The sequence below is a fragment of the Helobdella robusta genome (assembly GCF_000326865.2).
Source record: "Helobdella robusta unplaced genomic scaffold HELROscaffold_9, whole genome shotgun sequence".
Taxonomy (NCBI): Eukaryota; Metazoa; Annelida; class Clitellata; order Rhynchobdellida; family Glossiphoniidae; genus Helobdella; species Helobdella robusta.
The window spans coordinates 1,539,822-1,611,910 of record NW_008705512.1 but is presented as its reverse complement, the minus strand read 5'-3'; the positions used below and the strand labels follow the sequence as shown (position 1 = coordinate 1,611,910).

The following is a 72,089-nucleotide window of genomic DNA, read 5'->3' as shown; positions in this document are numbered from 1 at the left end:
GTCAGAGCAAACAACATCGGCCCCAAAGGGTCACCCTGTTGCACCCCCTCGGACGATTCCATCACCCAGGTGTTATAACCAAGAGAAGAGATTCGGCCATATGCGGAGTGGCAGTAATTGTAAATTTGGGGACAGAGCCGTTTGACTGCCTCCAGCATCGAATCTCTCCTCAGGGTATTAAAGGCATTCCTGAAGTCAATTTTTAAAAAACCCCATTTATCGGGTAAGTCCAGAACCAATTTACGGGCCGCATGTACGGCCGCCTCTGCTCCTCCTTTCACCCCAACGCCCAGTTGAATTGGGTAAAGTTTCGCCTTGGTTTCTTCCAACACCAAGATCAGAGCACATTTGCTGGCCAACCTTCTCCAAAAGTTACCGACCACAATAGGTCTAACTCCCCCATCTTTTTTTGTCAACGCTATCAAACGACCCCCGAAAAAGAAACGGCTGGCGGCGGATGGGCACGCGCCAGATAAAATTATGTTTATAAACTGTGTTAGGGAGCTTACAAACTCGTCAATGGGCAGTGGGCCTGAAATTAAATCTTTAATGTGCTGGGGCCTTAGGCAGTCAAGGCCTCCAGACGAACCATTCCTAAATGACTTCAGGGCTGACAACGTATACTATTTGATATTCATGAGTTTAAAAAAAAAAATTTTGGAAACGAAATAAAATTTGATAAAACCCACCAAACCACCATAAAATATCCAAAAAGCAAAAAGAAACAGTCCAAAACGTTAAAACCAATTTTAATAACCAAAAATTAGTCAAAACTAAAAACTAAAATCCCTAAAACCTTTAAAAACGCGAAATGTTACCAGCAAAATGTTTCAAGTCGGCCGGACCGTGTTGAGCTAACGAGATGTATGTATGTATGTATGTATGTATGTATGTATGTATGTATGTATGTATGTATGTATGTATGTATGTATGTATGTATGTATGTATGTATGTATGTATGTATGTATGTATGTATGTATGTATGTATGTATGTATGTATGTATGTATGTATGTATGTATGTATGTATGTATGTATGTTAAAACCAAATCGTGATGAATGACACCAAACAGTCAAACATCTGATTAAAAGGGTTAACACTTTAACGTATCGTTAGTCTCACACGTCGGCGTTTAAATTAATATTTTCCGACACACAAACACGCAGAAATCGCTGCAACAAACACGAGATGTGGTTTATTGCAAAAAAGAACTCTCTGTTGTCACCTGACCGAACACCAATCATTTTACACAATGTTTTAATAAATTTTGAAGTATTGGGGTCCATGGGTCCAAGGACCTCGATACATATTGGCAAAAAATCTATGGAAGGCAGGGCGTGTTCATATTTTTCAATTTTTTCGTCCGATGCCCTGATTGCAGCCAAACCACACTCTTTGCTGCTAAGGTGAACGTAGCGCTCGGCCAAGGTACCAGGAACCGTAACATCCCAAGCTAAACATTTACCGGCTCTCCAGGGAGTATGAGTACAACCGTCTGGTCGCTTGCCATGTTGCACTAAAATGCCAGATGGTTCCTTCAAAAAAGGAATAGAAGCTTTAGAAAAAAGCCGGCAAATGTAATCATTCAAAGCTGAATGACGAAGTTGACGGCCTCCACCTAAACGGCAAACCAAACCATGATAACCAAATTTGTCCGCCTCCGCGCCGCAACGACACAGATATTTATTTTGTATACTTAGGCAAAGTCTGAAACCAACGGCAAATCTAACAAACTCGTCATCGAGTCTGGTGCCTACGGAAGTGTTGGTCCACGACCTCAACCAACCACAACTAACATCACAAGTTGCAGCCAATAAGCGGGCAGAGGAAGAAGCACCGACACCAGAAGACAGAAGTTCATGAAAAGTCTTCTTATATTGCTCATCTAAAATTTGAGCTTGTGAAGAGCTTTCAGGTGTGGTCGGCAGTGGTGGGATGTCACAGCAACAACAAAATCGGCAAAGCAAGGCGGACTGGAGGTCAAGAGTGGCAGCGGCAAAAGATTTATAGACGATTGGTGCCAACTGAACCACACTAAGTAACCCCAGACCACCATACCGCACCGGCAGCTGAGCCTGGGACCAGCCACTGTCAGTCAAATGAACATTGCAAATGGCTGACAAGGCGGTACGCAAAACATCATCAAATCTGCCCAACAACGATGGGTTAATGTAGCTGGATGTACAAAGAAAATACATCATTTTGGGCAAACTGACGGCGCTTCGGACAATAGTCAGGGCATCGTGGACGGAAAGATGAGACACTCGGTCGAGGGCGAACTTAAGTTCTGAAAACTTTTTATCAAAAAATTTAATTTGGGAGTCACCCTCGAACAAGGGTGTGCCCAAAAAACTTAAATTTGATTTTTGAACAATGGTTACGTCCGCCAACACCGGTGGCAAATGTAGAATGTAATGAATCTATAAAATAGAGTTCACATTTATTGGTGTTTAACTCTAGCCCAATGGTGTTGGCTTCGTTTTTCAAAAATTCGTAGTTTTCGGCCAGTGTTTGGCTTTTTGAAGCAATGCTGATGTCGTCCAGGTAGCCACAAATGAAAACGGACGACAGTTTTTCCAACAAGGGATGCAGGGTCAATGCAAATAGAAGGGGTCTCAGTGGATCATCCTGTTGCACGCCCTCGGACGATTCAACCACCCAGGTGTGATAGCCAAGTGAAGAAGCGAGGCTGTAAGCAGAATGGCAGAAATTATATATTCTGGGACAGAAACATTTGACGGCCTCCAGCATTGAATCTCTTCTCATGGCGTTGAAGGCATTTTTAAAATCGATTTTTAGAAGTCCCCATTGATTAGGGAGGTCTGTGACCAATTTTCGAACGGCGTGAATGGCGGCCTTAGCACCTCCTTTCACGCCAACGCCCAATTGAACCGGGTAAAATTTGGCCCTCATTTCATCCATTACCAGGTTCAAAGCACATTTGCTCGCCAATCTACGCCAACAGTTACCAACAGCAATTGGCCTAACTCCTCCATCTTTTTTGTTTAAGGCTATCAGGCGGCCTCCAAAAAAAACGGCAAACCGTGGGTGGACAGGCGCTCTACAGAACCAAATTTACACATTTCGTTAGGGAAATTAATAGGTCATCAATTGGCAGGGGGGCCGAAAAGTAGGTCTTTGAATGCCGAAGACGCAAACCGTCGAGACCTCCGGACGAGCCATTTCCAAAAGACTTTATGACCTTGAGCACCTGGGTGGAAGAAACGCAACCACGTTGGTTCCTGCGCAGGAAAAGCACGCCTGTCAGTTGGTGTTTTTGGATGTATGAACCGTAGTTTTTCTAAGGTTTCAGGCGTGTTTCTGCCAGGCCCTTGGGCGAGCAGACAAGTCTGACGGCTGCTGAAACGTTTCCCTGCTCTATGCAAAAAGACACCGCATTTATCCACCGGTCAGGGTTGTGGCCGCGTGGATTTGCATTGATGTGGTTTTCAAAACCCGAGAGCAGGGACTTAACCTCAATCGTGGAGTATTCGGACAGGCGCTTGTTAATCTGGTTGCCTTGGTTGACCCGGCGTCCCCCTCTGGCAGGTTTTTGAAGGACGTATGGAAAAAACAAAAAAAGTCTGCACCGGTGAGCGGGATCACCGGAATCACAACAAACGGCCGTCAGTAACTCGTGCAGTGCATTGCTACATTTTTCTCTACATGGTTTTGGAATGTGATCGTGTAGTGGTACGCGTTTCAAAACAGCCGTCATCCTGTCAAAAAAAAGAGGGTAATCCAAACTGGTAGGAATCTCCGAAACTGATACGGACGCACCCATTATGAGACTATCGCTAGATGCGGCTACGTGAGGCGGACCGGTCACAACCTGTGGTGCATCCACCCTTTTCCACGAACCCGAGCATTCCTGGCCTTCCCTTCCACCATGACGGCAAAGTTTCCCGTCTGGTGTGATCTTGTAGTGATTGGAGCAAACAGGGCACTGGTGTAAAACCGGGGCCATACAGGTGATTTGGTGAGATAAGTAACTTTAACAAAACAAAAATTTAAATGAACTAAGTACGTTTAAAATTTAAAATACGAAATTATAATAAAATTCTAAGGTAATGGAAAAAATAAAGGTAAGTTATGAATAATAATATAGCAGCGCACAGTTGAGGCAGGTACGAAACAAGCAACAGCTGTGCGCTATGAATTAACCATGCCAATTAAAAAATTAAAAGCTGAAAAATCTAATTAAATCAACAAAAAACCAAGGCAAACTGCGACAACATGACGAGAAAGACTCAATCCCAGGATGATAACACGCAAAATAATCCAAAAGTTCATTAAAACAAAAGTTTAAAAACATTAAAATACAAAATTTAAATTGAATTCAGAAATCGGCCGGCGCAAGTGTGAGCTAACGATATGTATGTATGTATGTATGTATGTGTGTGTATGTATGTATGTATGTATGTGTGTGTATGTATGTATGTATGTATGTATGTATGTATGTATGTATGTATGTATGTATGTATGCAATGTTCGCGTGAACCAAATGCATGCGACTTAAAATTGCATATCCCTGTTTTTGTTCATAATTTTGCAACAACGCAGAGAATAAAATATTAAACAAATGAAAAATTAATTAAAATAAAAAATTAAAAGTAAAAAGATAGCGATTGATTGGTTGAATATTTGTGGGCATAACTCAGCGAAAGTTTGCAATGCGTTCGTGAGAATTAATGCTACAGAGGTCTGCTTCAGTTAATTTGCCGGCACGTGTGCTGGCCTCTAATTGAATAACATCGGCTACATCATTTCTTTAAAGTAATTCGTTTCCTTCGTTTATATCATCAATTCATCTCTTCAACCTCTTTTGGGAGTATCCCTCTCTTGCATTTCTATTTCTCAGACCTCATCCTTCTCTCCTTTTCTTCACCATTATAACTTCTTGATTGCCTTTGATGTCAATAAAATTTTGGAAAAAAATAATTTTTGTTTCCTTATCGTTATCATCATCATCCTCATCATCAGCTTCTTCATTATTATTGCTATTATTATTTCTTACATTATTAATGCAAAAATTTCGAAATAAAACTAAATTGATAGTATATGGCAAATGTTCTAATGTAATTTTGGTTGGAAGAGTTATTCTGGAACTACTCAGAAATTTCAAGCACGCTCCTCAGAAAATAATTATGAACGACAAGAAAGTAGACAGACGCACAGACATCATTAACCGGAAAACCAGTGATGAACTTCAAAGATATTAAAAATATGTGTGTGTATATACATATGTATATATGTATGTATGTATGTATGTAGGTATGTATGTATGTATGTATGTATGTATGTATGTATGTATGTATGTATGTATGTATGTATGTATGTATGTATGTATGTATGTATGTATGTATGTATGTATGTATGTATGTATGTATGTATGTATGTATGTATGTATGTATGTATGAGCAATTAAGATGTTTGCAAACAAGTCACCTTCAGGCAAATGCAGCCGATTCATCGTCAACTGACTACTCAATCAATCATGAGCCTTTGAGTTCAATAACATAAAGTTTGATGAAAATGTTGATAACAAGTTTAATTAATGTTAAATGTAAATAAAAATAAAAATAATGAATAAATAAGTTTTCTGTAAAAAATTAAAGTTCCTTATAAACTGAATTTTAAAGCAAGAATAAAAAACAATTTACTAAAATAATTTACTGTAAAAACGAAATATAGTAAAAAAAGTTCTAAGCAGACAAATTATAAATTGCCAAGAAACATAACAAATAACAAAATTAAACCAGTTACATATACTTACTACCAATAATCAAAATTGTGACAAATTTTTGTTGAAGAATTATCTTATAAAGGTTATAATGACGACTGTAGCATTACGACAATGATTGGAAGTTAACAACAGCAGGATATAAAATGTTTAAAATAGCAAAAAACCCATCCTCCACAAAAAGCAGCTACAATAACAACAAAGATAACAACAACAAAACAACATTCAATTTAAAATTACACCAACCAACAAACTGATAGAACGACCAACCAACTGACCAACTAACCAACCAACAAACAAACCAATCAACAAACAAACCAACCAACCAACCAACCAACCAACCGACCGACCGAACGAGCGACCGACCGACCGACCGACCGACCGACCGACCAACCAACCAACCAACCAACCAACCAACCAACCAACCAGCCAACCAACCAACCAACCAACCAACCAACCAACCAACCAACCAACCAACCAACCAGCTAACATTTTAAACAACTAACCAACCAACCAATCAACCAACTAACCGACTAATCAACCAACTAACCGACCAATCAACCAACTAGCTGGTGAACCAGCCATCCATTCAACCCACCAATCAGTAAACGTGCAAAATTTATTTTCATCACCTCATTATTTGCGAGTTCATTATATTTTTCTTTCATTTTTAATCTACCGTCGTTTAATTTCCGTTCAGGCATTAACTTACTTTCAATGCTTTCTGATTTGTAGTCAATAAATTGATCCTGGCAGTATAGTGAATGCACAAAATGCGAAGATGACCACATACACACGCACACACACACATACACACATAACCCCCCCCCCCACACACACACACAAACACACACACCTCACTAACTCACACATTAATAATGAAACAAACAATATCAGCAAAGCAGCAAACAGGACCAGAGAGAACAACAACAGCAGCAGTAGAGAATTTGACGTGTCTGACAAGAAATGACGTACAACATTCAGTTCCATGTTCTGCGTTCGAACCAGGGTCTGATCACTCAATGTCCAAGCGTCATTAGACATATTAATGCTTGCTAGCTCTCTTGCCAGTATTCTTAATATCTTTAACTTTTTTTTTATATAAAGAGCGATTGCGGGCCGTTGCTCCTTTAGTTTAGCTGTCTAAGTTGCGGTCGCTGTAGGATGTCTCAGTTGCAGTCGCCGTTGCAGTCTCAGTTGCGGTCGCTAGCGCAGTCGAATGGCTTTGAACGTTTGCAACAATTGTGATTGTGAATGTTGCAGTTGCATTCGATGAAGTGACTACAATTTTTTCCGTAGCTTCTTTTTGTAAAATATAAAATGTGCTGGTTTAAATTGTCGTTTAATTGTTTGTTTTAATTGTTTAATTGTTTTTCCAACTTTGCAACGCCCTTCTATTCAAAATAATTTACACTTCAATGAAAATTGATAGTGCTTTATAATTTGATTGCCTCCTTTACAGATATGGTTTAATCTTTAAATATTTTTCCAATTAGTCTTGTTTTCCATCAAAATTTTGCAATGTTGTTATTCAAAAACATATTTTTTCCGAATTGTTGTTTATTGAATTAATGGAGGTGTTTCAATATTATTCCATGGAATTCTTTATTAATTTCGTTGGCAGACATTCCAAAAATTTCTTTCTACTTAGTTGCGGGACACATGATGAGAGAGACATGGGGAGCATGAGATACCGTCGCGGCACACACACGCACACACACACGCACACACACACGCACACGCACACACACACGCACATACACACACACACACACACACACATGTGTTACAAATTTATGTCGATGAAAATTAAGAATAGTGATATTATTATTGTTTTTTTTATACTATAAGTTATATAAACCTAATGGTAACGTTATCCGATCTCCAACTTTCTTATTAGCGTTGCTATCAAGCTGTTTTGCTATTCTCAATATGCTAGTTATGTGTCTTATCATAAAATTTTTTATCGTTTCGATTATTTTTATTATTAATTTAAATTATAATATACAAAGTATAATAATAACTATAATAAAAAAATGATAATAGAATTAATTTCCTATCTCACCACATAAAATCTGTTAAACCGTAGTTGCAAACTACGTTGTTGTTGTGCTTGTTTCTGTTGTTGCTGTATGTTTTGTTGTTTTGTTGGTTGCATGCAATGATGTTGTTGTATGTTTAGTTGTTCAGTTTGTTGCATTGACGTTTCTGAGTGACTGAAATTTTTGAGAAAAATTATTGCACAAAAAATTGCTGTTTCAATGTTACTACAAAGTGTCACTAATATAAGAAAAACATACTATTTGAAATCAAATAAATAAAAAAACAAACAATTAAACAAAAAACATACAAATGGAAAGGCCAATAGAAGTGAAAAATATAGCAAAAATGTAGTTGTTTTGTATGTTGTAAAAATCTCAATAACATAATCATGCAAAATATTTGAGAAAATATTATAAAAGAAATATTTTTTTCTCGATCTTAATTTAAAAAAGATAAAATTTCAAACTACATTGATCCGTAAATGTTTCTACATTCGCAAGTTCTCCCTGCCTTCCACACTCTCGTTTAAATTTATTTCACTGCTTTCAAACTGAAAATATTTTTTAAATATTTAAAAAAATTTTTATTTAAAAATTTTGATAGTTCTTCATGACATCCAATCTTGATCTTTGACCTGTGTTGTAAAGTATTTATATAGAGTACTTATTAATCCCTGTGTTGTAAAGTATTTATATAGAGTACTTATTAATCCTGATAATAATTTTCGTTGCAGCATTGTTTGCATTGGAACATTCATGTTAATCGATCCAAATCCATTATATTAAACTTTATTTCAAAACATTTTTAATTTATTATTAGCTTAAAATGAAAAAACAGATGTTTAAAATTTAATAATAATAATCATTATTAAGCTAAAATATTTTTAGAAACAGAAATATAAAACAAAATTTGAAGAATTTCGAATAAATGTTTCTACGACAGCCAGCAACATTCCAAGACATCGAAGAGGACAACAGCAATACGGAAATGTTGATGGCGTGCAGCCGAATGTGGAATGTGGAAAACTTTGTCAAAATCCAATTTCACTTTTAATTATTTAACTGGAGTGCGTTATTCCCTTGTGCAAAACACGCGTTTTGCCATAAAGCATCTCATGTTGAGGCTGGCATATTTATATTGAGATTTGTGTTTGAGCCTTGTGTCTTCAATGCTTGAATCACCGTTGTTCATGGTGACGCTGATGTAATGTTAATTGGATGTTTATGATTATATGTTCATGTTCATATGTTTATATTAACGCTAACATGATAAATTATTGTTTACGTGTTTTTAAAAGTTTCATATTTCTATTGAAGCTTATGGGTTAGTTGAGATTAGTTGTGTGTGTGTGTGTGTGTGTGTTATCATGTTTGCTTCTGTGAAAATTCATTTTATTGTATACGAATCACAAGATTCAAATGTTTCACTTGTCCGTAAGATGATTTGATTTTAATTCACAGTTCATACAAATCTAGTTATTATTTAAAAGTTTTGCGCTGCGCGTTTATGATAATGTTCATGATGGTGGTACCTGAGATAAAGCTGACAAATTTATCTCAGTTTCATAATTTTAGGAAATAAATTTTTATACTTGTGATTTAATTTTAGTTTGGAAACATGTCTGAAATAATAAACAAATATAGTTACGTCGGCAAATTAGTTGAAAAATTTGAATGTGGATAATACAATAATTCCACACTTCAATAATTTTTTCAAATTTTTTAATAAATTTGCTCGTATTTAATATTTTTAATCAATCGTAATTAATATTATTCAATGAAAACATACCATAAACTTGAATTAACAACATTTGACAGTTGAAATGGTTGAAATATTTTCAGTTGCGTCAGTTGAGTAAAATAAATAATTAGAAAACATTTTAATGGCTGATTTACCGACGGAAGTTATTAAATTTCGCCGTTTTAAAAGTTTTTAAAAATGTCTTTTATTTCAAGCACTGACTGCCTGGACGAATGTGCAAGCAAGCTTGATCAGAATCTCATCTTGAATTCAATTTCCATTTAAGAAGATCTTTTGCACTGGCTGCTTTCATGATATTTCATTTTATTTTTACGTTGTTTTATAATGCATTAAGTTAATGTAATGCCTTTTTGCTTCTACGATTCATTCGAGTGTCTCACGTACAAAACTCGATACACCACTACTATAAGAAGATTAAAATGTTGGTAGTGGTAGGTGCGGTACAGTTAAATGAAAAAAAAACATTTTGTTTCGAAACTCAATTGTGTAATTTTATTAAGATTAACTTACATTTTTTTATTCAGAGTTGATTTTTTCGAGTGAATGTCATTGTCATTTAACTTAAGAATGGAATTTTAGTAAATTTTTTCTCTTTTTTTGTAGTAAAATTAAAATTATTCTTTACTAAGTTTTTTAATTTTTTACATGGAAGCTAACACAGTGAAAAACTTAATTCTTAATAAATATTATAGACATTGTATATAACAGATATACAATATAATAGTCTACTTTATAAAATATACACCGTTACACATTTGATACATTTAGATGGGTGGAACTTTCGTTAAAATTGATGAAATCAACGCTGCTCTCTATTGAAATATTGAAAATTACCTCGTTTTTTAATAATAAAAACATCTTAAACAGTCCTTTTACTGAAAATTTTATTTTCATGTTTATTTCAAACGTTGTTAGTGTTTGTTGGCTAGTAGTAGCCCAATTGTTCGAGATCTACAAGTTTGGAAAATTTGGAATGGTATACGCATGTCATGATTTTTATTAGTTTATTTCACGCTTTTACTAATACTTTGATATAAAAACCAATTTTCATAATAAAATTTGTCAACATTTGCTCTTGCTAAAGAGCCTTATCAATTATAAAATAAAAATTTATACATAAATTGTCAAACAATTTTGTTGTGAAGCTCCAAGGTGATTCCAGCTAGAACGGGAATTATAGTTGTAATACTACTAGTAGAAACAAAGATCATTTATATTAGCAGTAATAGTTACAGAAGTATTTCTAGTATATTTGATCAGTCATCAGTGATGATGAATGATGATAACATGATTTTGTAGAGCACATTCATCAGCGTTTACAATAAAACCACTTTCATTACCGTGTGATAATGCAGCACTGATAGTTATTGCGCTTTTAGAATCATAAATTATTGTTGAAGTTATTACTACCAGGGTCAACATAATCATTACAAACGTAAACGTCGTCGTCATCATCATTCTCATCAACAATATTGTCATTATATATCATCAGTAGTATTTTCATTGTCACCATCGTCGCCACACAACCAGCCAGCCAACGAAACCAACCGGACTAGCCAACCAACCAGCCAGCCAGCTACACATTCATCAATATCGTCGCCAGGACACCGCAATACGACAACAATAATAATACCGTCATGACACGAAACTTTCAAGTCATTTTGACGATGTCTTCATTACATGCACGTCACAACCAATCGTCTTCTAATATCTCATATCTGACTTCTGTTTCTTATTCACCGCTGTGTAGTAACAATTGGGGACATGTTCTATTGTTCGTTGGACCAGTTGGTCGGTCGGTTCTTATGTATTTATGATTGTATATCACATAGTGAAGCGTGACATATTTGTTTGATTTATTTATTTGCAATGCATAAAGTATTTTTCCATAATTTTGTTTTCGATCTCGGGGTAGAGCAGTTGAGGCGGTTGTTGTTTTTTTCCAAGGCGTCGTTGTGGGTTTTTTCTTTATAAACTCATTTTGTTGTTAAAAATAAATGATGAAAATAATTGTTGACGTGTATGAAAAACAGGTCGTGAAAACGGATGTCAAATATTTCAATGGAATGTCAGACGTGAAAATTAAAAAAAGTCTAAATATCAAAATTAGTAAAATTAATTTAAAATAAATTTTGAAAAATCCATTTCAAATAAAATTAACTTGAAAGAAATTCATTTCAAATAAAATTAACTTGAATTAAAATAGAAAAAAATTAATTTAAATAAAATAAGATTCGATAGAAATGAATTGAATTAGCGGAATCTGACACGAGGCACAGTCTACAATGGATTCATTCCTTAATTGATGCTACTTGGCGTCGGATCAATCTGCATAATTATACATCCCATCTATGCCATTCTAGTCCGTTCCATCATCCAAGCACATCTCATTCCATTAAATTAGACAGATCAAATTTAATCAATCTGAATTTTTTTTTAATAATTTTTTTACAACGGAATAATTAAATTGATGATAATTTTTTAATTAAGCGTTTATAATGTTAAAAGTAAATTAAATTTTGCGTGGTTTTTATATTTGGAGACAAAATTTTGCTACCGATTAATTTAAAAATGTCAATATATACTAATAAGTAATAATATACACTACACATCTATGTAGAATAGCGAGATTCATAATTTAAAATTAATATTTCATACATAAGACGAAAATGCTAAAAAAGATAACAACAAAGTAGTACGTCAAGAAAGGCAATGACGAAAAAATATATAGATACCTAAATATCCATTAATTATTTCTATTACTCAAAAAACAACAAAATATAATTTTAATTATTTTTAATTATATATTTATTACTATTATTTATTCACTAATAAGCCATAAATTTGATCACACCCATGCAATCTACGTCATCTTAATTAAATAAATTTTTGTATGCTCACATTTTTTTATGTTTCGATGTACTAATTTATAGTAACAACTTCTTATTCCTAAAAAAACTTTAGAAAAATTTTTTGTAACGAAAGTCTGAAGAAAATTTTTCCCTGAAATATTTTCAAAGAAAGCAGTGTTTCGGTTAAAACGAGATGTATTAACATTTAATGTTCCTGATAGGAATATTGCTTTCAACACAAAATTTACAAGTGAAAAAAGTTTCACTACTACTGCCAGCACTACCACTACTACTACTACCACTACCATTACCACCACCATCATTACTATTACAACAACAACAACAACAACAACAACAACAACAACAACAACAACAACAACAACAACTGCTACTACTACTACTACTACTACTACTACTACTACTACTACTACTACTGCTACTGTTACTGTTACTGCTATTAACAGTGAGCTAAAACTGATTTCATTGATATTAAACACTACTATTAAGGATACTATTATTACTACTACTACAGCTACTTTACTTAGTTTTCGTTCCTAACTAATTCAGTTTGATGTGTCTATATATATATATAAGATTATATCTGTCTGTCTGTATGTCTGTCTGTCTGTCTGTTTGCACATCTGTTTGTATGTCTGTCTGTCTGTATGTCTGTCTGTTTGTATGTATGTATGTCTGTTTGTATGTCTGTCTGTTTGTATGTCTGTCTATGGTACTACAAAGTTTAGTACACTTGTTTCAAATCTTGACTAACATTAACAAATAAAAAAAATTGGGCACTGTATTTAATTTGTTTAATACAAAACTAAGAGAAAAACATAGAATTGAAAATTAAATTTATATGCATCAAATTCAAATGAACAACGGCACGGGAGCGCAAGGGTTGATAGTTTATAGAATAAATAACGTCTGATGTTTCCATTCAAGACACGTCTGTCGACATCAATTAAGCGCTCGTAAATGTATCTCAGGTCATATCATTACTCCTGGAGTCTATATCACTAACTCCTGGTTATATACCTCATCATCACATCTCACTCCATTCATATCGACGTCTCGATGAAATTGTTGTGTGGGATTCTATAAATCGGATGATGATTTACATTTCACAATTTAGCAATCATTTAAGTATTCAAGAATAACAATAGAAATGATTTTTAAATCAAGTATGTATTAGGTAGGCTGTTTGTTTAGTTCTGTAATAACTTTTTATCTTCTGTCAAATATTTATTTCCTTGAGAGTTAAACAGAGTTCGAAAATTCTGAATATTAAAATTTAAACAAAAACTTGTCTCTTGGAAATTTTAACAATCTTTAATTAAAATTTGGAAATGTTTTAAAAATTAAAAAAATCGTTGATAGGTATTTAAAGGACCGTTCGTCCAACATTTAACAAAATAATAGCATGCGTAACTAAGCTATGGAGTGTTAATACTTTTATGAACGTATTTTGAAGCTGTAGAAATTTCATTAATAACTTTTGTTTGTTTCTCAACTTTTTTAATCTCTAATAATATAATTAACTATTTAATACATTTTAATATACATTAATATAATTAACCAATTAATACATTTTATTATAATTAATTAATAATTAATATGTTGAAGAAAGCACGAACAAAGCCAATTGAAACTGAAATATCTTGTAACAAAGAAACCTAGGGTGACAACGTATAAGAAATGTAACCAACACGATTCTGTAGCAAAATAATATTAATAACGCAAAATGAGTATCACCTCGTTAAAATAAATTCTCAGTTTATTATTTTTTTTCTCTAAGCTCCTACACATGTTACTCTTAATCCGGAAACGAAGCAGAAGAAAGAGAGAGAGAGAGAGAGAGAGAGAGAGAGAAAAAAAGAGAAAGAGAATGAGAGAATAAAAATAATTAAATTAAAATAATGAAAAAAGTGGATAAATAAAGTAAAAAAGGAAAAAAAAGAAAAAAAGAGAAAGAAAATAAAAGAGTTTAAGGGAGAAAGAGAGAAATGGAGAGAGAGATAGAAATAGAGAAAGAGACAGAAAGAGAGAGAAAGAGAGAGAAAGAGAGAAAGAGACAGAAAGAGTTAGAAATAGAGAGAGAAAGAAAAAAATGACGGAAATGAAAAAAGAGAGAAAAAGAGATTGAGCGAAAAAAAGAAAAAAACGAGAGAGAAAAGAGGGTGAGAGAGAGGACCTTTTCATACTTTTTAATCAATCAAGCCGGCACACATGATGTTGCTTGAAAAATAGAAATTGTAAGTACGCGCGCAAATTCAATCGCACCTCCGCATGCATGTGTAATTTATTATTTTCGCTGCTTGTTTGTTATCAATAAATTTGGTAATTAAATATTTATATTTGTTAAAGGTGTATTCATATTATGTTGTTATACTGTTACACAATAAACTGTTCGAATGACTTATCAACTGACTGACCGACCAACCAACCGACCGACCAACTAGCCAACACACAAACTAACTAAGCAAAAGACAAACATCCAGTCTTACATTTAGACCATATTGAACCGGCTTCACGAACCATTATCTAACATTTGCAATGAAGACGCTTGCTCCAAATTTATTGAGATATAAAGTTCGGTCACTAATGGGGTCTCACAAAATATTGATTCAAAAATAGCTTTCTCAATCAGCCCATGTGTCAAAATAAAATAAAATAATGAAACATAATTTGTTAATAGATTATTTGATCAATCATAAAATTAATTAAAACAGTAACTTTAAAAGGCATTACTTGTTGTTATGCGAATCGCACATGTTCCGGCCTTCAACACCAAAACCACAAGCGGGGTATGGGAATAACTTCTTATGCAACCTACATACACAGTTGTACACAATTAATTGCGTGAATATTTATTGCAGATGAAGATTAATTATACTTCATGACGGAAATAATGAACCTAGGTGACACGGGGCTTATTTATTCTACAGAAACAATCTTTCACCTGATCACATGAAAGTTATTATTTCTTTTTATTTCAAAGTCTAATGAAGAAAATCTCGATAGATGAATAGCTGGAGATGTGATATTATTGTTTCAATGCAATGCTTCCTAAACACGCCATTGTTTCCTCGTCACGCAACAACATCAACAACAACATCAACATCAACAACATCAACAACAACAAGTACAACATCAACAACAACATCAACAACAAGTTTGTACTTGTTGTTGATGTTGTTGTTGATGTGAATGTGATCAACAACAACATCAACAACAACAACATCAACAACAACATCATCAGCAACAACAACATCATCAACAACAACATCAACAACAAAAACATCAACAACAACAACATTAAAATATCGAAAAACAGTTAAGTAGCGTGGAGATACATTTGCCCTTATGAAGATGGCGTAAGCTTGTCCTCAAAATGGCTGCAAAATTGTAATTCGATGTTTTCTGTTGTTTTGTTCATTTTTTGATATTTCAGTTGTTCGTGCCTGTCCAGCCAGTGCATGCAATTGATTGATGTGCGGTGCACTATTTCGAAGAGGAACGTCCATAAATATAAAAAATTATTTTCGGGTTCTCTGACAAGATTGATTCAACAACTTCACTTCTGTCATATCTGTATAGTTATCCATTTTTAACTCTTCAAACACTACATGGTCACTCGCATTATTTCGCTGGCGTTTGTATTGCATTTTCTTCTTTTGTTGTTTTATATAAAGCCCATCTGATAAGACCTGCTTACATAATATTTTTCATTTACGTTGTTTCAATTTAGTTTTCATTGCATTTTCACCATCACTGTGTTGCTGACAATGATTTGTTTTTATGTTTAAAATTTGGATCAAGTTGAACGAAATTAAAAGTGGTATGATTGCCACGTTTTGAATTGAAAAATAATATGTGTTGTGAAGGTAAATTAAAGTTTAATTTAAATTTTTATTATTTAAATTTAAAATCTAATTAATGCAATTTATTGCAACAGCCAGTAAGTAATAGAGAAATATCAAGCACATCATGCACGTGTAGGTTACGCAAACGCGTGTCTACCTGAATTCTTACTAGCGAAGTTTTCAATTCGAAGGCGCGTACGAATTTGGTAACAGTGGGAGCGAGTGGGACAAACGTGCAAACAGTCCAATCAATCAGTTGCGCATCACGTAACTACAAACAACCGGCCTACATACATCATGTTCAATTTGTAAACAATCATATTTTATCTCACACACATGATAGAGTATCAGTATTAGATATATGATGTATTGCATATATATGTATATATATGATAGTTATAAAAAATATGTGTGTGTATGTGTGTGTGTGTGCGGTGCGTGTGTGTGTGCGTGTATATTTACAAGCATGCCTGTAATTTTCTAAAAAAAAAACTCCACAATAGGTATTTTAATGAAACGAGATGAAGATATTTATGAAAAGGAAATTGTAGGAATATAATCCGGGAATCAAGGTGATGAAAAAGCTGATGATGATAATGATGATGATGTCGGTGGTGGTGATAGTAGTGATGCCGCTAATGATGATGATGAAGATGGTGGTGTTGGTAGTGGTGATAGTAGTGATGCTGAAAATGATGATGATGATGATGGGGGGAAGGGCGATGATTTTGACCATCGTTATCAAAATGCTGGGAATAATTTTGAAAATTTCTACGATATATTGAACCAATTGAACACATCAGTTATACATTATTGATCGCAATCCAGAAATATTTTGCTCAATGAAATGTATGTTGCTGGTGAAAGAATATAATAACGGTGATGAAAAAAATGATGGTGGCATTGATGAGGACGACGATGATGAGGAAGGAGTGGTGTAGTAAATTATTCAGAACGGCATACTTTTTAATGAAGCCGCCCGGTGGATGCGTCTTAAAACATCAGAAGAATCAATTAAAAGATTAACGGAATGACGACGTGCATGCCATGAAGTTTTGCTGCAGATGTTTGTGTGTGTGTGTGCGTGTGTGTTTGTTTGTGTGTAAGAGTGTGTTTGTATGTGTACGTGTGTGTGTGTGTGTGATGTTTTTAAGTTTCGGTTTCCTGTATAAATGATTTCTAATAAAATTATGTCTATACGTGCCTGTGTTTAATCATATATGTAGGAATAATAAAAAAAAATCATTTATTTATGCTTGTTTGATAGTACATGTGTGTATGTGAGTTTGCGTGTGAGTGAGTTTTCATGTCTTCATGTTTACGTAAATCTACATGTCATTGTGTTTTTTAGAGTTTGACTAGTTCAGAACTGAATTTTCAAACCAATTTTAACTCGCAGTGCCAATGCAAAGCAAAAAAAATCCGACAGATTGTTAAAATAAACGCAGTATAAAGAGTTTCACGAATGAAATATCTCTTCCCTCTCAACATAATTTGCAGTCTGCAGTGCGCTGTTGGATCGCTTCTGAAAAGAAGTGAACTGATAATTACAGTGCACTTTTTGTAAAATAAAATTCACCCTGGTCTGCAAGCAATGGGCTGAGATTTGATGCGTCTTAAAGTTGATCGCCACAGTTTGTTTCTTAGATTTTGTTTTTTTTCCTGGTAAAAAATGTCCTACAATTTTCGTTATCGCTAACTGAGCGCTGTAAATCACACGCACACACACACACTCACACATACACACGCGCGCGCACACACACACACACAGACACGCACACACACACGCACGCATACACGCGCACGCACAAAACCTGCCAACTATAGTTAAACAGAACATAGAAACATAGTTGAAATTGTAAGTGAGGTAAGAATTATAAAATAGTAACAGCTAGTATTAACAACAATTGCAACAACAGTAAATAAGAAATAAAAATATAGGTTTGCCTGAGAGGAATGAACAAATTGGATGAAAATAAAGACAATAACAATAACAACAACAAATTATCAGTGTTCATAAAAATATATACTTGCAAGATTAACACATATACATGTCAAGGACATACAAGTACAGCCAGTACAGTATAGGACATACCATACACATCGTAATCCCACCAACAATGTTCACTTCATCTATATATAACAAACACACAAATATTATTGTGACTGCATTTTTTGTGGAACTTGACAAAACTACAAAATTCGCCAATCCAATAATAGAAAATTGATTTAAATATCAATTATTGAAAAAAAAACTCTGAAAAAGACTAACATAGTTTGAGAATGGAGCACCAAAATCTGCTGATCGAGCCAGAACATTTATGTTGAAGTTTTTTGAGGTTTCATGTTGGGTGTGTATGTGTGTGTGTGCGTGTTGAGTAAATGTGTATGTGTGTGTGTGGTTGTATGACGTCACGATAAGATGCTCCACGTTGTTGGGTTTATTTATATTTTTTTACGTGCAGTTTTGTGTTCAATTTGTTTTATATTCTTACACGTTGTTAGATTTTGATGTTAACTTTGTTATCATCGAGCAATACCGTACTTTCAAGTTTGTTTTAACGCATTTGATGCGTTCTATGCAGTTGTGTTCACGTGTTCTTTTATCTCGGCATGTTGGATGATTCATCTTCGCCTGTTTCATTTTATTGTTATATTTTTACGTTGTTTATACACTGCTTGATGACAAGAAATGTTAAGATGGATTTCTGATTGTGTTGAATATCCAAAATTTCAATTCTAGTTATTTATTCATTTTTGTTGGCTATGTAAATAACTGTCAACTGTTCTTTGTCAACGAAGATAAGTTTAAAACAAAAGATGGTCGTATTTGATCGATAAGTTGAATTAAACACTTTCCCGCTCATCATTCTATCTGGTGCCATATTTTTGTGCAAAAAGTTACAATTTTGTGTAATTAAATTTTAATAGGTGGAAGGCACTCTGCAAGAAACAAACATCACACAGAAACTAAAATGCGAAATAAAATATTAAGCACAAGAAAACCCTTTCTAAATTACTAACGAACACCAAAATTTCAATCTGGAATGGATATCGAAATGACATTTCGATTCGTTTGGTTGAAACAAAATTAAAAAAATAATTTAAAGTTGTTTAAAAATTGAAAAACGAAAAGGTTTTCTGATCAGCATTTCAAAGAGTTGGAAATAATTCGTTTGACGTCTTGTCGCAAGGATGGCCAATAAATTAATCCTAATGCTATCTATAACTCACAACATGAATGCAATGCATATTTATATTCGTGGTTCTTTTGTCTTCTGTTACACATCAGCAGAATGAACCACATCACTAATTATATTTTGAGTTACTAAAACAAGATAAAAATAAATACTGCAACTACTGTGTCGTACTAAATTTAATATGAATAGTTTATGCCGGTGAAAGCAATTTTTTTGATTACGTCGCGGACTTCAGAAAAATCGAACATAGAAAACTGTTTTGGTTTCTATGTTTAGTTTTCAAATTTCAATAGTTAGTAAATGCGTGCTCTGCTGGATGATGTTTGACTGAATAATGTTTCCTGCCAATCAATCCACGCAACACTAAGTAGGAAATGATTTGTGGCTTGTGTCGTTGCGTTTGATGTTCCTGAGGTTGAAGCCACACAAATTGATGGTCTTCCTTTTTTGCTGCTTTGGTTGCCGTGAAAAAATTGTATTTTGTAACGATAGAATTAAATTTGTTGAATAACATTAAATGACATTCATGTCACTTTGTTATATCAAACTTGAAATATTTTATAAACTATCGAATAGTTTTTTGAGGTTGTTGTTGTTGCATTTGGCGTTGTTGCAGTTCAAAGGTCAACTTCACAGAGCACCATGATGCCGCCGTCGCCGTTCACGTCACACGGAGTGTCATCCCATTTCAAAAAACTGAAAACAAATATAATTTAAAGTCAATTAAGTGAACACTTCTCAACAATACAACAACTACAATCAAATTTTCAAAGTACATGAAATCAATTTGATGGCACTTGTTGCATGCGTTTGAAAAAATTTTCAGCCAAACTAAACAAGCATTCATTCATGTTTAATTTATTATTATATATTATAAAAATTACAATTAAACGTTTGATTTTTAAACATTTTGTTTCAAATATAGAAAAGTCGGTTATTTGGACCACCGGTTAGGGAGACCAGTAGCTCATTGAGACTTCAAGAACGGAATCAAATCCTCTTTGCCAACTTCAATTTAGCTAATATAATCGGTCTAAAAAGTTAACAACAGACCGTTTAATGGGACCACAAAATAGACAGCCCCAACGAAATGTCACCAGCTAACATAGGATCTGTCGTAAATTTATTAAATACGAAACAGGCGTTTCTATTGAATTACACATTAGAACTGAAAGAGAGCACGTGACCAGGACGCTGACCTGGATGAGATGGCCTCGTTTCTTTTTATATTTTAGCTCTCGCCATCCATCAGAGACTTCCATGCACCATTCATAATGAATGGCTGACTCTCCATGCACCATTCACATTCATAATGAATTTATAATGAATTTATGATGTCATTGCTGCTGATGCTTCCAGTAAAGTTTATAATAGACAGATTACGAGAAGTCTTCTATCAAATAAAAATTTTTTATTCAGTTTGTAAATTTTAGCAAAATTAATTGGAAAATGAATAAAATTGTTTGATGGGGATGTTTTATGACGGGGTTAGGAAAATGAAGCGTTCGTAAGCTTATTAACTCGGAGCCATAACAGCGAAAGATTTTATGGACAGATTGGTCATAAAGTTTGCTGAAATGTTCAGCCGTCGTCAGCGCACTTCAGCAATATACGACCTGGCTTTTAATCACCAAGCCTAATCTCATCATCCTATCAGTCTCAATTAAACGTAAATAAATTTTCTTTCATTGATGACGACATCTAACGACAAATATAATCTGCACCGCCATGAATGAGAATGAAAGGAATGAAAGGAATGAAGATTGCCTGGGGAGGCATGATTATGTTTATTGGTCCTCCATTGTATTCACAATAATTTATTTCTTCCTTCATTACGTAGCCAGCTAATCAGCTGGTCAGCTCATTAATTAAGCAATTAAGAAAGATTGAACTTTTGCTATAATTTATTTTTATTCGAGTTTTCTGTTTGAACTTTTGGTTTATTTATTTTATTTTTGTTCGTTTTCAGTATTAATTTGGTTGATTGAAATAAGTACAATTTTTCCGACAACAAAAAATGACGTTCATTTTTTTACTTACAATGTTTATAAATGTAAAAATTTAATTGTAAACATCAAGAAACGCATTTTGGAATGAAAAACAAATATTCAAATAAAATCGCCAGCAGTTTGCATTTTATTTAAAACCTTATTAAAATTTCACCAGGACGCAATTAGTAGAAACATTCTTTTTGATACGTTAACATATAAGCAAACTAAAATGCTTTGCGCATAAATATTTGATTGCTCCTTTAAGAGCAGAAAATGTTTTTTTTATCTTTAAGAATGTTATAAACAAAAATGTTGGCTGGTATGCATGTTTAGTAGTTTGTTTGCTGGAATGTGTATCTAAAGGCTGGCTATCTCGATGGTGGGTTGTTTTTGTTTGTTTGTTTATATCTGTCTACAGATGGATGTTTGGGAATTTCAAAGTTTGTCGCCAGTTGTAAAACGAGCCTGTTCGATAAACTGCGGACAGTCTGCCATCAAACCGTGTATTGGAGATTTTCTTTACCAACTTCTGCTCATGTGCATCCTGTTGTTTATGTTGAGTGTTGTGTATTGTTTGTGTTTTGTGTTGTGTATTGTTTGTATTGTGAGTTGTTTGTGTGTTATTGGTGTTGTGTGTATTTTGTGTTTGTTGTTGTGCATTGTTTGTGTCATGTGTTGTGTATTGTTTATGTTGTGTGTTGTTTGTATTGTGCGTGGTTTATGCTTCGTGCTGTTTATGTTTTATGTATAGAACCTAAATATTAATGTTTGGATAGATTTCACATTAAAAAATGTTTATTTAAGCAACTATTTAAAATGCTCTGCACCCTTCAGAGTATAAATTGATAGATATGTGTGACGTTCGTGAAGCATGGGGTGGTTCCTTCTTTTTAGATAGTTATGACATGATTTGCATGTTGTGCCACTACAACAAAGGTTAAAAAATGTCTAAGTGCATGCTGACAATGTTAAAAGTTTGAAAACGAAAACTTATTTCATCCGCATTGGCATTTTGAAATGTGAAATTTCACGAAAAATTAATCTGTGCTGACATAAAGTTAATTACTCAGGCCGGTTGCGAGTAATGTTGATGTGTAGTTAACCTCGCGTGTTGTTCAGTCTCCGGAGTTGTTTCTCGCAGAGACACAACTACAACGTGTTCAATCAAATAATGTCTCACTTCTAGGACTGCGTTATCCACCTTATAGCAATCCTAACAACCGAGCCATGTTTCATTGAACGTTTTGAAAATTCATCGTTACTTTCGGTGTTTGAAAGAAATTTTTTTATCTAACTTTTTCGTAAGTGAAACAATTGCGAAAGCAAAAAGCCATCTGACTTGATTTAAATTGTTTTTTTTTTATTTTCAACACATATTTTTTTTAAACTTAAAATTCATTGGCAGAGTTGTTGTTCATAGGAAAATGTTTTTAAAAATTGTTGTCGTTGTTGAAAAGATGAACGTACGCGTCGCGACATTATTCATAACAACAAGAATAACAAAAAATACAACATTATTATTAAAAAAAGTTGATAAGAACAACGACAACAACAGCAATTATAACAAGATTCATAGTAATAATAATAATTGTAATAATAATAACAATAATAATAAATATATTAATGATAATAACAATAATAATAATAAATACAATAATAATAAGAACAAGAATGAAAAATAAATTGTTGAAGGTGTTTTACGAGATGTTGGCATGGAGTGGATGTCACGTTGAAATGATGTTAGTTAGTTTATTGAGAAGAAGAGAAAAGTATTGGAACAACAACAACAAGAATAACAACAACATTGCAAATATACTCATTGCATGCCAACAATTCTTGTTAGCCATAAATTATCATTATTATAATTATTATCACATAATTATTATCATCATTGTCGTCTTCATAGTCGTTCATATATTTAATGTGTACCCACATGGCATGAATGTACTTAAATTTATATAAATACAAATTTTTGTCATCATCTTCACCACCACCATCATCATCGTCGTCGTCTTCATCATCTCTATCCATTATTATGCAAGCAAATTTGTAGAAAACATGCTTGCATGATATTTATTATTGCAGTCAGAAAATGACGATGATGAGGACGACGATGATTATGAAGTTGAGGATGATGATGATGATGAATGTACTTCCAGTTGAAAGAGTGCACAAAATGTGTTTGCAATACCTTCATACAAATCCCTCTTTTTCTAATGTTTGTTTTGCATCACTAACACGTACGAAGACAATCACACATTCACACACACACACACAAATACACACACGTACACACACAGCACTTTCACACAAACACCACAAACATACACAAAAATACACATACTCACAAATACACACAAATACACACACAGCACTTTCACACAAACACCACACACACACACGCACACACACACATCCACACACACACACTTTTACACAACCTTTGTTCTTCCTGATGTCCAGCATTGAATGTCATGTACAAGCATTCTTCAGGATCGTAGTAACTGCGTGAATTGTTAATAATATTTAGAAACAAATTTGTAATTCACTTTAATAATTATACTAATTAGATGAATTAATTAAATAATTAATTAAATAATTAAATAATATCCTATTTTTCACTGCCAATTTTAGTTTTATTATCCTCCTCATTATCGTTGTCGTCATCACTGTTTTATTGAAATGAATCTAAATGGAATTCTGTTTGTCGCTTAGAACAAAAATTATTTGCTAGTCAGCATGACCAAATGGCCACAATAATATAAACGATGTTGGTGATATGGTCATGTGAGGACTCTAAAAAGCGTAGCCATCTAAAAAGAAATCTCAAATATGGTTTCCAGCTTTCAATACACACAGTCAACAAATAACGGTTCATGAGTGATTCGCGAGCAGGCAAGTTGTTTGTTACTTGTTGGTTACTGTACTTCATGATACTAGAAAATCGTTAAATGATTTATTTAAATATTGAAAGAATATAAAGAATGACGTCACTTCAAAAATTAAACGAGAATGAGAATTCAAGTTCAGATGAAAATAAAATTCAGATAAATATTTATATAATTTGAATAAATGAATGAATGAGTAACAGTTATAAATAATGATCTCTTAATAATAAAACAGGGAGTTCTGACACGTCAAATTATAATGGTACCAATAACCTCACAGCATCTTTTATTATCATCTAAAAAAGTTTTTCGTAAAAAAGAACAAAAATAAAAAAACTTGCCAAAATTATCTGCTGAATAAAAGACAATAATGACCCAAGCAACCAGAGCATCAAACAGACGAAAAAATGCATACTAAGAAAGGAAAAACTGAACATGGTAATAGTGACGTCACAGATGATGTCATGTCTGTGATGTGATGATGCCATGGCTGTCACGTGATGATGTCATGGCTGTGATATGATGATGCCAGGTTTGTGACGTCACAGATGATGTCATGTTTGTGAAGTGTTGATATCATGGCTCTGATGTGATGATGTCATGACTGTGATGTGATGATGCCATGTTTGTGACGTCACAGATGATGTCATGGATGGGATGTGATGATGCCAACAAGGGTGATGTCATCAAAAAAAGTAGATTATAATCAGTGATGAAAAATGTAGAGAGTTATTATTAACAACACGTAACTCGTAAATAATAATAATTTTGAAAAGATAAAGTGTATTAATTAATAAGATTAAAATATTTGTGGTGGTGGTGACCACAAAGAAGATGATTATCAGGTTGATATGAGTAGGAAGATGAAGGATGATAATAGCGATGATGACAGAGCTTGCAACGGCGATGACGATAGTGATGATGATGACGACGACAACGATGATGATGATGATGATGATGATAATGATGATGATGAGCTGATGATGATAATGATGATGATGATGCTGATGACGGTGGTGATGATAATGATGACGATGATGACGATGACGATGGTGTTGATGATAATGACGATGATGAAACTGTTTGTTACAATAAAATATTGCACTGAGGAGAATGATGAAAACAAACAAAGATCATAAATAAGCAATGAATTCGACGATGACGCCATAAAAGATAACGTCACATTATATTGCAAAATTACAGAAACAACATTTGATGTTACTATTTGAAAACATCAACATTATTACAATTCAATTTAAATGATTACAATTCAATTCAATACAATTCAATTCAATTCAATACAATACAGTGCAATACAATACAATATCATACAACACAATGCAATACAATACAAAATCTTACAACATGTTACTATACAATACAACAAATTACAATACAATACAATACAGTACAATACAATAAAATACTATACAATACAATACAATGCAATACAATACAATACGCCAACCATTTTTCAAACTCGCGCTCGATAAAGTTTTCATTTATAATAAAATGAGAAGAAGAAATTAATTATGTAACAATTTGGCAATTACAAAAATTACAATTGTAATATTATTAATTGCCACCTTGAACAACAACAACAAACAAAACTTGCTACTACTTCTACTTCTACTACAGCTACTTTTACCCCTACTACTACTATTGCTACTACTACTACTACTACTACTAATACTACCACTACTACTACTACTACTACAACAACTACTACTACTAATACTACCACTACCACTACTACTACTACAACAACTACTACTACTACTACTACCACTACTACTACTACTACTACTACTACCACCACTACTACTACTACTACTACTACTACTACTACTACTACTACTACTACTACTACTACTATTACTATTGCTACTACTACCACTACGACGACCACCACCACCACTACTACTACTACTACTACTACTTCTACTACTACTACTATTACTACTACTACAACTACTATTCATTTTTATTTATTTATTTATTTAGGACAATATATATAGCGCCCATTCAATGTTCTCAAAAGCGCTCTCAAAAAATATAAATTAATTATATACGTGCAAACAAAATAAGTACAAAACTAAATTCAATGCAACTTCAACGAAAATAAAAATGTCTTTAAATCTTTTTTAATTGATTGAAGATGAAGTCCAGGTTTTCTCAGTGATGCGGGGAGACTGTTCCACGTTCCACACGGTGGGACCGGCAATATCACGTGATCCAATCTGTAACCTTGGCACTGGCACCCTTAAGAGATTTGTATCATCTGATCAAAGACAGAAACTAGATGCCGCACCTTTTCTGGTAAATTTATTGGTTATGTAATCTGGTGACATTCCGTTTAAAGCCTTAAACATGATCACACCAACTTTAAAAACTATCCTTTTATCAATCGTCAACCAGTGCTAATCATTCAAAATTGGCGGGACGTGGTCAAACATCAATTTACCAGCAACCAACTTTCCAGCTCTATTCTGAACCGATTGCAAAATAGCAATAGATTTATCAGGTATTTTATACAACAAGCTGTTGCAGTAATCTAACCGAGATGTAACAAACGCATGCACCAAAGTTTCCAAGGTTGATCTATCCAACCAGCGGTAATTCTATATAAATTCCGGAGACAGAGATGCATGAAACTGATATCATTTTTATATGATCCTTCATCAATAATCTACTATCAAGCAAACTCCCAAATTGGTGGAGCATGAATGAACGGTATGTTAACATCATTTACTCTGATGGAATTTACATTTAATTTTACCAACTGCTGCCATGTGCCAACCGGAAGCAGCTGAGTCTTGCACTGATTGAGTCTCAATGAGTTACATGACATCCATTTTCCAACCTCCGCTAAGTATTTAGCAAGTTTATCAACCTCAGCTTTGAAAAAACCAGGATGACCAGTCACCAGAAATTGAATATCATCCGCAAATGCAAGGCAGGCAAATCTATGAGATTTGATAATTTTAAATACATCTGATGTATATAATATAAACAGAAAAAGTCCAAAAACAGATGATTTGACCATTTTAACATCAGACAGCACATTATTGAACAAGATCTGCTCTGTTCGATCCTTCAGATATGACTCAAACCACACAAAAAGAGTGTACCGCAACATCTTCAAAAGTATTCCATGGTTGACTAAACGCTGACGGCATATCCAGGAACGACAGTAATGAAATGTTTTGAACATCCATTGTTGAAAACAAGTTTGATAAAACCTGAAGTAACGCTGTCCCAGTTGTCTATATGCTGATTGATGAATCGGCATCAAACTATTTACAGACAAATAGACTAGCAGACACTTCATAACAACCCTCTCGACAACTTTTGATATGAAAGTAAGATTTGATATAGGTCTATAATTTTTAACAACATTTACATCAGAGTTTGTTTTCTTCAAAATTGGAAGAACCTCGGCATGTTTGAAACTAACAGAAAATTTACCCACTTTCAAACAGAGGTTAGTAAAACTGGTGAGGAAGCAAATAAACAAATCTAAGTATTTTTTAAGGACATGTGTCGGTATGACATCAAGTGAGCTTGTTTTTGTTGGAGAATTGAGTATGACACTTTTTAACTCGTCTTCTGTAATTACAGGAAACGATGAAAACCAGCAATCATTTGGTGACCTACCTCTCTCATCCAACGGAATGGAATTAATATCTGTTGTCTGAATAATCTGATCAACCTTGCCCGTGAAGAATTTCATGAACTGATGAGGACTTATTTTTATATCATTACTTTAACATAACATTTTGTTTGCAATTTGCCATCTATTTCTGGACCCCTTGTTTAACTTTATTAAATTATTCCAATATCTTGTACGCCTATCAGAAAAAAAGATCATTTTAAATTTTTAGCGAAGTAATCCATTCATTTCTATTTATATCCGTTGAACATCTTTTGTACAATCGTTCCATCTTTCTACAACATCGTTTGGCGCGCAAGCAATTTTCATCAAACCATGGAGCCACACGTTCACCTTTGTCAAGAATCACCCTTTTAGGACCAGTCTGTCAATGATACTTTTTAACTCATTATTGAAATTTTTTATCTCACCATCAACATAATTGCTACGACAAGAACCAGACAGTGGAAAGTTTAAAACTGCTTCAACAAATCTTTCTTCATCAATCTTTTTCCATGATCTAACGAATCGTTTGGCTGTTGTTCGACGTGGTTTAGCAATTACCGCCTTAATTAATATTAGACTGTGATCAGAGAAAACTCCATGAAGAAAAACTGTAGTGCTAATAATAGGAAAATCAGCGCAGCTAACAACCAGATCCAATGTTCCACCACCTCCTGAATGCGATTTATATGATTAACTAGTAGAAATACATCAAATATTTCAAATAAACGTACTACTACTACTACTACTACTGCTACTACTACTACTAATATTACTACTATTACTACAATACTATTGCTACTAATAATTTTACTACTACTACTACAACTACTTCTGCTACTATAGCTGCTACTATCAATACTACAAATTATGATAATATGACTACAGAACCAGTGAAAACAATAGTAATAATAATAATCATAATACTGATAACAATATTAGTGGCGAGTTATTGCCTCAAATACTAGTAAAAATTATAGTAGTTAGAAAAATTATAGTAGTTAGAAAAAAATAGGAGTGAGAGGACAGCATTAAAGGCATCATAGGAGGAAAAAAAAGTGAGCAAGGCAAGCGCACCGAATCTATGAGATTAACTTTCTGTTGTCATCTTCACTATCGCATCATCATCGTAATCGTCATCACATTTATCACGTTATAGCTGATTCCACCAGTCTTCGCTATCGTCATCATGCTGTTTATCATTGTGATTATAGCATACACGTCAGCGTTATCATCGTTGTCGTCTTAATCAATGTTTTTATCTGGAAACCCACGACTCTGAGAACTGAACATTATAGCCAGCAATCCAGCCAACTCACATCACCATCAAATTCAACTCTTACAAATTACAGACCAGTAGACATACACACAAATACTCACACACGCACACACACGCACACACACACTCACGTACACACACTCACGCACACGCACAGACACACACACACTCACGCACACACACACGTTTACAACATTACAATACACTGAAGTTTACGACAGTAATTACGTGAAAAGGTTAGAGAGAGTTAGTAACATTAATCAAGCGGACCATCAGAAACACTGCCAGACAATTGTGGCCGTCATTTGCGTCATTTCCATTAGAAGTTGAAGCCACAAATCATGCGACAGCGTCACCATTCGTCACATTCATTAACTTTGGAAATGCAGTCTCATTTATGGCGATGTTTCATTCTAATGCTCGCTACCGCAGTTTAAATGTAACCTGGCACTAATTTTTTTTTCTCACTAGCCAGCAAATTATTTTTTTTAAATTTCACTACTGCAGTTTTTAAATTTCAGTTTCAAAAATACTTTAAGCTAATTTTTATAAAAATATATAAACGTTTCTATGAATGTTATTTAAAAGATGTTCACAGAAATGTAATTTTTGTATTTTTTGAGCTGGCCTGCAGTTTTTTTGTGCAGCAAGGTCTATTTTTATAAAAACGCGTAGAGATACATTAATACGTGATATCATCTATAATACGTTTTAATCTTGGACACCTGCTTTAGTTTCAGAAACATTTTTATTTATTTAAACCTAAAATAATATTCTTATAAAAAATATTACTTAAGTAATTAATTAATTAACGATTTAATTAATTTAATGTCTTAGAAATTTCTACATTTGGAATGAGACTTCTACGTAACCATGGCAACAACGTCAGTGCATTTCTTCGACGTTTAACAAAAATCGAACGCTAATTTTACAAAACTGGTAAATATTTTATGATAAGGCATATAAACATTCAACAAAAAAATATGTTACATTCTATACGACATAAATTGTATTTATAATATAATAATCATATTTAAAAAACTTATTATTACAATATTATTTTTATCTATAATAGTTATATTTAACAATTATACAACAACTTCACGTAAGCCAATTTCACCAAGTTTCCTTATAACGGGTCTTCGTACTATTCACTAAATCACACCATTGTAACCACCCAGTTGCCGCCCCATCAAACCGCATTAAAAATCACCACAACACTATTTCCAATCAAGTTTCTACACCACAGCAACCAAACCCCATAACGTGAAACACCAACTTGTCCGGTCGCCCCTTTGCAAAAGCGGTGAATCCGGATATGGTGCCCATCTCCCTGTTGTGAACGTCCACCCACTTCCACTGGTCGTACATGCAGGTCGCTCCGTGGCTGCCCCGCGCGCGCCTCCCACCTATCCAGTACCCCACGTTTGTCGCTAAGGCATCTGGAAGATTTTTTTTGTTGCGATTGGTGAAAAATAAAAAATTGGTTTATTATATTTTGTGATTGATGGAACATGGTAATTAACGAATACCATAGTAAAAATAAATATTAATGCCAGACGATTATAGCGCTAACATAATAATGGTAATGAAATTTCGTAAAAAAATATAATAAATTCTTAAAAGATCAATGAGCAATAGAAATGTGTCTTTCATTCATTCATCTAGAGCCAAATAATTTTCATAAAACTTGCAATTACATCAGCGAGCAATATTTTGTAGACATTAACAATTAATTCACTAACAAAATTGCGTTCAGAAAAATCAAAAATAATTAAATGTTTTTTACTACATCCTGATTTTTGTAAGAACATCAAACAAATGTAAAGATGCTGTGGTGTGTTCTATGAATTGTCACACACACCAACACACACCAACACACCAACACACACACACACACACATACACACCACACACACATACACACGCAGGACATACACATGTTGTAATCTTAATTTTGTTCCAGAGATTTCAATGCTTTATATCCATTTTATATTATTTTATTTGAGATGATAAGTTGCTAGACAGACACATTTTGATGCAAGTTATTTACTAACACATTCGTTGCAAAAAGTTTACATTTTTTAATAATAACCTTGATAAATTTTTGGTAAGTTTCAAATTTATTCAGTATCATTATTGCCATTTAGTTTGTTTACTGCAAAATACTTCAATAAAATATTTGAGACATTTTAAATACTATGGAGTTGAATGTACATGAAGTGAAATGGAATGGAGAAATAGTGCATACGAAAGATAAAAAACATCAACAACCTCTGTTTATTCTTTCGAGTCGGTGACGCAAGTAATCTTCCACGAATACCTGATGGTCAAGATTTTAATGTTAGTGTTGTTGTTTTTGTTGTTGTTTGTGTGGTTGTTGATGATTTGGTTGGTGATGGTTTTGTTGATGCTGCTGTTGAAGATGATGATGTTGTCGCCTATGGCTGTGTTGATGTTGCATTTTGTTATCGGTATAATTACTACATGCTTGTTAATATCGTTTCCATAAAATTTGATAAAGAAAATATTGAATGGTGTCCCATCGATATTCGTTGTCCCCTCAGTGCGTTTGTTAGTGTTGTTTGAATGCTTGAATAAGAAGAATGCTCTTTCAAACTCTTCCTTCATCTACGTTAACATCTGCTACTGGTGTCTCAGTGGTATTTATTTGCAATTTACCTCCATGTACTTTGTATTCAATGCTTTGTTTTCATCTCTTGAAATATTTTTTTACTAAACTTTGATGACATTGAAACGAGGTTTTAACCTTAATATTATTCAAATAACCCCAAAACAAAATTACAGTTAAAAAACATTGTCTATATGGGCAGTAATCTCTGTGCTAATATATATTGATGAACTAATAGAAAAAGAGATGTCTACATTTTTTAATGTTTTGTCTACGGCTGGTGGTATGTTGGTAGGTCGCTGGGTCGTTGAGAAGATGTGTTGGTGTGTTGACGAATGCAAGTTTTGTTGATGTTGTTGCTGATGTTTTGACGTGTCTGCATTGACGTGTCAGTCGTGAAGTGCACAAAAGAAGTGGCGAGGATGTTTTTAAAACCGAAAATATGCAGCCCGATAACTCAGCTCTTTTGTTCGTGTTTAACATCATATTACGTTAGGTGGTGAAATGGGAATTATTAAAGTAACAAAAACTAAGTAAGATTTTGGCAAATTATTAAAAAGTTTTAGATAATTGAAGCAAAACAAACAACAACTTTCTTGACAAACAAAAAGAGAGAAAAAAATGTTGATGGAGGTATTTGTGTTGTCACTAGTCAATGGGGATGAACTTTTTGAAATGAGAGTTCGTAGCGAGCGGGCAATACATTATCACTCCCTGTTATTAATAACGCTTTCAAAACATCAAAAGTTGGTTGTGCGCGTAATTAATGTTTCGACATCAACTGCGCATTATCATCGTCATCATTCGCATCATCATCTTCATCGTCATTTCTCTCAACATGATCATTTACAATTTTTCTATATTTTGTTTGTCATAATTATCTTTTATTTTACAAACACTATAATATTTTTCAACATTCGACGAACAAAATTAATTTTTTTTATATAATCATCACCATCATCATCAACAACAACATCTTTATCATCATCATCATCGCTACCACCCTCACCAACACCATCGTCACCACCCTACCTGCTCTCTTATAGTTTGAATGTGCGCCAAATGGCCACCGAGGTTCTTGCAGTGTCCTTGAGCGTTTTCAAAGGTCATTGCAATCTCGAAATTTTTGTATTTCGATATTTTTTTCTCTTTTTTCATTTTTTTGTATTTATCTCTGCCGTCTTCTGCGTTGTCGGGGTTTATATTGTTGTCGTTGTTTTTGTTGTGGTCTACTTTGCCGCCGTTGTCGTTTTTGTGGTCGTTGGTGGTTATGGCGTCGCTAACGTTGTTGCGGTTGATGTTTGAGTTTTTTATTTTGTTGTGAGTGCCGTCAGTGATGGTGTTGTAAGCGAGTGTTGTGGTTGTTGGTGCGTAGTATATCACCCAGCCATCATCGCCGTCGAACTCCCTCCCCACGTTGCCAGCCAGGCCTGAGTGACGAACAATTGTTAAACTTTTGCAATTTAAATGCCTCTGCATCTATATATAAGATAATTTAGTTTTTGATAATTTAGTAATTGAAATTTTCTTTTTTTTCTGGGTTTTTATGAAAATTTTGAGTTTTTTTGTTTTTGTTTTTTTGAAAAATAACTTTATTGGTTTTTGTTGCTTAGATGTGTTGCCGTTTCCTCGTTGCGTATGAAACTGTATCATGCTAGATGCATTTCATTATACAGACAGGCAAAACAGACACACTTCACGCGGCGTGATGGCTCAGGGTGGCGTGATGGCTCAATAGTTAAAGGCGCCTGGTCTTGCTATTGCTATGACTGGGTTCGAATACAAAAAGATACCCGCCTATCATATGCAATGTGTATGATGCGTGGTTTACACGCGTATTCATATACGCTGTGTGTGTTTGTCGTTGAAACCTCTGAAACAAACGCAAAAGAAAGAGAGAAACCTTTTACCTTTAACCTTTAAGGACGTGTCGTACAATCTGTGCAGTGCAGCACTCAACACACATGCGCACACACGTACACACACACACACAAATTCACAGATGTACGTGTACATATGTAAGCACATACATATGTACTTGTATCAACACATACACCCACATCGTAACACATAACGGTAAGAAATTGATTTACACTGTGATTCTTGAAAAGCTGAGCAAGAAGGTGTTCAACTTCAGGTTTCATTATTGTAATTAAATGCTGCCCGCTACTTCCAGTTTGTGGGCGGATGACCACAGGCTGACCACAACAGACACTTGGAATAATTTTTTATCCATTGAATGAAATGTTGCTAATGGACACGAACAGAAAGGAAAGAAAAAAAATGAAGAAAAATATTTTTAAACGGGATTAAAACATTCAAAACGAGGAAAAACTGTTTGGATTTTTGAATGAAAATGTTAAAATATATATAAATTATATAAAAATATTCGAAAAATATAAAAAGCCGAAATTTAAAACAGTTGTTAAAAGAGAGGAAAAGTTTTGTTAACAATGAAGAGTTTGGAATTTTTGTAAGTTGGACAGGTATTAAAAATTCTACCATTACAAAAATTTTCTTCCATCGAAATGTAAAAGTTGAGAAGACAATGTAAAAGTTAAGAAAGAAGATTGAAAGTTATACGCTGGAATGGCGACTGAATGACTCATTCATTACAATGACATTTCAAAAATATTTGTCGCCAGGTCTGCCTCAGCGGACGTGATGTGGATTTTTGTTTTAACTTTGATAATCTGAATAAATTTGGGCTGAACTTTTCAAATTTTCTAAAATTCTTTTTCAAAATAAAAACTGAACTGTGAAACTAAATGAAAAAAATTTAAAATAACGATTGTAGATGTTGAGTTTTTTAACTTCAATTACGAGCAAGCAACGTCAGGATTACTGCGAAGAACTCGCCTGGCTGTCTGCAGCTCAATTACTGAAGTGTCTGCTGAACGTGACGTGAATGAAATATAAAATTAAAAGAAACTTATCGAGATACCAAAGTCTGAAAATAATTTTCCTAACAAAGGCACTCCAACGCTGAAATGTGAAATCATTATGTTTACCCTCAAAACGATATCTCAAATTAGTTAGCGTCTTATATATATATCAAATCAAAATCAAATCAAATATTGTATTTATATAGCGCCAATTATAATTGCTTCTCACCAGCGCTCTCCTCGTATGAAGCATGTTTAAAGCGAAGTCATCATCGGTTGAGATCACTAGGAGTTACCAAATAGGTATGTCTTTAGACGTTTTCTAAACTCAGCTAATGATAACCCGGATATACGTAGTTCGATAGGTAGGCTGTTCCAAAAATAGGCCCAGCAACTGCAAAATCTCTATCTGCTGTTTTCAGGCTGTTCCAAAAATAGGCCCAGCAACTGCAAAATCTCTATCTGCTGTTTTCAGATTCCGATCTCTAACATACAGCGTGTTTGAATCAGCAGACCTTAGACGCCCATGTGATGAAATAGATGAAACTCGAATACACTTATCTTCTAAATATTTCGGAGCCAGACCATTTAAACTTTTAAATACCATTACACCCAACTTGAACATGATTCTTTGTTTAACACGCAGCAAATGCAACTCCTTTAGAATTGGTGATGCATGATCAAATTTTAATTTGCGATATATCATTCTAGCAGCCTGATTCTGAACCATCTGAAGTTTAGACAACAGTTTATCAGCTATGCCATATAGAAGACTGTTACAACAATCCAATCTAGAGTTGACGAAAGCATGTACTAATAGAGTCATTGTATCTCTATCTACCGATTTTGTGACTTGACGTAATTGACGTAGTTGGAGCATACATTTTTTAACCAATAGACTGACTTGTGAACCCGTTGTCATACGGGAGTCCATCACAATTCCCAAATTGGTAACCGTTTTACTGAAACTAATATCAGTCATACTGATGTTAATCGATGAAGGTTCAACTGCTGGCGTTTGTTGCCATGTACCAGCCAACATGGACTGAGTCTTAGTCTGATTCAACTTTAGCCTACTTTGACCCAGCCACGAGCCGACATCAGATATAGTTTTTGTCAGTTTCTCTAATACGGTAGGCATCTCATCTGGGAAACATGAAACGCAAATCTGCATGTCATCTGCGTACCCATGGCAATAATAACCATCTTTATTCAGTAAATCCAATATCTCTGCAACGTACAAATTAAAAAGAATCGGTACAAGAACAGATCCGAGAGACCACCTGAGTAAGAAATCTGCTGAGTCCGACCAGTAAGAAATGATTCGAACCATGCTAACGCAATCTTATTTAAACCATAACAATATTTCAGTCTGTCCAGCAGGATTTTATGATTCACAGTGAACGCCGAACTCATGTCCAGGAATGTCAACAAAGTTACTTTTTGTACATTAACTGCTGAATAAACATGAGAGAATATATCCGATAGAGCTGTTTCGGTCGAATGAAACTTTCTGTATCCAGATTGATGCGAAGGCCAAATACCATTTTTATTTATATGATTATTTAAAACTAACTCAACGGAACGTTCAATAATTTTAGAAACGAAAGACATATTTGACACCGGCCTATAGTTTATCAGATCTGATTTATCTAATCCTGTCTTCTTTAGAATTGGCGTGACAATTGCATGCTTGCAAACCTGTGGCATTACACCCTTTGTTAAGCACATGTTGATTAAGTCAGTTAAGTAAACAATAAAACAGTCAGCATATTCTTTGAATACATGCGTCGGTATTGGGTCAAGTGAGCATGACTTCGTAGGTGAAGAATTAACAACTTTAGATATCTGTTCTTCAGTCAGCACTGGAAACGATTCGAGTGGAAACATAATATTATTAAAAATAACTGGAAAATTAAAACATTCAGTTGTCTTTTCGGTCACTTACAACTTGTCAGCAAAAAATTTTTTAAAATCATCGGCGCTATGCATTGAACCAACTTCATTTTCAACACTTGTCTCTTTTCCTAATAATTTATTAATCGTTTGCCATAAGTATTTGGAATTATTTATAAACTGACATGTTTTCGCGAACCAAAAACTCCTTCGTTTCACTGAGTAACAAACATTCTTTTGTTTCGTTGCCAGTACCCAATCAACTTTATTATTATAACAACCAGTAGTTCTGAACCTTCTTTCTTTTTTTCGACACATTTGCTTAGCCTTTTTGCAGTCACTGTCAAACCATGGGGCAGTCGGGACATGTTTCCATCGAACTTCAGGAAGTGGAGCAACATCGTCAGCATTTTTTAAAAGCTCTTCATTGAATATATTAAAACCCAATTCGACATCATCATCCTGACCATAATGCTTCGAGATAGGTGAGCACCTCAAAAGCTCAGTCAGACGTTTTTTATCCACTCGTTTCCAGGATCTGATCCACGATTTTTTGAAAATGACTGGAGTCACATTAAAATTGAAAGTTTATTGGAGTATATATATATATATATATATATATATATATATATATATATATATAATATACACTCTATATATAATTGAAGTAACAAGATGACAAGATAAGCATATCAAACAACACAGCAATGACATTGACCGTTCACAAAAAACGAAAATAAGTTACATGAGCTACTGTCACATCAGTAGCAGCAGAAACAACAACAAAATTTAAACGGAAAGACAACTAACCGTGTACAACAAATGCAAAAAGAACCACGACAACAATATTTATTCATTCCTCAAAAGACTACCAAACTGCAAAATCATTTTTCAAAAGACTCACAAACAAAAGGTTGTGTTCGATCAAACAAATAATTGAAAAATATACAAAACCAAATAACTAAACAAACAAACAAATAAACAAACAAACGAAAAAAACAAGCAAACAGACAAACAAATAACTAAACAAACAAACATACAAACAAACAAACAAACAAATAACAAACTGCTATAGAAACAATTTGCTGACATTGTTATCTCGTCATAAATATGTCCTTCGTTAATTACATGATATAATCGTTGGCTTGACAATAAACAAGGATTTATTAGCATAAATAGGAGTTCAAACGAAGCAATTTGTCGCTAGTGCTCATGTCAATGCTTGCCATGACCATGCTGAATTGTTGATATTTATATCGCTCGTTTATTATTATTAATCCTGGTTGGAAGTTTTCTCATTAAAATTGAAAGTTTATTGGTACTTTGATAATGAAACTATCCATGCGTAGACAACTCTGCCAACTAAACTGTTTGTCAGCATCTACATTTAGGGCATATTCGTCTTGATGGATGAATGCTTCAGGTCGAAATGCGTTTGGTCAGAGATTCGCAGAAGACCAAGTCTGCAAATTTTTTGTACTTTGAATAATAAATGAATTATTAGCTGATCTTATTACTTCTTATAAATCGATGGACAGTTTGAAAAAATAATTTCTGGATAAAATTTATTTTTTAAACAAAAACAAACTATGTATACAGTTAAAAATACACATTATTATTAAATGCTCAACTAAAATTACTTACTTCATTTTTAATTTAATTTTAATTCGTTAAAAATGTGAAAAACTTATTTAGCACTAATCTATCAAAGACTAGAAACATGTTGTGACCGAGAAGTGCACTGGGGCTGTAACACTCCATTAAATTAAATAAATAACCATTTTCCATTGTCTCGTGTAGAGAAAAGTTCAAACAAATTTCATTATATAATGACTTTTTAAATAAAATTGACTTAAAAAAATGCCGGACAAGCAAAAAAAAGTCTAAGCCATTCACCTTGTGAAAATTTTCATGTTTCCTTGAGACAAATTTTGAACTAATTGATTGTCAATTTTTGCTGTTTAAAATAATGAATAATGATCGTCTTGATTATGATGACGATATGATGATGACAACGATGATGATGATGATGACATGGGTAACGCTGTTGATGATGATGTATGATGAGGATGATAAAAGGGCTGGCAGTTACGGTGACGATGATGATGATGATGATGACGGTAGTAGCACGTAATGATGATGACGATGATGATGAGTTTAGTTTTGATGATGATGACGATGATGGTGATGGTAGTGATGACAATGATGACGATGGCGGTAGAGATGATGATGATGATGGTATTGATGATGATGGTAGTGTTGATGATGATGTTGAATGATGGATGGGAACCTCGCTAATGCGTGGTCACTCATTTCAGTCTGCCTGCATTTAGGTTTTGCCGTTCGAATGTTAATTAGTTGTAATGACCATACCATGGCAGTGGTGAGTACGATGCTGATGATGAAGATGATGAATTGATGATGGTGGTGATGATGAGGAAGATGATGTATTTATGAGGGTGATGATGAGGAAGATGATGTATTTATGAGGGTGATGATGAGGAAGATGATGTATTTATGAGGGTGATGATGAAGAAGATGATGTATTTATGATGGTGATGATGAAGAAGATGATGTATTTATGATGGTGACGATGAGGATGATGATGAATTTTTGATGGTGATGATGAGGATGATGATGAATTTTTGATGGTGATGATGAGGATGATGATGAATTGATGATGGTGACGATGATCAATGTCATATTCAATGTCATCCTTATCGTATCATTATGGGTATGATGATGATATTCAATGTCATCATCATCGTCATCACCACCTTCATCACCACCCCCCTCATCATCAACATCATCATCATCACCCCCATCATCATCATCGTCATCCTCATCATCACCATCATCATCATCACCCTCATCATCATCGTCATCAGCATCATCACCATCATCATCATCACCATCATCGTCATCAACCTCACCACCATCAGCCGCAGTAGCCACCACCCCATCATCATCATCATCAGGAACAACGTCGTTACTACCACATTCATCATAGTCATCTTCATCACTCCAGCCTGGCGATCGCAAAAATTGGAAGGAAGGTAGGAAGGAAAGAGGGGGGAGGGGAGGAAAGAAAAAAAAAATCTCAAGTCTAACAGTGCCAATTTTAAGGAATGAACAATTTTGTTGTCATCGATGGTGATGGTGAGGATGGTGGAGTTGATGATGATGGTAGTAGTGGTCATGATGATGATGGTTGTGATGATAGTGATGATGATGGTGATGATGGTGGGGATGGCGATGATGATGGTGATGATGGTGGGGATGGTAGTGATGATGGTGAGGATGATGGTGATGATGTTGGAGGTGATGATAGTGATGGTGATGATGACACTGATTATGATAAATGTATAATAGATTTTTTTGTGTTACAATAATGATGAAAATGATGACGATGACCAGTGAAATGATTAATGAAATGATTATTTCTAACTTTTCCATTTGCACCTGATAGTTCATCATTATTAAAATCCCCTCAACCACCTCTTCCAGTCTTCCATGCGACGTCAATAATTTCAACACTTCTTTCAAGAATGTAATAAGAATTTTCGAAAGAAATTTCGTTAAAGTAATTACCAGTAAATAAATTTATTACTATAAAGATGACGTAGCTATGCTTTATGATGATGGTGATGAGGAAGACGATGATGATGAGGATGATGGTGATGACGACGATGACAACGCTGATGATGATGATGAGGAGGAAGAGGAAGGCGATGATGACAGTGACTGACAACACTGATGATGATGAAGATGATGATGATGGTGATGATGATGACACTTGAAATGACGACGACGATGATGAGGAAAAAAAATACGCGCCACGAACTTAAGAAATAATAAGAAAGTAAAAAACTTTCTATGGCTTGTTTGTTTGTTTATATTTTATTTTAAAAGAACGATATAAATATTAATGAGGCTGGTTATAAGGTCAGAAGAGTAGGCTAGGCACCTGCAGCACCTTACAGCACCTGACGCCACTGAAGCATTCAAATAATGTATTCAAATGTATGTATGCGTTGAAATTGCATTGGAAACATCGTCCGTCTCAAACGTCAGAGTGAATGTCGCCAGGTCTTAATGGTCAGGTAAGGAATGGTCATTAAGTCATTAAGGGCCAGTGTCGTTGCGTTGTGTCAAGTGGTTGATGTTGATGTTTTTGTTGTTATTTGTTGTTGTATGTGTGGTTGTGGGTGTTGTTGTTTTGTTGTGTGGTTGTTGTTGCTGCTGTTGATTCTTGCTCTGTTGCGGTTTTACATGGTTTTGTTGTTGTTGTTGTGTTGATTTTGTTTTGCTTAATATTCACTATCGCAATGTTTTGTGACTTTTATTGTTTGTGTTGTTGTTTTGAATGGTTGACGGGAACGTGCACGCGTGTTGCTTTGTTTGTTTGTTTGTTCGTTCGTTTGTTCGTTCGTTCGTTCGTTTGTTTATTACGCTTTTTTTGTACTATCTGGTGCATCATTTTTTTCAAAGTATTGCAAGTTATTATTTGTATCACCATGATTTCAGGAGAATCATTTGTTTTTTCTGCTCTTGTTTGTGAATAAATTCTAAGAATATTTAATAATCATTCGAACAATTCAAATATAATGACTTTGAAATGTTTAATTTTATCATCCATTGTGAAAAAGAATTTGTTTATAGAAAATTACTGTTTTTAAAACCAAAAAAATTCTCTTCACAATTTCAATAGAAAACGCAAAAAATTCATAAAAAGATTTTTGAAATTCAAAACATGGAAACAACACAAACCATCAGCAGCCGAGAGATTGCCGGATAATGATGACGTCACAGGATCGTCGAATGATGATTGGATGACGTTGTACTTGAACAAGGCTTCCGGTTGGTTGAACTTTTGTGTCGCGTGACATGAACCGTACACTGGTGTTTGAGTTTTCGGTTAGGTTCAGGTGTGACATTGAAACAAAAAAAGGGTTAGCAACGTTAAAATGGATGTCGACAATTTTTGGTCACTTGAGTTTTTGCATTTAAGTCTAAAAAACATCAAAAAATTGTTAAAAGAGCTTCATGAATTTCGAATATATCAACAAATCATTTTGATACTTTGCTGCTACTGATACTGCGTTTAACAGTTTAAATGATACTATAATTAATTTGGTGTTATTTTATGTTAATGTGATGTTGATCATGATGTTACGTTAATGATAATGTAATATGGGAATTTGACATCATATATTATATGTAATGGTAATGATGATGTGATGTTGTTAATGATGATGACCGTACTGATGGTGCTAATAATTTTCAACTTCCTCAAGCACTCAGCCTGGCGATGTATCAACATTTATGACTCTCGTTAACATAATTGATGCCTCCAGAAAAATACCTCTCTAATTTATTTTAATAACTAATAAATCTTAACGATTCGATAACTCAATTTTGTTTGTACGTTGAGAAAAATTATTATTAATTAAGCTATTATGAGGTTAATAATTATTTAAAACTAATTAATATTAGTTAGGTTAATAATGACCTTACCATCCTATCAATGCATGGTTACTATTTAACACCCTGTCAACAAACTGGTCCATCAATTAAATTCTAACCATTTCTAACTTCTTCAACAGAAAATCGTACAATGCCGATGGTGTAGGGGTTAAGACGCTTGGCCGCCCGATCATCTTATGTGTTGAATATCTCATTTTATTTCATGCATATTTACACGGGCTACTTCGTGCTTGACCGATTAACGTGGAGAAGATTATTATTACCATTACATAAAACACAAGATGCACATTTAGAGTAGCATCAGTTAACTATAAAATAACAGGGACATGTTATGATGAAGAAAACAGGTGATGGAGTGTGTTGAAGTAAGGCGTTTAATAATTGTCTGAAAAATTAATATAAAGTTTTATTCATCTTCATAACAATCTATAATTTTCACTATTTCGTGACAATTATTAAGTAACAGAAATTTTACATCGTAGTATTTAACAACGGATTCAAGGGAGAGGCCCTCCCGTCCCCCCGTTATTTGTTCAACAATCATTTTTTGTACTTGGTTGTAAATTATGCAAACTCGTATGGTCTAATCACGTTTTATATATTAAAACACTCTTTTTAATAGTCGAACTGACAAAAAGTTGTCCAATAACCACAAAGAAAAGGTTGCACCTTAACAAAAATTCTTGAGTTTCGGTCAGTTGGACCTCGCTCCAAAATTGACCGAATCCGCCCATGATTTATTCGTTCAGTTATTTATATTCATTAATGGTGCAAAAATTTGCTGCGGAGAAAGGCTTTATTTCAAAGACTTGGTGAATTTTTCTGCTTAGCACTAAATTTTTAACATATTTCGCAGTTAAAACCATTAGTTTTATACACGATTTCAAAACCAGTGGCTTTCTACAAAGTTTTACTTAATTTTGTTGCTACGTTAGAAAGCTGAAATAATTTTCAAGTTTTTACAAATTTATATAGAGATTTTGTTCATTTCAGTTTTAACTCTAGCAAAATTTTTAATAGTGGCGTTTCAGTCCGAAAGTCCAACCTTCCGAATGCCTCCGCTTTTTATTTATTTTAATATTTTTAAAGTAACGTGTTAATATTCATCATTTTATATCATATTTATCAAACTTAATAATTCAATAATTTAACTTTGTTTTTATTCAAATTTATTTAATTATGATTATTTATTTATTATTCATTTATTTATTATTCACTTATATATATATATATATCTCTGACTTCATCAGCGCACAATGTGGACGAGAATTTGAATGGACGAAGAGGAACAATTAATCATGTTGAAATATTGAATTATATGGGTCGTTATTTTCTGGCCAGATTATACTGTTATAATAAGAATAATATCGATAGCATTTATTTTAAATATATTTTATTATTAAAATATAAGATAATAATAAAATTGTTGAAAAAATAATTACAACAATATAAAACCTAGAGAGTTGCATTAACAATTTTTAAATTAAGAAACAACAATAATAATATATTCATAGAAAATAAAACAGACGACATTAAAGAAATTTAGTGATAATCCAATAGGATCTTCAATAGAGATGAAAGCAAGGGGGCGGGGGCTTTCTGGCTGAAACCCCCTCCAAAAATGGTTTAAATGGAAAAAATTGAACGAAATCTCCATATCAACTTGTAAAAATTTGAACTGAAAACTAAGTTATATTTTGTTCCAGGCTTTAATAGCAAAATTTTACTGATAGCAGAAAAATCAGTTGTTTCTACAAAACTAATGATGATGTTGATGAGTATGATGATAATAATGATAATAATAATAATGATAATGATAATGATAATAATAATAATAATAACATAATAATAGTAATAATAATTATTGTAAAATAAAACTCGCAAATAATGAAAATGTTATTAATTACAGCTGCGACAATAAATCATGACACTTTATTTATTTTGCTTTTGTGTCGAAGGAAGATAAATTCGCAAGTTAAATTGAAATCTAAAATGAAAATTTGTTTTTTTTATGAAAAAAATATCATCGTATTAGGAAATTTTTCATAAATGTTTCAGAATATTTTAAACTTTTGAAGGAATGTTTGAGTAAAAAAATATTTCAACAGTTTGGATTAGAAAAATGTCAAGAGGAGATGATGTATTGTTCAAATGTGCAGATAAATTTTATCCAGTTTGCTTTTGAAATTTCTGCAAAGTATCTCAAATCTTGAATAATGTTTCCATCTTAAAAACGTTTTGCTCATTTTTGAACGACACACCATCGTCACGTGCCTATTTATAGAATAGAAATACAGAAATGTTACTTCACTCACCTCTGTTCCATACAGCAGCCACTGCAAGGGCCCCAAAAAGACAAAGAAACGTAATGAACGTGACCACAAAACAGCGATTGTTGTTCATGCTCAGTGCCGTTGGCGTCGGGGCTTTGAGAGAATGTGTGGAATGTTTGTTCTTCGTAGTCGCCGCGGTAGTTAGCGGCAGTTTGGCGCGTGAGTGGCTGCAGCGAAAACAACAACCACACAAACGCACGCGTGTTGTCAGGGGAGATGGAGGAAAAGCAGTCCTCTTATTCTCGTAATTTTGTAACATGAAACTTTGCATCTGTTGTGTCGAGGTGTCGTAGTGCTGTTGATGATCACGAACGGGCTGACAAACATCTTCGTCCGTACTTTCTATGTTGTTGTTGTTGTTGTTAATGTTGTTGTTGTTGCTGCAAGAACCGTTGTCATTACTGTCATTACTGTCATTGTTGTTGTTATTGTTATTGTCATAAAGAACATTGATGTCAGAAGCGTTAGTGATGATGTCATCTGTGTTTAATTTTTTGTTTAGCGTCTGTAACGTTGCATCCAACAGGCTATCCGATCTCTTAATTTTTTTATCAGTAAATTCACCGTTCCAGGTTGTTCTAGCGTTTTTGCTGTTACACGTTTTGTTGTTGCTGAGTTTTGTTACGTTCATGTTGTTAATATTATTGTTGTTGTTGTTTTTATTGCAGAATTTGATGGTTTTAAAACGGGGATCGTATGAGGCGGAGAGCGTTTTAGAATGATTGTCATCAAAGGAAAATGATGTCAAATGCTGATTTGTCGTGACAATTTTGTTGCCCTGCGTTGAGTCTGCAACGTTGCTCAAGTTGCAAATGTAGTTGTTGATGTTGTTGGTGTTGTTGTTATTGTTGGTGTTGTTGTTGATGTTGCTGCTGTTGTTGTTGCCGTTGTTGATGTCAGCCGTGCAGCAATCGTGGTGGATGCCGATGTTGAAGTTGTGGTCGGTATTGCAGATGGCATTTTTAGAATTTTTCTTTCTATTGAAACTTAACAAGCAGCTTAGTTGATTGTGTTTGTTCTTCGAGCTAATGATGTTCAGCGTCTGATTGTTCTGCTTGTAATTGATGTTGCGACTAACATCAGAAAAGTCGTTCTGCAAGTTTTTGTGGCCAGTCTGTTGGATTTTTGAGAATTTTATGTGCGATGAAGGCAGCAATGTCCTGAATTTGTACAATTGATTAGTTTTTATATCTCTTTTATTATTTTTCAGAGGGATGTTGTTTGTTCGACCGAGATTTCTGATGTTGCAAGCATCTTTATCTTCACCACAATCATCGTTGTCATCATCCTCTTCATCGTCGTCATCTTCATCGTCGTCATCATCATTTTTTTCATCGTCATCCTTGTTATTGTCTGGCAGAACGGCATTGTAATCAGCATTTTTTAAACATCGGCGCACTTTTTGTTGAAACTTGTTGTCGTTGTTGTTTATGAAGTCAATTTTGTCGCTTCTGCAGATGGTGTGGCTGCTGCTGATGTTGTTGTTGTTGTCATCGTTGATGTCTGTTTGTGATGTGTTGTAGTTAGTTGTTGTGTAGTTTGTCGCTGCATGATCGAGATCAAACAGATCACAGGCGCATATTGTTTCGTCGTTCTTCGACGGTGGTTTTGTTGCGGCTGATGTTGCTGGCTCGATGTTGTTGAATGACAAAAATGAAAAATTCTTCAAATTATCATTCAAATAAGGACTATTGCTTTTGTTGTTGATGTTGCCGTTGTTGTTCTTATTGTTGAGACTGTGTTCACGCTCCTTGTTAGATAGGTCGCAATTTAATTTGTTGTTGCAGCTTATGATGTTCAGTTGGTCGTCGGCAACCTAAGTACAATTTAATATTTCATGGCCAGAAAGTTAAAAAGTGTAATGAATCACATGAGAAATTTTTATCAAAAGCAAAATGTTTTTAATGCCTGATTTTAAATTTGCACATAGGCATTAAATACTCAATAAAACCTAAAAAAGCACACATTCTAAACAGCAGTTCAATGAATGTAATTGAGTTGACATAAGTAGCATGTTAATATGATAGAACAATATCGATATGGCGCTAATGAAGCGTCATCATGCTCTTGGTGTGACGTCAAGGTGGAGTTTGCCGTAAAGTAAATTCAACATCAGACGCACGAGAGAGACAGGACGGGGGACGTGGTGCCAGAATGATCACGCAATATCCTAATATTGTCACTAATAAACAACAACCACAGAAACTAACATCAACAGCAACAAAAATTGCTTCAACATTATACACATTATTAAAATAATGTCAGCCACATCAATAACAACAGCCACAAAAACAACAACAACAACACAACAGTAACAACACTATTTAATGACATCAACAACAAAAAACATCAACAACAGTGGCAATCTCAACAAAGACATTAATGAAAACAACAACTTTTATGAGCAATGCATCAGCCAATCAGATCGACATCATACAAAATTAATGATGAAGTAACGTTCATCGTTTAGCTGTTCACCTCAACACAACAATCGCAACAACAGAACCGGCAGAGCAAACAACACCGCACAAAAGGTATGTTGACTTACGTGATTGCACTGTATGAAAAGTTCGCCACCATTTCCAATACTATCGTCACCATCAACACCGTGTTCACATGCGCACCTACACGTACACGGACTGCTTACAAATACGTCCAGATGTTCCTTGTTTCGTGGTTCCTGATGTAGTTGTTGTTGTTGATGTTGTTGCTGTTGTTGATGTTGTTGATGTTGTTGATGTTGTTGTTGTTGTTGATGATGGTGATGATGATTTTTATTTGTGCATTGCAGAGTTTGGGTTGGATAATGTGGTTGCTGTTGTAGCGGTGGGAACTGTGGTAGATGCAGAGGCTGCTGCTGGTGGTGATGTTGGTGAAATTGTTGATGGAGTTGTTGTGGTTGTTGTTGTGGTTGTTGCAGCATCTGAAAAGATTTCGTCAGTAGCGTCGACTTTTTCACTGCCTTCGAGATAGATAGCATGCCGGGGAAGGTGGCCATGTCTCCTTCGTGTGTCAGAGAGCCTGGTCCTTCCTTGTTGTTTGTCCTTAGGTTGCATTTTGTCTGCAGCATTAACTTTTTATTTAGTGAATTATTCAGCTCAACTCTGAACAGTTTCTCTTCAGGTTTCTCTAAAATAGCGTTCATTTCCGGTTTACTGGTGCACGTGACCAGGCGATCAGCTGACGCGGCAACATCAGGATAGTTTTTTGTAAAAGTTGAAAACGTAGCGATGGTTGCGGGTGGCGAGAAGCTGAAGTTGTGGTAGTAGTGGTTGTGGGTGGGAAGTGGATGTTGGCTGAGAACGTGGGTGGTGGGAATGTTCGGTTGGAACATGGCTGGCTGGTTGGTTGGCTGCTGGGAAATCACAAATTTTCAATTCGATCCATGCAGCATCTGAAATTTAAAATCAATGTGAATCGTACTCATTTTATAACGACAAATTATTTTTTATTAGAAATTAATTCTAGAAAATAATAATATTTTAGAAATCAGGTTCATATTCACTTATTCGGGTTCCATTTTAACAAAATCTGTTGTACGAATATCTTGTATCATAATAAGAATTGTTAATTTGTAGCTAAAATCAAATTATCATTTCTTATATATTTTTAAATCGGTTTTGCCAGGGTTTCCTGATTTCGTAAATGAAATTTCAATGCAGTCATCATTGGCTACGAGCCAATTAGTTTTATAAATCTCAAACAAAATTACATGTAGAATCTGCTCTTTCAAAGCCATTTTTCTTTTTCCAATGAATAAATAAATAAATAAATAAATAAATATATAAATATATATATATATATATATATGCGTATGTGATTATGCGTGTGTTTGTTTTTGCATTTTGCATATGTACGTGTGCGTGTGTGAGTGAACATTCAAATATTCATATTTGTTTATGCACTTATAATTAGGTAATATAAAAACATTCGGCCAAGAGAAATCACGTCATGTCTTATCGCTTGGTTGATTAAGTATGTCATTTAATATTTTGCATCACTTTGAACTGCATGCGACCGACGGAAATAAAAAAACTGTGGAAAACTACTAACAAAATATTTTCACTAACAGACCACATGCAAAAACAACAATAACAACAACAGAAAATATTCATTAACAACAACAACGACAACAATTACAACAACAAAAAATATTCATAAACAACAACAACAACAACAGAAAATATTCATAAACAACAACAACTATAGCATCGACAGAGAGTGTTCATAAAGAGCAGCAGTAATAAACAACTTGGATAGATGTTAAGGTGTCACCCCTGGTCGCCAACGAGTGACTGAATTATTACGTGGCCAGCAGCGTGAACATTATTATAAACTGTATAAAATCATAAACAACAAAGCCATAAACAAAATTATTAAGAACCTAATTTCTTTGAATGCCATAAAAAATACCAAAATTGAAACATACAACAACAACAACAGACTAAACTACACCGTCATAAACAACATCACAAACCATGTAGACAACGGCATATTGGGTAAAAGTAAAATAAGCAACAGCTTCGTGAACTGCTTAAATATCATAAACAACATCATGAATATATAAATTTTAGCATCAAAATTCATAACATACAACTCTATATACAGAAAATTTTTATAAATCAACATAATAAAAAATGACATTATAAACAACTTCACAAACCACACAACTTCAAAAACACCCGGGCCATTAACATAAACATCCCGACATCAATAACATTTCTTAAAAACTCTCTTTCAAACTTCTAACAAATTAGGTCATAATGGCAATAGAAATAAATACAAAATTTAACGATAGCGATGTGGTGTACCGCGGCGGATCTAGTGGGATGCGGGAATGTATCTTCCCATTCCTCCCTATTCTCCTTATAGGTCCCTGGAAAAGATATTGAAGATTTTGTCTCTCTAATAGTAATAGAGTAAACCGAAATAAGTAAAAATGTTACTAACATGAGAATTTACAAAATTACTCACACCAAAACAGGAATGAACTGGAATTATAGAAATCGGCAAAATTAGTTACTAACTTTAAAATTCGGAAATCACTGCTAATTTTGAATCCGTCATTGCGTACCTCAACCAAGAAAAACCGCATTTATAAGTTTTTGCGACATTTTTGCAATTTTTTAAATATTTCTTCTGAAAAATATTTTCTAAAATTTGTAAAAGAAAGTGATTTCATTTATTTTGGCCGATGTTTTTTTCATTTTCATTTTGATTTGTTTCGTTGAAAAAAAATTTAAAAAACTTTTCAAAGGGGTTTTTTTGAAAAAGCGAATTATGACCTGTGACTGGTAGGAGAGGGAGATGCTTTCATGTGATTAATATAATTTGGAAAGGTTGCAGTTTCTGTCAAAGCTTCCATTATTTACAATATCAATTATTTATCGAGGTAAAACATGAATGAAAAAAAAAGAAGTTTTATACCCAATCACTTTTAAAAATTAAAAAATATAGTTGGATTAGTTTTTCAACTGAGAGAAAATTGATTGATATAAGGTTTTTATCATTATATCCTTATTACTATCATCTTCGTTGCATTTGTAATATCATCGTCGTCGTCATCGTCACATCTTTATCATCTTTGTCATCTTTATTGTAATAATCAGATTTTTATCAATGCCGTCACATCGTATTTTAAACGGTTGACCCTAAACTTCTGATTGCTAATTTACATGGAAACCTATTTGGCGTGACATGAACTTGCCCAATTCCAAAGACGGACAACATACACGTATGTTGCATCAGTGTGCAACATTGAGAAAAATAAAATTAAACAACAATCATTTCTTTTTAAAATAATAAACGTTGTTAAAAAAAATCACAACAACAACAACAACAACAGAAACAACAATAGAAACAACAGCAACAGCAGCAGCATCAATAACAGCAACAGCACCACCATCACCGCATCACCACGAACATCAACAACAACACTCACAACAGCCAATCATTGAAAACAACAACAGCAACGCCGAGATATAAAGACAAGATATATAATAATAATCAACGAGAAACACGGAAGATTCCGACATGTTCATCTGCACACGAACGAACACTCGCCTAATTATATCAGGTAGAATAACCGCACAGAGGATCGCATGCTTATTTGTTTTGTTTGTTTGTTTGTTCGCTCGTTCATTCGTTCGTTTATTCATTTGTTTGTTTGTTCTTTCCTTCATTTATTTGTTTTTTTTGTTTGTTCGTCCATTTATTTTTGTCGGTCTGTTGAAAAAATCACGTAGGCATTGTTGGAGCTCGTCTAACGTTAAAGATATTAAAAATGTAAATATTATATTTCATTAAGACAAGCATGAATATATAATAAGCATCACACTCGTGTGCTCCATAACAACAAAACGGAGAAAACATTGTTGAAAACGCCGACATATTAACCATAAACCAACATTGACCGCATGTGATCACGAGCCACTAATGAACACATGCATGAATGTTCACAGCATAGAAACTATTACAATAAATAAAATAAAATAAATAAATTAAATAATTAATATAAACTTTTATATATATAAAAATAATTAGAATTTTTGTCTTTATACTCTCTTACAATATAAACAATGTATTCAGGAAAACGAAACTCAAAAATCAAGCCAACAGGGTGTGGTTGTAAGCTTGCTGAACGCTTTCTGATGAGAAGTATGAGCGTTGGATAGCTTTAGAAGCCTGGAGGTAAATCGAATTATAAAATACTGAAACTGAATACACCAGGAATGCCACCAAACGTTTGCTTAAAATTAAATTGAAAAAAAAAACATGTAAAAAAATATTTATGTCCAATTTTCAGAACCGTTGTTATTTAGTTTGTTGGTTGGTTAATTAATAAGTTAATTAGTTAGCTGGTTGGCTGGTTGTTTGGCTGGTTGTTTGGATGGTTGGTTTTAATATGCTCTTCATTAAAAAAGTAATGAAGAAAATATTGGTTTATAAGACTTGACACGTGCTCGGATAAAGTTTTGAGCGAAATGAAGAAATTATTTGGACATATAATTTTGAAACATTTTAATTTTTTCCGCCGACGCCGTTCAACGTTTTGTGGCTATTGGTGTTATACATTTGTATGAACTACCAACTGTTTTTTCAATTAACATGTCAAATAGAGGTTTATCGTTTTAAAATATTCATTCATCCTTGCTAAAAATCTTCAGTTAATGTGTCACTCTTATTTGTAACAAAAAAAAATCATTTTCATTTCAATGAAACGCCAGACAACGTGTAATCAAGTTTTGTAATCGTGTAATAAATGTTGGCTGGCAGCTTACATTCCTGAGTACATTGCAGCGTTGCATTATTAGGCATCATGTCCTTCGCTAGGAAAGGTTTTTTGGCAAGAAGGGCTCAATTTTTTAAATATGATGACGTTACGATCGTAGGAGTTGGTGTCTGTTGAAATAATCAACTTCAATAACATTTTTCATGACATTTTGACGTTCAGAGCACTAATAACAATTTTACAGAATTTTTTGACTGAAAATTAATTCGGCTTTTGGTTTAATTTTTTATTGGAAATGATAAAGGCACTAACAAAAATGTGAACACAATCGATGGTTGGTGTGGTTGAAGTGTAAGTCACGTCACGTGGTTGAAAAGTTCAATTTTGGAACAATCAACCAAAAGCCAGATTGTTTCGTGAAAGTTTCATAAAGAGTTGAGTTTATTAGTCTCAATATAGAACATTAATTCAGTTTTTAATAAACGACTATAAGAATTGTTAAGAATTGATATTAATATATATGTATATATATATATATATATATATATATATATAATATTATATATCTATATATATATATATATATATATATATATATAATACATGTTTCATGGATGTTGATTATGAAGCGCAGCGATTAGCATAATCTGTTTCTAACTAATCAGAGGAATGAATCAAAGGAGTGACCTGCAGCTGTCTTGAGCGGTGGGCAACTTTATAAACATGATCAATCATTCACTCTCATTACATTTTTATTGCAACAGTTACAAATTACTGTAATTAATAATTTTTTAGCCAACGGATGATAGTAGAGCCTTGCAAAATCAACACTCACCACACACACACACACTCACACACACACACATACACTCACACGCATATATATATAAGTCCAATTTATCTCGATAGAGGTATATGTGTGTGTGCAAAAGAAACATGCGAGGTGGAATGGACGGCCAGGCTGACAAATGAAGTAATTCTCAGCGTCGAATCTCTCGCGTCATTCAAGGTTCTAGTTTATGTAAGGAGGTTTGCTGATGAAGATTGTGGGGTTGTGTGTGGTTGTGTGTGGTTGTGTGTGGTTGAGTGTTTGTGCTTGTCTTTATAATGAGTGTGGTGCTTAGAAAGAGAAAGAAACAAAAATACTTTGAGAAATTTACGAAAGATTAGAATCATTACAGAAATGGAAGTCAACTCAGTTAAAAATCTTTCATCTATTTGCAAGGCAATTATTTACATACAAAAAATCAAAACTGACATGACTATTGACATAAGATTTAATTAAAAATTAGTTTGAAATGTTGAATCTAAAGCGTTATATAATAAAATTGAAAGCACATAAAAGTCATAACAGAGCAAACTAACTTTTGAACAATCTAACTAACTAGATTGAAAATTATGTCCCATACAAAAACATCGGACTAGCACACGCGTATAAACATTGAAGGAACTCGAACAAATAAGGGAACGGTTAGTTAGCCGACCGCACATTTAAAAAACTGCTAAATCTCAGCACACAATCCATGTAAGCCGGCGTTATTTGTTTCAGATTAGGATGACAATGACAATAAGAGAGTAATAAAGATGAAACCGACTTCGACGATGATGATGATGATGATGAAGGTTATGATGATGATTATGCAGGTGATGGTTTTGAAGATAATTATGATGATGGAAAAGAAGTTGATGACTATGATGATGACGGTATTATAAATAGGTATGATGATGAAGAAGAAAATGACGAAGATAAAGATGGTGGAGAACAAGATGATGATAATAAAATGATAGAAAATTTGATGGTGGAGGGGATAGAGAAGAAGCAAAAGATGGAGATTGAGATGATAGAGAAGATGATGATGAGGGAGATGATGGAGAAGATGGAGATGATGATGACGTGTCGTAATCTGATGCCGTCACTTGGCTATCATCAAATATGCTCCCTCCATTGCTAACGCTAGATTACCAAAGAAGAAATATGTCCTCTTCAACTGGAGTCGATCGATCAATTTATGCACGCGCGAGTGTATGTCTCTATATACGTGTCTGTGCTTCTGTGGGTTTGCCTAGATGTCTGTGTCTTATGATTATGTATACGTTTGGTGTATGTTCATATATGCCTGTGTGCATGTGCGTCTTTGTGTGGTTTATGCATGTGTTTGTACGTATATAGGCGATTGTTTGTGTTGACGTCGTTGGCTTTGTAGCGGTTTTATCGCATCCGTTTTTTTTTCATTTGAACACATGTGGTTTTAAATTTATCATTTTAAAATCTATCCAAATATTTTTGTAAATATTTTTAAAAGTTTATTTGAAATTATTTTCTGATTAATCCATAATTTTTTCTATCGTCTAACGGAAATTATTTAAAATTTAAAATTTTATTGAGAAAGAAATTACCGAAAATAATTTTCAGTTATTTAAAAAATAGATAAATTGAAAAATTACATGGAAATCTTATTTTTTTGCAGACTTCTTATTTTATCATTAAAACGAAATTGAAAAAAATTGTCGAAAAATCAGAGTCTACGGACGCCAAAGATCTTTTTGACTTATTACAAAAAAACTGTGTATGAAGTTGCTAGTAACAATAAGTAGTTGCAGTAGAAAAACAAAAACAAAATTGACGACAATGTAAATTTATGGAGAAATAAATTATGACAATGAGTATCACAATTATGACAGGAGTATCACAACACTTAACTCTCCCATCAAATTTTGATACTTGCTAATGAACTGAAAGAAAATGGCAATTAGCCTTTTTCAGTAATGGGGTTTAAAGAAAATCTTTAAACAATTTATTTAAAATTTTATTTAACTTATAACTATTCAGAGCAGAACAAAAAAAATCATTTAGATAAATTAATAAAACCACGCTTAGTGGTCTTTGATGATGTAATAATTCATTCGATTTTTTTTTTAAATTATAAAATATTTTATGATTAAATATGTTCAAAAAATATGTTTGAACCTTAGGTTGAAGGTTTAACAAAGTTTCTCAAATATTTTTTTGAATGTGTTTGATATCGTTTTTAATCAAACCTTAACGTATATTATAGCGCTAAATTCAATAACGAATTAATTTTATAATAATTTTAAAAATGAAAATTATATATATATATATATATATATATATTTATATAAATAAATATATATATATAAATATTTATATATATATAGCTTGGTTTACTTTATAAAAGAAAATAGCTTGAATATTGTTATGTTATTACATTTAACATTTAAACTGTGCAGTTGAAGAAAAAAATATACATGAAGGATCATTTTATAATTTTGCAATTGTTTTTTCAAAATATTTTACAGAACAAATGTTTAAATTCGAGTTATCAACTTTAATAGAAACCTACCAGATACAAAACAACATTAACTCCAACACAATTAATACTCATTTATAACCAACAAACATGTACTTATCTCAAAAAAAAAACCAATACCATCAACAACAACCCACCACATAACAACGCACTACTTTGCAACCACACAACACACACCAACACACCACACATCAACACACAACGACTAAACACACAACAACACAAAACAATCCACAACACAGCAACCCGCAGCATCGCACAACCACACAACAACACAAAACAACCCATCACACAATAACACAAAATGCCCCAACACACAACAACACACAACCACAATCGCGCAGCAACCAGCCTTGCAACAACAAGCAACCCAACGACCTTACAGCAACAACCACGAGACGAACAATTACGAAATAGAAATTTTCATTAGGTCAGGAAGTCGCAGTGGAGTATGTTGAGCAACAAGAGTTTATAGTTGCAGACAACAATAAACACTTAATTGCCTGCCCCACACATTCGCACAACATACTCTGGTATTTATTTATTTATACACTCGATACCCCAACGTACGTAGTGATGGTATTCAGAGACAGTTGTCTGATGCAGCCAAAACAAAAAATATTAGACTGCTTTCCGTAACTACCTAAAAAAAACAACTAAATTTAATATTTTGGCCGTTCAATTGTGTAGAAAATATTTTTAAATAGACACGTTTTTATACACAAAATATACAAACAAACAAATACATATACATACAAATAAATATATATAAATAAATGTAACAAATAAACATACATATACAGATAAACACAAACAAATGTTGAGTGTCGTGACTTTTATCATATCTGTTTTGATGTGTTTTTTAACGCAAATGCATAACAATTTTTAGGCTCATTTCAACCTTCAACTCAGGGGATTAACATTCCTTATTAAACAGGCCGTTGCGTGTCAAGGGCTTCACCCTTTGAAAGTTAGCAGTTTCCAATTCAGGGATAACTTCATTAGCAAAGTACATTGCCAGTAAAATTTGATGAGGTTGTCTTTATTATTGTTCAGCATATCATTTAATAACCTTTTGCAAGAAACGTACCGCCCATCAACAAATATATAAGTATGATTCGCATGGCACGTTAACTTAAGAGCACGATGTAAAGTACTAATAGCCTATTAAAAGTTGCAATAAACAATAAAAATGACGGAGCCACACATTAACAATTCAAAAACGTTTATGCAGACAACATCGTAAGGCATAAACAACAATAAACCAAACTTACAGAGGCATCTACAGCGCGCGTGAATGTTCACCATCCTATGTACGGCACTTAAAATTTACATAAACATTTTACAGTCGTCATCATCGTCGTTTTCCTCGCAGCGTCACTCATAAGTGCAGTCACCACCAACCTCTTCATCATATTGACGTCATCATGCATAGTCTCGTTTTGTTGTCATCACAATCAACACAATCTATACCATCGTTCCCCTTATTACGACACTAAAATTCGCGCTTACATAATCTGAATACTTTAAATTTCTTTGTATGTAGCGTTTTTTAGAAACTTGTATTCCCACCGTTAAATTTCAACAAATTTATTTTACGAGTTCGCTCTTTGATAGCTTTTTATTTCTTATTATGTTTGTGTCTTACATACTGTTACATACTGACTGTATTGTATGTAGGCGTATGTTCTTTTCTACATTGTCAGTACTCAAATTATACAATTTAATGTTTACTGTGAAACTTAAAATGATTAACGATTGGTTTAAAAAAGAACAAATATAAAATGAACTTAATTTAAATTCAAAACAGTTGTTACCAATATATTTGATCGGAAGTTTTACACAATCTATTTAAACAACAAAGAAATCGACCATAATTTAAACTTTTCTATATTTTTTCTATATGTCACTTATTTGGCAATAAAGAAAAAAAAGACAATAAGACGACAAAAACAATTAATCTAATGCAATGTGAATGTGATTAAAGTGCTTTGAAGTATGGAGCTCCCACCAAATCCTCTGACTTAAGTGGAATTTTCTTTCAACTTTATCAATTTAAACATCTTTATAATTCTTGCCACCAACAACAAATTCATCACCATCAACAATATTTTTACCATCAACAAAATTATCACCAACAACAAAATCATCAACTTCATCCTTCTAATCACTTTCACATCATCAGATTTACTTCATGACGTTCAACAGCCAGCGGGTACCACCAACAAGAGAGAAAGATAGGCACTTATTTAAATGCAGTGTTCCAACATAAAATAACGCTGGTCCATTCATGCTGCGAGCCTGTGCTTTCAACGAATTGTTTTTGTAGGTAGGTCTTTACTTTACGTTATCGAATCAATGTTGTATCGTATGTTACATGTTGCTGTATGTTGCTACTTGTGGTTGTATGTTGTTGTATGTGGTTGTATGTTGTTGTATATGGTTGTATGTTGTTGTTTTTATAAAATTGTTTAATGTTATGTTTGCTGTGTATTATTTACTTAAATCAGATTTTATTTGTTGTTGTTTTTATGTTATTTCATATATGTGTTGCACGTAATTGAATAGTTGAGGATGAGTCGTGCCTGAGTGGGCAGTTTTTTTTATTTTTTGCAGATCGTCTTAACTTAAACAGGCTTGAAAATGCAAACTGCAACAAACATACATTCCCCCTGACATCGTGTGTTGGCTGTACATTATTTTATTTGTAAATTTATGAGCCTAATTTTTCTTATGTAAAAATTATTGCTTGTTGTTTATTGAAATATATTGAATGAAAATTTTTGTTTAAGCTGGCAGTTTTTTTCGAGCATATTTAGCATGTGCTTTAGGCCAGAGTTGTCTGATCTTTAAATAAGCTGCATGTATCTAGGAATGTTGTTTTAGTGTATGTTGTAGGTTATGCGTGTGTGTTAAAAGTTTGTTTCAAATTTTGTGTACATGGCATGTTTAAAACGTATGTATATTTATGTATTGTTTTCTGTTGTATAATGCAATGTTCTGTTGCGTTCGGACAGAAGATTTTAAGTTTACGTGAACAAATACCCAGCAGGTGCACAATATCGTGCGTTCATTAAGATAAATGCTTTGTTCACTCTACGTAATTACAAGATTGATGTTTTGTAAAGGATGAATGTATGGGTAGTAGTTCGCTGTTGGTATTTATCAAACCATTCAGAAAGATTACTACTTGCTCATCAGTGTTGCTAACCATCAAACACTTTTCAATTCAGACAACTCAAGAGAGGCATATGACAAATTTCATGGTGTGCGTCTAAGTTGTTATCATTATTCATTCACGCTCCCTTCGCTGAAAACTGAAGATTTGCGGGCCAGCATCAGTGAAGTTTTGAAATTGTTTCTAGGAATGTCTTTCAACAAATTTGTGGAGAATAAATTGGTTTTCAACAAACAAATGCGTTCAAAGAAATTTTTTAATAACAAAGCATCCTCACAACGAAACAAAAAAAGTTTAAGTAACAAACATAAAAGACGCATGGATGGCTGCGCTACTTGTTGTTGTTACATTTTCCGCAGTTCAAATTTTCAAATAAAACAATGAATTTTCTGACTGTTTCCATGAATAAACTGAAATAACAATATAACCATTTATTTTAGAACAAAATTATCATTCAAAATAATTATTCACGTTTTACGATATTTTTTTATTATAAAAGTAAAATATAAAAAGTGAAAATGTTATATCGCCAGGGTTAATAATAATTAAGGTCAAGTTCAGTTCATACTCCATGTGGCAATGAAGACTTCCAGGCTTTCCTGTTGGTATGGTACTTTTAATACAAATTAAATGCCATAGTTTTCCAAATTGTGAAATTTATTCATTTTTAGTGCGGAATTCAATAATTTTTAGTGACAAAATATTTTTCAAATATAAATATTTTTTGCATTTTCAGGTTACTGAGAGGATATTGAAAAGATCCTGTTTAGACTGGAGTAAGTACTCCGCTGTCAACTTCTGCCAAGTTCACGTGTTCCGTACGTGTGTGTTATAAACTGTTGGTGTACGTACAGTTACTCATTGTTTTGTTAGCGTAGCGTTGTTGTTATTGTTGTAATAGTTCTTGCACATTTTCTGAATGTTTTCACAATGCCTAAGCTAATGGTCATAAGGTACATAAATTTGAAGAAACAGACACCTGAACGCTTACATAATTGCATACTTCATACATTTGAATGCTTAAAAATTTAAATTTAATTTACGGTTGAATTCCTATGCATGACGGATGTGCATGCTTGCATAACTTCAAACGCGCGATATTTCAATTAATTATGATTACTAATAATTGATAGTTGTCAAAGTTAGTGTTTTTCAAAAATACATGTCTGCATACATGTTCGCATAGGTTTCTGTTTGTCGTATCATTTCATACTTTCCTTAAAATCATAGTATACGTACACGCGTTTGTTTATTAAGTGTTAGTGTCTCTTTGTGATTAGGCAAGGTAAGCTTGTTTAATATAAGTCTGCTCTTTTTTTTCTTTTCAAATGCACAAATATGATCACTAATACGTTGCACATGATTGCTTGCATGTACATAAAAGTTTGCAAGGAGGTAAAATTTGTTTGGTGCCATTCTAAATTTGAACACACCAAATAAAGGAAAACAATTGAACTAATTTTGAAAATTTTCAAATTAAATAAAGTAATAACCACCAATGTTTATGCAACTAAAATAAATTTAATGAACAGAACAAATGTTGAATTGTGGATACATAAAATTATATAATAAAGAATTTTTCGAATACTTATTTATAACTTTTACGTAATGGTGTGTGTGCACCATGAATGACGATAACTTTGTTTAGATAAATTTCATTGTTGAAAAGTATTTGAAAAATTAAGTTGAAGTTTGAAAAATAACAAAAGAGGTTTTTCAAGTAAAAAAATTACGCAACTGTATATGCTTAATTTCAAAACTATTTTTCTAATGTTTAACAAACTTGTTTTTTGTTTGCGAAAAACGAAAAAAAAGAAACAAAAGTTTGTTTAAAGTATTTCTGAATCGTCAAATCGGATTAAATGCCATCAACGTCGGCGTCATACAAGCACTAATTCGTTGAGCCAGCCCCCTTCCACATTGGAAGCTTTAAAACACTCAACACTGTGATGTTTCACTTTAATTTTATGTTCATTTGAAATTTGAAAATAAAAAAAGTTGAATAGTTTTAACGTAAAAACAAAATGAAATTAAAAAAAACAAATGTAGGATGAAAATTTAAAATTTATTAATAGCTTCATACTTCACTAAATTTTTTTTCATAGATCCATAAATTTTTATTTATAGCTATGGCAACAAAAAACTTTGTATAATTCATTTTAATTTCGCATATACAACTGAAAATCGCAAGATTTTTAATCAACTTCTTCCAAAAACTCCTTTCAGATCCTTCGTAATTTTGTTCTTCTATTTTTTCATTTGCAACATTAGATTCGAAATAATCCATAGAATAGAGTAACAAGAGTTCTTTTTATTAAGAAACATTTGTTTGCACGGCAGCAAGTTGCATTCATCATGCGCCGACACCGATGCACATATTTCAAACAGTCTCACGACATGACGACAAAGTCTTCTTCACATTATATTTTATGTTCGAGTGCATAATAAGTTCCGCATTTCTTGTTTCAAAATAACTTTTTACATTTCATTCTAATTCGAAAAAAGTTGAAAAAGTTAATTTTTTTATTTGAAAAGCATTATCCTTTTCTGCCGTCGTAAATATCTCTTCAGTCGCAATATAATTGTTCAAACAGAAACTCTAGAGCGGCTAATTGTCCTCTTAAAACAAACTTTAATTTCCGCAATGCTTCCATCCCTGTCGTCCTCACAAGTTTTATTATATTTTAAAATCAGGCCTGCACGTGTGAATAAGAAGTTATTTCTTCAAACGTAATTAAACTCTGGAGATGCTGCAACTGCGTGTTTACCTCCAACACCGAAACAACTTTCTCAATTTTCATTTTAAAATGCCAAGGTTTTCGCTGTTTTGTCTCTGGTGTTTAACCCCATGTTGCAGCAATGTTGCAATTGTATGAAGCAACTTAACAACTGTACTGGTGTGGTGGCCACACCTATTACTGGTTGCTAAAAATTACGATACGAAAGTCAAAAAAAAACAATTTTGTGAAAATTCTTGTTGACTGTTTAATTTAGATGCAATTAATTAACACTTCACACTTGCAAGCCAGATCCAAATGTTCATGACATAACTGAACGGAGCTAGAGGTAGATCAACACCTGCTACACCCGCCTACCAACCAATTTCTTCATTTTTATTCTCCTATCTCGTCGTACCCGTGCTAAATCAAAACATTTTTTAATTTCACAACTAATCGCCTGCGCTTGTTCTTCAGTCTCTTCGTGCATATGTGCGTCGCTGGGCCTGCCTGCATGTTTGTATGTCAACTTATCTTCCTGGCCTGACTATCTGTATTATTTCACTTGTTGTATACGTATGGCAGAAAACAAAATAATAACAGCTAATAATAATACAACTTTTATAAAACATCTCAAGTTTAGCATCATGTGTTATTATTATTATTTTTAAAAAAACTGAATTTGTCACGGCAAATGAAACAGATCAAGAGAGAGGGAGAGAGAAAGAGAAAGAAAAACATTGTCGAATACATACACTTGCAATTAAATACACCCGATTACAGCGAATAGCGTTAAATATAAATACAAACAGACCGCGTATAATTTGAGAGCGCTGTTAAACTGTGCGCAAAGCCTGGACACGTATGACCTGCTTCGATATTTTGGCATCAGTTGAATATAATGCGACAAGGACGACTAGCAATGTTAGCTCAGTGATATGTTCAAAGACCATGTGGTAAGTTCTTCACTTCGTAACAAACAGGTAGGTAGGTGCATGTTCAATTTGCATGAATATTAGTGCTGTAGCCCATGTGTTTACCTGTTTGTGATGCACTCGCCACGTGCACTTGGAACGTGTAAATCTCACTGGGAGGATGTTCTAAATCACCATAACATTGAAGCAACCTGTTCTGACGAGCCTTCCAACAATTTTTCAATTCTATTCATTGCCGCCTCCCTTCTGTTCCGTTTTTTTTCAAAATGTGTTTCTTTTTTTTTATATTGTGATGATATGCACAAAAGTTTCGTTTTAAATATTTAAATAAAATTATGAAATATTGTTGAGTTCAAAAAGCGCAAACATTGCAAAAATATTAACATAACTTAAATTCAAATTTCTGAATGGAATTAACACATCATGAAAAGTTTTTAGTTCAACATTGTATGAAATTTTTAGTAGTTCTATGTCTTAAAAACAAAATTTTAGTCCACTAATAAAATTTAAAGTTTTTGCTATTGTCCTGATTTCATTGTTTTGAGAAAAATTTAGTCTGCATTTGTACTTTCAAAAGGGTTGAACAGCGAAACAACAAAATTAAAGATTATTGCCTGGGATTTTTTGTGGTTGAGCTTAACAATTTGCACATGTAACATTTTACACACAACCATGCTCACGCACACATACATACACACACACACACACAAACACACAGACAGACACCCGTACAGACGCACAAAATCATTGCACTCACACACACACACACACACACACACACACACGTGTTAAATTTCGAAATCGTTCGCAGGACCTCTTGTGATACATCCCCTAACTGACTGACAGCCGACCATTTCATTCATCATGGACGGAGCAGTAGTATAGGATAGTTGAGTGGTGTGGTGGATGTTGATGCGTGTGGCACGCACTGACAGCCCCTCATAAATATTTGATGATCTTGCAGTATTTTACGTGCGCCGGTGCCTACAAATTAACGCTTGAAACTAATTGCATTGATTGAGCGGGCTGAGTGTGTGAGGCGAGATGTTTTGCCCGCTGGTTCATTTCCTATTCAATTGCAATTATTTATTACACCTAAGCATTATCGCCACTTTAACAACGTTTAATTCTTTTCGTGTTGATTATTTTTATTAAAAACTATTATGTTTCATCGTTCAGTCTTTAAAATTTGTTCGCAATCCTACATCATTTCACTGCTGAATTTTCGTATTTTTCAAAAATTTATCGAAGTAGTGAGCAACAAAATATTTTGATGCTGTAAATTTTCTTACACGGAAAAGTGAAATAACAAAATTTAATCTAGTTAAGCTTTGTAATTATTAATTTTTGTTGCAATTTCATGTTGTGGATATTTGTGTGTGTCTGTTCTTTATGTTTAAGTCATCGTCGTTGTAAATAAGGATTATTTTGTGTTGTCTATAATAGGCAGCAAAAGAATGCGTGCGGAATGAGACAATTTAATTAGATGTGATCCGCATGCTATGTGTACCAAACTCTGCACAATGCACATGTTCCCTCTCTGCATGTTTGTAAGGAGATGAAAGAGTTACAATGAAAGTATGTAACTGCATTGAGTATGAAGATGTTGATCTGTTGAACGGACATGTTAGCAAATTTGCATTTGTTGTAGTTGATTTTTTTTGTTGCCACATTTTAAGAACACTGTTGATTAGTGGCTCAAAACTTTGATTGTAACCAAATAAGAATAAGAAACAAGATGAAAACAGCTCAGCGTCAAATGAAACTACTTAACGATAAACGGCATTTGACACATTTACAAGCAGATTGGTAGCTATATAAACAACACAGAAACAAGATTCGAGAGAGACAGGGAGAGACAGACAGGCGGGGAGAGACACACAAGAGAGAGGAGAACAGGTAAAAAGAAGACGGAACACAGTTGACGTAGAAGTCGTAAATGTGATTTACTGGTTATTTGGACTATTTTAATGTTTCTATTACTGCTGGTATTGAATAACGTTCAACTTAGTTTGCGTTTAAAGTGGTTGTGTTCATCTATCAAAGATCTTGAACCTACGGATAAACGAACTCTTGGCTATCGTTGGAAACTACAAGATGATGTTGGAGATATTGTGAGTACTGAAACTATAACATCGGCGTTGGTAGTTACGAGGTCGAAGAAGTAACGACACTGATGTTAAAGTGGGATCTTCAGGAAATTACAAACTGGTGACAGAGGTAAGATTTGAATAGCTGGAAATTCGCTGCAGTAAAGAATACCAGGATTAGAAAAGTCAATGTAATTAGTTGGACAAGAGAAGCCTAATAATTGACGAATAGTTGTATTCCGTAATTTACCTGTTGATTAGTTATTGTGCTGTATTCTAACGATTTTATCGATCGAATAAACGAGTGATCGATTACAGCAATACACGCAAGTGATTGCCAGCACTGTTTTCTTTCCGATAAAGTTTATCTGAAATAAGTCTGTCCAAGAGTCAAGAATCCACGTAGAGAGAAATAACCCTGACCCCTACAAATTCAAGGGGTCGGTTATAATTAACAACTGGTGTCAGAAGTGGGATCGTCAGAACGTTATAACAATATCATTTGTATTTTTTGATGTATTTTTATATATGATATATATATATATATATATTTATATTTATATATATTTATTTGATATATTTATATTGTATCATGATATCTTTTGAATTTATAACAAAATTTTTGTCTTATGTATTTCGCCATACACCATATCTTCCAATTTAAGACTGTCATAGAAATTTGTTTTTAATATTTTCATTAATTTTCCCCTTCCTTTAATTATGCTCTAGAGAAAAAGAGTAACGAAGCCAATTTGAAATTGTGAAGGAAAAAAACTTAGTGCATAATTCACCATCCCATCATATTAATATCTTAATGTCAATATAAAATCTTTATTATCATTATTATTATTATAATTATTTTATTTTATTATTATTATCATTATCATTATTATTGTTATTAATGTAATTGCCGTCGTCATCATCACCATCCTAATTGTCATCATCATCGTTATCATCACCATCGTCGTAACCACCATCATAACTATTATTATTATAATTATTATTATCATTATTATTATTCTAATAATAATAAGAAGAATAATAATAATCATTATCATTATCGTCATCATCATTAATAAGGTAGGTGTTGGGATGAATGTTTGTATTTGTTCACGGTTACATCTGTTTGTTTGTTTGTATGTAAGTATGTATGTATGTATATATGCATGTATGTATGTATGTAGAATGAAAATTTTCGTCATTTTACTTTTGTGTTTGACTGTACGTGTTGACAGTGCGTTCATAAATAAACATGACATACGACGACGCTCAATTGCGCCCTTGTGCATTTCAAATATTGACGAAGATGACGACCCTGAGAGGAGGATGCGTGGTGGAAAAAATGGTAGTGACATGAAATTTGATGATTCACGAATGAAGAATGTACTTTCCATGCTGCCTGCCCGCCTACAACCATTGATGATTGAAGAATGGAAAATTTTGTGCTTTCCTATATTTGAAAATAATGACAAATTTTAAATTGAAAAGTTAAGAAATATTTTTCAAATTGAAAAAAATTTAAGCGTATAGAAAATAATTGTTGTTGGGTTGGAGAATTTTTAAATGAAATTAAAAAAGCAGGAATTAATTTTCTTTTCATAAATTTTTATTGGTTATAGAAACGCTGGAACAACAAGTAGGACAAGAAAATATCATTCAACAACACCCACATACAACTGCACAAGCAACAAAGTGGTCACAAGTAATCTATTGAAACATTTGCCACAACTACATTAGAAAAAAATATTAAAATATTATCAAAGGAAATACATTTTTAACGACAACAGCAAAAACAGCAATCACAACAACAGCAACAAACACCAATAACAACAGCAACAACAACAACAGCAACAAACACCAATAACAACAACTACAGCAACAAGCACCAACGACAAGTTAACAACATTTACTAATATTGCAAAAATATCTCAGCTATGATTATGAATAATGAAAAAGCGCTGTGACAAAAAAGAATGCCAACAACTCAATGACATCAACAACAACAATAACATGAACAATAAAACAAAAACATTAACAACAACAACAGCGAAAACTGACCACAGCAACGACATTGACCGCAACTGACCACAGAATGACCGGCGATAATTGGACAACCTATGCATCGATTTATTGTGTTGAAGATTTTACGCTAATTCTTCCTTAACACTTAAGCACTATATTTATATGCACCTTATAAATACACCTTGTAATCGTAATCGCACGCACGAACAAACAGCTTGCAGACGCAACGCAAACATGCATATATACTCCTCGCACACACACACACACACACACATATACGCACGCACATTTCGTGTGAAGGACACTTAACAACAAACCCTGTGAATTGAAAACAAACAAATTTCAAAGTTTTCTTTCTCCGCGGTACAATTAAGCATTGAGAACGACCCGACCAGGTCATACACACGCACCACACACACACATACATACACTCACATCCTCATACACCCCACAACACACACACATACACTCACATCCCCATACACCCCACACATAATGGCGGACATAAAAAGTGACCGAAGAGACATGCCCCCTCGTGGTGAGTAGCATTTTTTCAAGTCAATAAAACTCATTGTTTTATTTAAAAAAACTGTTTCATGTCAAAAATAGTCTGAAATATTGACTTGAAAAGCCAAAAAATCGTCAGTCGCTAATTTCGGCCAAACCACCACAAACGTCTCAAAATTTTGGTTTCACCGTCAAATTTGTCTAGATCCGCCACTGCACAAACACCACACACACACACACACACACACTCACATACACAAGCTAATCACACACTCACACACATACACACACTCACATACACACACAAAGAGCTTTTTATTTTAGTATGAAATCGACCAAAATATAGAAATTATTGGTCGTCAGTCACACTAACACAAATCTTTTGGTTCCACCTGTGAAAACTTAAACATTTTCAAAATTTTGGCTACCCTCGTCAAAGTTGTCTAGATCAGCCACTGGTAGCGGGGATGTGGGCCTGCTTGTATAGTTTTTCCAATCTTCATCTCACAATCCAGCAACACTTTTACGGCTGATTAGGACAGGCTTTTCTTATAATTCGGCCTCACCACGAATCACCTCCAATGCAACAAACACTCAGAACTATCATGTCGGTTTATTTTTTGCGTTTTGCTAAAATATTAATAATAGTAATAATAATAATAATTCAAATAATAATAATTATTATTATTATTATAATTAAAAGGTTAAAGGTAAATTCTCTTATTTGAGTTTGCTTCAAAGGTATCAACAACAAACACACACACATAATAATAATAATAATAATAATAATAATAATAATAATAATAATAATGACCACCACCACCACCATCATCATCATTGGTGAAGGCTTCAACGCCACAACATGGCACTGAGTCATTATTAATTCAACTTACGTTTTTTAATAGGCCCACACACACACGCACACGGCACGCACAAACACATCTACACACACACATACACACAAACACATCCAAACACACACATCCACACACACACATCCACACAAACACATCCACACACACCACACACACAGGTATCAATTATGTGGCAATCATGGTGACGCAACAAAAACTTTCCAAACCATACCGATATCATTATTTTTCATCATTCTCTATACCATCACCATCATCATAATTATCATCACCATCCTCATCATTATCATCATCATCATGCACATCATCATTATCATCAATGATAGTATCATTATTAACATCACAATTTCATTCATCATCATCATCCTCTTCTTCTTCTTCATCATCATCATCGTCGTCATCATTATCACCATCACCATCATCATCATCATCATTTCAATAGGTATCACAATCACCACCCATATTTTTCAACAGTCGAAATTCGTTGTCAACATTGCCACCATCATCACAGTCGTCTGCATCATCGTCATCATGATATAATTATGGCTCACAACAGATTCATCATCGTTATTGTTAGTTATGTCAACAAAGTCATCATCTTGGTCATCATCATCATCACTATCGTCATCATCATCATCATTATCTTCATCATCATCATCATCATCATCACTATTATCATCATCACTATCTTCATTATCATCATCATCTTTATCGTAATCATCCAATTCTTCCATTGATAAATATTTCATTCAATGTGAAAGCTTTTATCATCAGTTTTATTTTATCGCCATCATCATTACGTCATCGTCATTTTCCTCTTCCTCCTTTTCATCATCATCACTATCATCATTCTCATCATCATCATCATCATCACCATCCAGAAATATTGAAACAAATCATCGGCAGTTGCACTTATTCTGCATGCTTCACATCCTAATTAGTAGTTTCGGCGTTCCGTTGCGTTCTAATGTGGCTGTGGCGATGCGGTGTCGTGTTGTGGTTCGGTGTGGTAGGTTGTGGTAGAATGTGGTTTGATGTAATGTGGCTCGGTGTGGTAGGATGTGGTTCGGTGTGGTGGGTGGATGTGATGTAATGTCGTTTGGTTTGGAGCGATGGTGTTTGTTGTTTACATATTTCGACTCATCACATTTTTGCTGTTACGTTACTGAACTGCAAGTTATATTCAGCATCTGATAAATGTCCGCCTGCTCATTTGCCAGTTTAAAATAATTATCCCCAAAAATGACAATTTTAGATTGAGTTATTTCTATAATTCAAAATGAAAAACAAATTTACTAAAATTAACTTTCAAATTAGGATCACTTTAATTCCAAGTTGAAAAAAAAGAGCACACTAAAATAAATTTTTGATAACTTCTCATCGCCACTTCATGCGTGGTGACGTACATGCAAGCCACAAATATTATAAATACAAAATTTTAACATCATGATATATCAAATTCCAGATATCATGATACATAAAGATATGTACTGTTTTAGGTGTCATCATATATCATTCAATGTGTCGTAAAATTCAGGTTTCACGTATCATGTAACACACAAAGTCGTGTATCATAAAACGCCGATTTCACTTACGTCACGTATCATGATACGTGACGTCACGTACCGTGATACATTACGTCACGTATCATGATACATGACGTCACGTGTAATGATACATCGCGGAATAAATTTGAAAATGATGCGGTCCATATTGATGGATGGCATGCAGCGATATGTGTTTGTTCTCCGATTCATCTTTAAATTCAAATTCATCAGGCCGAAACATGATAGCGATATCAGTGAACTGGTAGGCAGTGGTTGTTGTATTGTTGTGAATACTTAAGATATTATTATTAGTAGTAGAAAAGTTGTAGTTGTGTTAATGTAGATGCCATAGTCCTTCTTGATGGTTGTTGTATTGTATTAGCGCAAATATCACCATCCTTTCTAGTATAGTATTAGTTTTTTGTAATTATTGACGTTGTTGTAGCAGCTGTAGGAGCTATAGGGCTTGTAGTTGTAGTAAGTGTAATAGTAGTTGTAGTAATAACATAATTGTAGAAGTAGAGCTACAATGACGACGATGAAAATGATGATGGTGAGTGCGATTTTAATTATAATGATGACAATGACGATATTGATGATGATAACTTTGAGAAAGAATTTTATTTCCCACTCAAGACAATTGTTACAATGACCGATTTTGTTTTTTTCACAACTACACCAATAAGAACCATTTCTTTTCTATTGAGAATTTTATTCTAACAAAACATCAAAGAAAAACTTCCTATGCTGAAATTTTAATTGGTTTAATTGCGATATCGATGATGATGATGATTCTAACAAAACAAAGAAAAATGCCGACCGATTTTAAGCACGAGATCAAATTCATTTAATTATTTTTTCGTAAGAAAATAATTTTTTAGAAACTATCTTTAATTATTAGTTATTTAAGTTATTTTTTTAGTAATTATTATAAATGTAGAACAAAGTTATCGGTAATATAAAATAATTTTTTGAAACTTGTCGTTGAAATTGAAACAGTGTATCAGCCATTGACTGAGGTTGCGGTTGTTGTAAGTTGCTAATGTTACCAGACATCGGTTAGTTAGTTCTTATTCACAGGTGTTATATATTTTACGTTCCCAGACGTGTGATGAAAATATTGTTGCAGTTGCTACACTTTGAATTATAAGTACAGTCTCGTTAAATGATAAAAATGTTTGAATTTTTAGAATTGAATCTGTCACGCAACAACCACCGATGACGTACAACAATAATAAGTTATGAGATATTGCGTTGGAATGAAAAAATAAGAATAAAAAATTTTCAAAATTAACACCCAAACTAAAAAAGCATTGCTTGGCGTTTATTAAAAAAACTAATAAACGATTGCATTAAATGATATTTCTAAAGAAATTAAGAATATAACAAGTGAATATTTTTAACAATTTATATATAATGAGGCAAAAAACTCACTTGTTTAATTTTTTCAGAAATATTTGAAAACAGAAAAAACACTTCAACAACAACTGAGTTTATTAAAACTATCATCCATCAATCTAACTCTTCTTTTACGCAAAGATTTTCGCTTTGCAATCAAGCACAACGCCTTGCATTTTCAAAAAGCAGTTCACTCTTTTTCTCATTTTTAAATCCACACATTTAATTTCTCTTTCATCCATTCATTTTTTCATTACTTTGTCCATGCACTTATCTGTTCATTCATTAATTTTTTATCTATCCACTACACTCCTATCCAATTGTTCATCCATCCATCAACACATGAATATTTCAATACAATCATTAACTCTAGCGTCCAATCATCAAATTATTAACTTACTCATTTCACCACTCATTTTTAACCGCTCGTCTGACTTTAAATAGTTGTAATATTAAAAAAAATTACTCATTATTAGCACATATCAACTCCAAGCAACAACCTAAACACCCTACATATTTATATCAATTTATTTTTTCAAACTGTCAGTTAATTAACCTATTAATTATATAATTAATTTTAATCCCTAATTAATTCATCAAAAAATTTCCAACGACATACTTTCAAAACATCACTGACAAATTTGCATCCCCCCTTGATAAAACATCAGACTTTAAATGGTCTTGTATTGAACTGTTGTCAGATGCAATCCAGAAATATTTATATACTTACGCAAGCATACGTATGTATGTTGTATATACGTAAATACGTGCGTATATACATTTATACGTGTGTGTATATGTATATACAAGTTTATACACGAATAAATGTAGGTTTGTATATGATTTATACACATACATACTTGTATATGCGTGTACATATGTGTGTATAAACGCATAAGCGTAAACATATGTATGTGTGTGAGTATATATATATATATATATATATATATATATATATATATATATATATATATATATATATATATATATATATATATATATATATATATATATGTTGGTAATAGACCATAATTTTTACAATATTCTATAAATTCTACCGAATGTTTGGCGTTAATATGTTTGTAGTTCGTTTTTTTCGATTTTTCTCACTAAAGTTTTTTGGTGAACGTTTAGTTTATTAAAATTCAAAATAAACTTATTTTTCGAATTCATGCTGCAAATAAGGCCATATTTCGATTCCGAATGAATCATCATCAGTGCTCCTTGCTGTATATAGGGAAATATTGACTTTGTCAAGATGAACTTTGACGTTGTAAAAATTAACTTTGGTGTTGTAAAAATGAACTTTGATGCGAATTAGGTGTCAGGTTTCTTAATTGGTTGGTCATCTTCTTTGGTCTCCTTTTCTTCATCGATAGCACCCCTTTGACGGCTGTGCACGTCAACATGACTCATATATCGGGATTACTACTACCTCACTGACTAGAAGGCTTACGATGCATAAACAGAGTGGTGCTATCAAATCTCATTTGGACTCAACACACTCAATCACAATTAGTCGTGAAATCCTCGACAGCAACACCAAAGTAATATACCAGAACAGCAACTACACGCATCTTAAAATTGCAGAAGCAGTCCTAATCGACATTAATAAACCAAAAATAAATATACAACAAAAAATGACAACCTCACTTCCAACCCGGCGCTTAACCAACAACGAAAACAAAGAGGTAATAAAAACTAGCATCGTAAATAGTGACAAAGAAGAATATGATACAATTTTACAACACCA

At 33.5% G+C, this 72,089-nt stretch overlaps 6 protein-coding genes across 6 annotated transcripts in view; 1 reads left to right on the top strand and 5 right to left on the bottom strand.

Moving 5' to 3' along the window:
- Positions 1–3,966, bottom strand: part of HELRODRAFT_166081 (hypothetical protein) — a gene marked incomplete at both ends in the record, with an annotated part of 5,941 nt that extends 1,975 nt beyond the window's left edge. The window contains 5 exons of the mRNA XM_009033109.1: positions 431–610; positions 1,225–1,534; positions 2,216–2,286; positions 3,159–3,210; positions 3,355–3,966. Coding sequence (XP_009031357.1) covers positions 431–610; positions 1,225–1,534; positions 2,216–2,286; positions 3,159–3,210; positions 3,355–3,966 — 1,225 coding nt within the window. The remainder of the gene's footprint in view (positions 1–430; positions 611–1,224; positions 1,535–2,215; positions 2,287–3,158; positions 3,211–3,354) is intronic.
- Positions 3,967–6,877: 2,911 nt separating this feature from the next.
- HELRODRAFT_166080 (hypothetical protein) lies at positions 6,878–8,976 on the bottom strand (the record flags this gene model as incomplete). The annotated part of the gene is made up of 3 exons (XM_009033108.1): positions 6,878–7,067; positions 7,808–7,870; positions 8,876–8,976. The coding sequence occupies 3 exons, from the start codon at positions 8,974–8,976 to the stop codon at positions 6,878–6,880; spliced, it is 354 nt and encodes a 117-aa protein (XP_009031356.1).
- Positions 8,977–30,507: 21,531 nt separating this feature from the next.
- On the bottom strand, positions 30,508–33,388 carry HELRODRAFT_166079 (hypothetical protein; the record flags this gene model as incomplete). Its single annotated transcript, XM_009033107.1, has 3 exons — positions 30,508–30,719; positions 31,552–31,600; positions 32,942–33,388. The coding sequence occupies 3 exons, from the start codon at positions 33,386–33,388 to the stop codon at positions 30,508–30,510; spliced, it is 708 nt and encodes a 235-aa protein (XP_009031355.1).
- A 4,689-nt stretch (positions 33,389–38,077) lies between these two features.
- On the bottom strand, positions 38,078–42,911 carry HELRODRAFT_166078 (hypothetical protein; the record flags this gene model as incomplete). Its single annotated transcript, XM_009033106.1, has 6 exons — positions 38,078–38,153; positions 38,981–39,085; positions 40,139–40,229; positions 41,461–41,589; positions 42,276–42,350; positions 42,806–42,911. 6 exons carry the CDS (start codon positions 42,909–42,911, stop codon positions 38,078–38,080), a joined length of 582 nt encoding a protein of 193 aa, XP_009031354.1.
- Positions 42,912–44,484: 1,573 nt separating this feature from the next.
- Positions 44,485–47,844, bottom strand: HELRODRAFT_166077 (hypothetical protein; the record flags this gene model as incomplete). The annotated part of the gene is made up of 2 exons (XM_009033105.1): positions 44,485–46,326; positions 47,059–47,844. 2 exons carry the CDS (start codon positions 47,842–47,844, stop codon positions 44,485–44,487), a joined length of 2,628 nt encoding a protein of 875 aa, XP_009031353.1.
- A 3,984-nt stretch (positions 47,845–51,828) lies between these two features.
- On the top strand, positions 51,829–56,094 carry HELRODRAFT_166076 (hypothetical protein; the record flags this gene model as incomplete). Its single annotated transcript, XM_009033104.1, has 5 exons — positions 51,829–51,847; positions 52,674–52,750; positions 53,167–53,211; positions 55,415–55,519; positions 55,960–56,094. The coding sequence occupies 5 exons, from the start codon at positions 51,829–51,831 to the stop codon at positions 56,092–56,094; spliced, it is 381 nt and encodes a 126-aa protein (XP_009031352.1).
- Between the last annotated feature and the right edge of the window lie 15,995 nt (positions 56,095–72,089).